General features: G+C 44.9%; 6 protein-coding genes and 3 pseudogenes across 6 annotated transcripts; 6 read left to right on the forward strand and 3 right to left on the reverse strand.

The window, feature by feature from the left end:
- Positions 1-1,102: 1,102 nt before the first annotated feature.
- LOC139918977 (trace amine-associated receptor 13c-like) lies at positions 1,103-2,006 on the reverse strand. Its single transcript, XM_078286149.1, has 2 exons — positions 1,999-2,006; positions 1,103-1,901 (listed from the first exon to the last, which is right to left on the reverse strand). The coding sequence occupies exons 1-2, from the start codon at positions 2,004-2,006 to the stop codon at positions 1,103-1,105; spliced, it is 807 nt and encodes a 268-aa protein (XP_078142275.1).
- Positions 2,007-13,527: 11,521 nt separating this feature from the next.
- LOC144539876 (trace amine-associated receptor 13c-like) lies at positions 13,528-14,744 on the forward strand. The gene is made up of 2 exons (XM_078286150.1): positions 13,528-13,709; positions 13,946-14,744. The coding sequence occupies exons 1-2, from the start codon at positions 13,528-13,530 to the stop codon at positions 14,742-14,744; spliced, it is 981 nt and encodes a 326-aa protein (XP_078142276.1).
- A 2,646-nt stretch (positions 14,745-17,390) lies between these two features.
- On the reverse strand, positions 17,391-20,042 carry LOC144539877 (uncharacterized). The gene is made up of 4 exons (XM_078286151.1): positions 19,407-20,042; positions 19,152-19,213; positions 18,981-19,036; positions 17,391-18,745 (listed from the first exon to the last, which is right to left on the reverse strand). The coding sequence occupies exons 1-4, from the start codon at positions 20,040-20,042 to the stop codon at positions 17,391-17,393; spliced, it is 2,109 nt and encodes a 702-aa protein (XP_078142277.1).
- Positions 20,043-22,895: 2,853 nt separating this feature from the next.
- Positions 22,896-24,288, forward strand: LOC139918973 (trace amine-associated receptor 13c-like). Its single transcript, XM_071908518.2, has 2 exons — positions 22,896-23,180; positions 23,469-24,288. Exons 1-2 carry the CDS (start codon positions 23,005-23,007, stop codon positions 24,286-24,288), a joined length of 996 nt encoding a protein of 331 aa, XP_071764619.2. The 5' UTR covers positions 22,896-23,004.
- A 6,798-nt stretch (positions 24,289-31,086) lies between these two features.
- Positions 31,087-32,425, forward strand: LOC144539858 (trace amine-associated receptor 13c-like; annotated as a pseudogene).
- Positions 32,426-36,215: 3,790 nt separating this feature from the next.
- LOC144539878 (trace amine-associated receptor 13c-like) lies at positions 36,216-37,429 on the forward strand. The gene is made up of 2 exons (XM_078286152.1): positions 36,216-36,397; positions 36,631-37,429. Exons 1-2 carry the CDS (start codon positions 36,216-36,218, stop codon positions 37,427-37,429), a joined length of 981 nt encoding a protein of 326 aa, XP_078142278.1.
- A 2,562-nt stretch (positions 37,430-39,991) lies between these two features.
- On the reverse strand, positions 39,992-42,083 carry LOC144539879 (uncharacterized). Its single transcript, XM_078286153.1, has 5 exons — positions 41,958-42,083; positions 41,798-41,866; positions 41,187-41,248; positions 41,018-41,073; positions 39,992-40,782 (listed from the first exon to the last, which is right to left on the reverse strand). Exons 1-5 carry the CDS (start codon positions 42,081-42,083, stop codon positions 39,992-39,994), a joined length of 1,104 nt encoding a protein of 367 aa, XP_078142279.1.
- A 3,969-nt stretch (positions 42,084-46,052) lies between these two features.
- On the forward strand, positions 46,053-50,336 carry LOC144539880 (trace amine-associated receptor 13c-like; annotated as a pseudogene).
- Positions 50,337-56,636: 6,300 nt separating this feature from the next.
- Positions 56,637-57,975, forward strand: LOC144539861 (trace amine-associated receptor 13c-like; annotated as a pseudogene).
- The last annotated feature ends 2,973 nt before the right edge of the window (positions 57,976-60,948 follow it).

Consider the following 60,948-nt stretch of genomic DNA (forward strand, 5'->3'; position numbering starts at 1 on the left):
CTTGTCTTTCTGTCTCACTGTCCTCTTCTTTCTCCCATCTCATCTCTCTGTATTTCCGTCTGCCTGTGCTACACATATATTAAAAAAAAGATCTTAGTGATTAATCCTCTATTATCTTATTATATTTCTATCATAATAGTACAAGCTGAAGACTCTAAACAAAATGTAACAATCTTCATTGGATAGATTTTAAGATAAAGTCACTAAATCATTTTTTTTTCTTGCACAGTGAATATGAAGGTAAGTTAGCTTGGCCACCGTCTGACTCCCCAGTCTGCCTCTCACCTAGCTGCCTTCTGCTTTAGATTCTCTTTTACTTTCGCCCTTCTTGCATTCGAGGGCGTCTTGCAGCCACTCACTATATAATATGTAAAATGAAAAAATAATGTTAGCAAACGAGAGAATCTGGGCTCCTGGGCTAAGAAAGTCACTGTTAGCAGCAGCATCAAGCTAGCTAGAAATAGTCAATTTGGCCAAAGTTTCAATGGACCCTTTTCACAGCAGCCATTTTGACGTGTCACAGCAGGTAAACACAGGTGTAACTAATAACATTAATGATGGTTCCATTCCATTTAGGTGTTCCACAGCCATTCCAATGAGCCAGCATGCACAATACTAGGGCCCTGGCACTGGAACACCTAAATGGAATGGAACCATTATTAATGTTATTAGTTACACCTGTGTTTACCTGCTGTGACACGTCAAAATGGCTGCTGTGAAAAGGGTCTATTAGCTACATTGATTCATTGACAACCTAGCCTACATGCTAACAAATATTTGCAGGATATGTGATATATCGCCAGGTTTAATTAATGGCTAAAACTATATTTATTAAACTAACCGATACCTATCACTCTGTGATTCTGTTGATAGTGCAGCTCTGTCGGGCAATCTCATTTGTGTTTCGCATTTGCTCAAATAATTGTGCTCGCATTGCTACAATTTATTAACTATTCTGAAAAATGGCTAAAATAAAATAATACATTAAAAAAATAATAATAATAAGCCAACATAAATGCCAACATGGATGCCAGTAGATGCCAACATAAACAATGAAAACATAAAACAGAAAAGGTTTCATTTAACTCTCCACAGCCTCTCTCTACAGTATGTTGGCCTCACAGGAGTCAGGCTGCAGTATCTGAAGTGTAACAATGAGTTTGATAGATTTTCTAAACCAGGGATAGAAAAAGACATAGATCACAGGGTTTAGACAGGAGTTAATATAGATCAGAAAGACCAAAAGGGCCATGTTCTCCTGGCCTCTGGAAGAGACACAGTAATATGGACAAAAGCATATTAGAAACACAGCTATGACAATACCAAGAGTCCTGGCTGCTTTCCTCTCAGATTTCTTAGCAGTTACAGTCACTGAACACTGGAGTGTGACAGCCACAGTGTGGGATCGCATGGCACGAGCCTGAGACACAGCCACCACAAATACTCTCATGTACAGAACTACAATGACAGTAATGGGACCAATAATGGTGAAAACAAGGTCAACAGCTCCTGCAATGTAGTTAACAACAACCACACACTCTCCAACACAGGAATTATACCTGCCTGGTTCTCTCAGGTGATCGTTTAGAATCAGACTGCTATAGAAAGCAGAACAGACCCAACACAGACAAACACAGATTTTAACTCTTCCCTGAGTGACTTTGGTGGGGTAACACAGAGGGTCACAAATAGCCACATAGCGGTCGACTGATATGAGCACCACATTTCCTACTGAGACAGAGATGATGGTAAAGACAACAAAGAAAGACAAAGCACACATGAAGTCACCCAGGAACCAGCAGGCCTCTGTATAGAACATTTCATTCGGCATCAGGAGGCCTGCGAGGAAGTCTGAGACAGCCAGGGAGAGGAGGAGGAGGTTGGTGGGGGTGTGGAGCTGCCTGGAGTGAACAGGAACATTATATTTATTAATATTTGCAGTATCAGTAGTATATCTTATCACTAGATGTGGCAGATATCAAGTATTACAAAAAATACAAAAGCATTGTTTAGCAACTTTTTTCTTCTCATCAAAGGCCAAGATGTGACAGTACCTCTGTTATAGTCTATCAGCCATTTCTTTTGATACGTCTACCTGTTTTATAAAGATTTGTATATGAAAAATCTATGGCCACCTGTAGTGGGAGATGGAGATGATGACCAGCAGGTTGAGAGCCACAGTGAGAAGAGAGATGGAGGATGTCAGAATGTAGAGGAGCATGGCCTCAGAGTGAGGACGCATCTGCTTCCTGCAGGAAGTGTTGAGGAGCTGTGGAAAGCAGAGTTCACCTCCTTCCAGGGTCTCCATCATCAGAGAGAGAGGAGGAGAGGAGAAGCTGCTGAGGTCTGGCAGCTTTCTGACCAAAGCTCTCTATCATACAGCTGATTTATCTCTCTTTGCTTTTCCCTTTTTGCCCCCCCCCGCCCTCCCTCTCTCACAGAGACTGATGTCCCTCCGGCCCTCCCTTCCTCTTCTTCCATCTTCTTTTATCATCATCACTCTCTCTGCTGTACTTTCTCTTCTCTTCCTCATGTGTCTTCTCCCCCCTTATCTCCTTTCCTCTCCCCTCCTTCCTTCCCAATACGCCTGCTGTCTTATTTTTCTCTTGCTCCTACATTTTTCAGTCTTCCACCTCGTCACCTCTTTCCTCTTCCTGACCTCTTCCTCCTCCAATGTAAGAGGTTGCTTTCAGTTTATTGTGGATGACAGAAAGCCTCTTGTCTCCAAAATAGGGTTGGGGAGAGATATGATCAATGTTAAAATAAAAAAAATAAAAAGTCTGTAGGTGTAGAATGTAGTTGATTGAGGTGCTGTGACTCTTTCCACACACTGTGAAAGAGGTATGACACAATTAATTGTGTGTAATCATACATTCTGAAGGAATTTTATGCTCTGTGTTTTAATTACCAAATGTTTTCAACTTCATGGCCCAAAGCACAACAGTTTACTTTCCTGGTTTGTACTCTAGTTGTCCCCTCCCTCCCTCCCTCCCTTCCTGCCACTTCTACACTGGTGACCTCAACGTTTGTCTGCTGGACGTTTCCAGTGACAGCTCTTCACGAACATGGCGACTAATGCAGTTTCCCTCAAACTGCCGGAGTTCTGGGAATCGTCGGCCTTGGCCTGGTTCGCCCAGACGGAAGCACAGTTCGCACCGTCTGAGCTCATGGACAGGATGCTGAATCTCCTGGGTGGGCACAAACCCGATTTCCTCTTCATCCACCTGTTCCTGCGACAGCTGCCTTCCCAGGTACGGGCTGCCTTGGCCAACACCGCCATCACTGACTGCCGTGCTCTGGCCGAGGTGGCTGATAAATTTTTCCTGGCTGGTCAACAACACTGCGCGGCCGCGTTACTTCCTGCCCCAGCTCTTTCACCACTGCCTGGAGGCACAACGGTCGCCGCCGTAGCAACAGCTCCTTGTCGGCGGCAGGACCCCGGCCTGTGGTTTTACCACGCAAAGTTTGGAGTGTCCTGCCCGCATCGGGAGTGGACATCCTGGCCGGCGGACACGGCCCCCCCATGGAAGCCGCTAACGGCAGCCCCATTCGCACCTACGGCACGAGGTACGTGGCGCTGTGTTTCAGCGGACAGCGGTTCGGCTGGGACTTTGTCACGGCGAATGTGACCATTTCCATCCTTGGCGCGAATTTCCTATGTGCCTATGGACTGCTGGTGGATGTCAAACACCGCCGCTTGATCGACGCTGTCACCTTCAGTTCATACGCGTGTACACTCAGCGCAGCAGACTCCATCGGACTGTCTAGCATGCTCTCCAACGCGGACGAGTTTCTCTGTCTTCTCGTCGAGTTCCCGGACCTCACGCAGCCCACCTTCTCGTCATCCACCGCCAAGCACGGGGAGGAACACCACTTCGCCACCACCGGCCCCCCGGTCTACGCCCGGGCCCGGCGCCTCGACCCAACCAAGCTCGCCATCGCCAGGACGGAGTTCGAGACTATGGAGCGCCTCGGCATCATTCGCCGCTCCAACAGCCCGTGGGCTTCACCCCTCCAAATCGCCCCGATGCCCAACGTTGGGTGGCGCCCATGCAGCGATTGCCGCCGTCTCAACAACATGTCGACGCCGGACCGCTACCCGGTTCCGCACATCCAGGACTTTTCCGCCCACCTGGCGGGGAAAGTCATCTTTTCCAAAGTGGACCTCGTTCGTGGATACCACCAGGTGCCCGTCCACCCACTGGACGTCCCCAAAACGGCGGTGATCACCCCACTCGGACTGTTCGAGTTCCTGCGCATGCCGTTCAGCCTTAAGAACGCCGCACAGACCTTCCAGCGCCTCATGGACTCGGTGCTAGGGGACCTGCCTTTCCTTTTCGTCTATCTGGACGACATCCTCGTCACCAGCACCTCCAAAGCGGAACACCTGTCCCACGTTCGGACTCTCTTCAAGCGACTCAGCCAGCACGGGCTGATCGTCAACCCAGCCAAGTGCCAATTCGGGCTGACCACCATCGACTTCCTTGGTCACTGCATCACCAAAGACGGGGCAGTCCCCCTCCCGTCGAAGGTGGACGCCATCACGAACTTCTCACGCCCGCTCACGATCAAGTCCCTGAAGGAGTTCCTCGGCATGGTGAACATTTACCACCACTTTATACCCCAAGCTGCTCGACTCAAGGGACCCCTGTATGAGGCTCTGAAAGGCAAGGCCCCGAAACACGCGGTGGACTGGTCCACGGAGAGGGACAAGGCATTTACAGACGCTAAGACTGCTCTGGCTAACGCCGCAATGCTGGCGCACCCGTCACCCACGGCCCCGATCGCCATCACCGCGGACGCTTCGGATTATGCCGTCGGTGCGGTGCATGAGCAGTGGGTGGGCAGTGCCTGGCAACCGCTCGCTTTCTTCAGCCGCAAGTTACACCCCAGTGAACAGAAGTACAGCACCTTCGATCGGGAGCTCCTCGGCCTCTTCCTCACCATTCGACATTTCCATTTCCTGCTGGAGGGCCGCCAGTTCCCGCCGTTTGTGGACCACAAACCGCTGGCGTTCGCCATGGCTAAGGTGGCCGAACCGTGGTCCGCCCGCCAACAGCGGCAGCTCTCCTACATTTCGGAGTTCACCACGGACATACAGCATGTCGCTGGCAAAGCCAACCTCGTCACCGACTGCCTCTCCCGGGCCATCGTGGGGGCCGTTCACTTGGGACTTGACTACGCTCGCATGGCAGCTGATCAGGCCGCCGACCCGGACGTGCAGGCTTACAGGACGGCTGTCACAGGTCTGCAGCTGGAGGACGTGGTTTTCGATGACGCCGGCACCACACTCCTGTGCGACGTCTCCATGGGTCAGCCCCTGCCCGTCGTTCCCTCTGGGTGGAGACAGCGTGTGTCCATGGCCGCCGTCCATGGCCTCTCCCACCCGGGCAAAAAGCCATCTATAAAGCTGGTGACGGCCAGGTTCGTCTGGCACGGGCTCATAAAAGACGTGAGAGACTGGGCTGGCACCTGCACGGAGTGCCAGCGCTCTAAAGTGCACCGCCACACCAAAGCCCCCCTGGCGCCGTTCCAGGTGCCCGAAAGGAGGTTCGACCACGTCAACGTGGACCTGGTGGGCCCCCTTCCCCCCTCCCATGGTTTCACTTACCTCCTCACCATGGTGAACAGGACCACTCGATGGCCGGAGGCCATCCTGCTGTCATCGACGACGTCCGCCGAGGTGGCCCGGGCGTTCATCGGGTCCTGGGTCGCCCACAGTTTACGTCCGAGCTCTGGAGCGCAGTCGCAGAGGGCCTGGGGGTGATGCTCCACCGCTCCACCGCACCACCGCGTACCACCCACAGGCCAACGGGTTGTGCGAGCCGGAGTTTCGAGCCTGCGAGCCGGAGTCTCACAGTAAAAGACGCCCTCTCGAGGCCATCTGACGAAGCGCATCATCTCACGAAGCGACAGGTGTCTGACTGCCTGACTGACTGCCTGACTGACTGCCTGACTGACTGCCTGACCTGAATTTGCCACATCACTCCAGTGCTGAGATCACTGCATTGGCTTCCTGTGTGCCAAAAAAATTAGTTGCATGTTTATAAAGCACTAAATGGTTTCGGACTAAAATACATTTCAGATCTCCTTCAGTTTTACGAACCCGCCAGACCCCTCAGGTCTTCAGGTACTGGTCTGCTTACTGTTTTTATGCTCCTCATGCCTGGAACAAACTTCCAGAAAATCTGAGGTCTGCCTCCACTTTAGAATCTTTTAAATCAGGACTTCAAACTTTTCTGTTCGACAGGGCTTTTTAAGAAATGTATATATTTTTTTAAAAATGTTATATTTATTTATTTATCTTTTTGCACTGTCTTTTTAATTGTGATTTTAATGCACTTTCACTTTTTATATATTTTATTACCTATGTCTTTTTTTTCCCTCTTTCATTTATGTAAAGCACTTTGAATTGCAATGTGTATGAAATGTAAATATATAAATACTTGCCTTGCCTTACATATTACGCCTGCAGGTAATTTTTACGACCTCATTCGCTGACCCCACCCCAGGGCCTTAGACTGGTTACAATAGCTCTGGTCCAGACAAGGAATCAAATTGAAATGGCCTTTGGGCAACTAAAGAGAAGATTTCGATGTCTTTGCAGTTTGAGGGTTGCACCAGGCAGGGCATGTGACATAGTACTTGCATGTGCTATGCTACACAATATAGCCCACATGAGGAAAGAGAGGCTCCCTGCCCTTGTAGTGCAACCTGATGATGACCTTGAGCCAGTGCATCTTGACAAGAATTGTGGCCCATTACATTACTTTGCTTGACTCATTTGTGTTGTTTCATTCTTTTGTAGGCTACTTCATTTTCTTGGATCAAAAAATGGCCACAAAAGGCATTTGTTTTACATTGAATGTATTTGTCTTGTCATTGGTATGGTAGAAGGTAGAAGTACGGTAGAAATCAAACAAATATCAACCAACTGGAGGCTGATGCGCTGTGCGTCCACATACCAGCAAGTAGCTCCATGATTTTCTAACTGTAGTGGCTAAGTCAATACATGGATTAAATATTTTGTTCAACGATTGTCTTACTTCCAACAACACTGTTCTACCACAGCATTTTGGTGTTGAAGTTTTTAAACCATGATATACAACAACCAAATACAATCATGTATATCCCACCGCCAACTCCTCGACCTGAGCACCTAAAAACCATAAGTTCCCTTGTTGTATTGGAGTGCTTAAGGAATAAATTCAACAAAAAGATGAGGTGTTTTCTGTATAATCCAGCCATCAAAGCATGAAGTTACAGTAACAAGGCCTTGAAGTTGCAAGGTTTACATTGGCATGACCCTTAATCCTCCATACAAACAACCACCAATATTAAAATAAAATAAAATTGTTGGTTTCTTAAGCCATAGTTGCATCATGTTTGGAAGTGAGGAGGCTACACCATGTGTTTGTTTGAACTTGTGTGTTTTTTTTAACACCTCTGATTGGAGTGATACCTCTGAGGTTGGATCTGTCATCATCTCACACTATTAGCAGAGGTGTGAACAGACTCCTTTGGTAGAGAGACGCACTACACAGCCATTAAGCTTAACTGGATGTTTGTTTTGTTCAGTGTGGAAGCAAATCCAGTCTCATAGGTATTGGTAAATCAGGCAGAGTTTGTGTGTGTGTGTGTGTGTGTGTGTGTGTGTCAGGCAGAGTTTGTGTGTGTGTGTGTGTGTGTTTATTTGTGTGTATGTATGGGACTACAGCCATCATATGCTTAAGGTTATGATAACACAGGTGAAACCCAACAGTATTTCTATGTTATAATGTTTTTTTTTTCCTTTTAGTGGACCCTGTCATCCACATTGATTGAGTTTGGAATTTATGTAGTTATATAAAGGTTCGAACAGGCTTAAGTACGAATCTAGGTGAAACAGGAAAATGGGATGTGACAGGCCAAGTTGATCGGTCTTGCTGAATTTGAGGTTGAAGACGAGGGAGTCCGGAGTATGAATGGAATCAGAGAGACTTGCCTGGCGAGACGGATCGTAGATGGAGGTGGTAAATTCTGAACATAGCAGAAAACCAAAAAAGGCCAAGAGGAATATGGATTCGAGGGTGGCGTTGATGAAAGGGGACGTGCAAAGTATCCTGTGCTAAGAGTTTGGATACAACATGTGAGGAGGCTTGAAGTGAGGGGCAATCGTTTTGATATGAGTTGTGGCTTGGCCTTTCGTAGACCTTTGATTAGCATACTGATGTGGGAATGAGAAATAGAAGGGCATGGCGCACTGGTGAGTAATTTGACAAAGAAGTTGATGCTACTGATGTAGACCTGAATGGTCGAGGTGCTTACATTGAGGGTTGAATGGGCATAGGTGATGAAACTAGTTATGGCTAGTTTGTTGGAAACGGCAGATTGTGACGGGTATGAAAGGCCTTGAAGCATTTCCATCCTGTGAAATATAATGACCGCTCGGGGAGCAAAGCTATTGAGGATAGCTTCTTGGGGCGCTGAAATCAGGTGTTGGAGCTGCCGGGTAAGTTGAAGATGGTGGCTGACAATGGTGCATCTAGAGTGGGATGGGAGTCGGAGTCAGGCGCCAAGAGTTTGAATTTCTGAAATGAGAAACGAGACATGGGTGGTCAGCGATGGAGTTCTTGTAACCAGGAATGTGATTAGCGCGAATGATAAATTGGTGCTAAGCTGAGACCAAAGTAAGCTTGCACATTAACTGCATGATGTCCAACGAGTGAGACCGTCCTTTATTTATTATGTCGACAACTGCGGTGTTGTCAGTATGTTTTAGAATGGCCTTCTTGGAACACTCTTCCCCTAAAGAAGGGGCTGCTACGATGGGGTATAGTTTGTGAAGAGCAGAGGAAGGAGAGAGGGAAGAAAATTCAGGCAGCCATTTGGTCGAGAACCACCTTCCTGTGTAATAGTTGCCAAATCTGATGAATACACTGCATCAGTATACAGCTGGATGTCCTCGGGCTGGGTAATGTGGTCTTTGAAATAAAAGTTTATGCCATTGCAAGAGGAGAGGAAATGTTTTCATAGTCTTAGTTCCATCTTGCATACGTCGTCTAGGACGATGTGGGCGTGCAGAGAAGGGACAGCGGTGGCTATGGACAGGACATGAGACAGGAAGGATCGACCTTGAGGGATAATGCATAGGCTATGGCATAATTGAGGTGGCCAAGCAGAGCGAGTAGCAGGTGTTTGTCAGAGTCGTGAGCCCGTATGATGGGGTTGAGGATGATGGTGTGAAAATAAGGAAGTCTTCTAGGACGTGGACGACATATGGGAGTTTGTGATTGTTGGTGAGGACGTCGAAAAAACGGCAGTAGTCTGGGTGTATTGGGAAGACTTTGAAGACACTGATAATGTCGGCCTGCGAGAAGGATGAAAGTAATGGCATGACTTTTATTGATAGAAGAGAACATAGTGGAGGGATACATGCCTCCGCTATGTTCTCTTCTATCAATAAAAATGCTATTGGCAAAATTATGTTCTAAAAAATATGACCAAACTTCAGTTGAAAATCACAGTTGTGGGATATGTTGTTGAATCTGTTCACAAATGTGTTAAATGTACATTTTCAGGCTATTTTCAGGCTATTTTCGTGGTAAAAATCCGAACACTACAAACTCGTCCAGCTGCAGCAAATCTTAGTGATTAGTTTATATTATAGTTTTCATGGCGGTCAAGTGCCAAATAGCCCCCATGTTAAAACTAAGTGGAATATTGCTTTAAGACGTGGACTTTGTTCTTGAACCTTAGGTATAATAACATCATTTGCTGTCTGGTTGTTATTTTGAGTTCATTATAAGTGTAGTGTTGCCTTCCTATAAAAATGTATAGATTATATATTCTAACAGGAGAGGCCAAATGCAAAACTGCATAAACATGGAACAATGGAAATTGCTACCCATCAAGAGCCACCTGTCAAATGTGGGAATAGTTTTGCACTTGTCTGGTGAGTTAGTCTACTTCACCACATTGGCAGATAAATGTTCATAATTTTTAGGTCCAATTCTATTCTAAGTAGCATATCAGTGTCAAAGGTAACAGACACCTAAGCTACTTTACCTACCAGTGAATTAAATAAAGCAGACAGGATGTCTGCTTGATGTTTTCATAATTGTGTATCTTTTGTCTTTCTGTCCATATTACTGTTTGTCTCTTGCAGGCCAGGACAAAGCAATGCTTCATCTGCAGCTGTTAGGATCTGGCTGCTGTACTTTAACCCCTGTCTAAACCCAGAGGCGTGTTGTGACTTGTCCATCAGGTGGGGCTGCACAGCCAATTAGTGTTTTAAACCTTAAGAAGTATAGATTAATGAATGGCTATGAATCTGTTTGAAACAAAGAATTTTCATCCATGTATAAAAATGCTTGTCAGTATGCATAGAAAGAGAAGGAAAGAGGGCCTAGCAGCATGTCATTAAGTAAATCAAGGTAAGGTCTATTTAATGCTCCAATTATCACTTATTCCCGTGAAACATGCTAACAGTGATAATTTGTTGTTCACGTTTTTTGCAACCATTTGAATTAGGTGACAAGGTAAGGGTAAAAAATGTAGATAAACTAAAGCAAGAAGAGTTATCATCAACCTCATATAGTCCAGACTTCCAGAGTGTTTAGAAAAATGTCAATATTCTCAGTCAGTGTGGTACGAGGTTTAGCTGAGCTGATATTCCAATACCTAGTTAGATCCTGTATCTGTTCTAAGCTTGGTGTATGTGTGACCGGGCCGTGGGGGCAGCTCAACTAGGTCTTATTTATAGGCAAAATGGGTTGATCAAGCCACCTTGGGACTTTCACCTAAAGAAATAGCTACTCGAATACTCTTGCAACAAACAAAGAGGGTTTCCACATACACAGATTGCTTCTGCAGAATGAGGTATCACTTTTATTAATGGCAACTCTGGCGAATAAGCAGTGCAGGGCTGTTACATTGTGGCCACATGTAGGGGTGAAGGGTAGAGGTTGAAGGGCCAAACAGGGCTAGCCAGGGTGTACTCATCATTTATGTCACTGATTTGCCCCAAACATCACCTCTGTGATTCTTTTCCAGATTTTTCCAGAAACGACTGGCCAGCTGCTTTACAGTTTCGAGGAAAGCGGAAAGCTGAACGCAGGTGGTGAAAAACAAAACTCAGGGTTCATCACGGGAGGTCCGACAGCGGAATATCCCTCTTGTAAATTTGTAACCACGGCGATAACACGGCGTTATCCTCGGGAGAAATGAATGCTTTCAAGAGGAAGAAACTCTTCATTTCCTCCACGGGTAATACCAAGGAAGAGAGCGTCCATTTTCCTGAGTTGACACATTAACACCATGTTGGTGAAATTTTATAGATGATACTCTGACGTCCCGTTCCCGTGAAGACAGCATGAAGCTGCGCTACAGAAAGCTGACAGAAACACTGAAGTAAAGAGTATGGAAACGATACACTGTCCCGTCTCGTCTAGTCTCATTGGTGTAAACTGGCAGGTTTTACAATGCTGCAGACCACATCCTTTTGCAAGTAGCTGCAAGTTTCAACTCGTCTCGTCGTGAATCTTTGGCGTAAACTCGCCTTAAACAAATGCCCCCCAAGAACACCTCAACGCCCCCCTTTCAAAAATATTGCTTCCAGCGCCCCCCGACGTTCTCTGAACGCCTCCTGGGGGGCGGTACCGCCCCCGTTGAGAAACACTATGGTAAGCGATAGCTAGCTTTGAAGTTTAAATTAGGCATCTAGCTTGAGTTGAAGCTAATGTTACTGTGGCAAATAAGTGCCAGCTAGCAGCTATAGTCCTATTAGCTGCTTCAGTGGAACGCTCTTTTAAAACCTTAAGCTGGTAAAAACCAAGCTCTAACAGCTGTGGTGAAGACAAGCTCTCTCTGCTCCTACTGTCCATTGAGAGGGACATCAGCATCGACCACACAGAGGTCATTAATATTTTCAAACACAGTCAATAGGAGGATTTTGCTGTGAATCAAGTCTGATACAGGAACGTTTTTTTTTTAGACCATTTTTCCCCAGTTTCTGTTTTTTCGCCAAATTCAAACATTAAATAAATGGTCAACAGCATTGTCTTATTATTCCTGATGACAATTTCTTTAAATGTGAGTTCACAATCATAAATAAAACATTAATCGTAGAGTAAGAGTTGGTATCCAAGTTTTGATTTGATTAATCATTCCAGTTATTTTAACCTATACAGTGGTGTTTATGTTATGTTAGGGTTAACCTGGAGAGGAGGGAGGGTTTGGTTTGTTCATCAAATGGAGTGCAGAGAAACTCCAAAGAAATACATTTGTCTATGAAAAAGTGCCTTCTCAGAAAGTGTCCATGCCACTGAAAGACACACTCTTGCGTAAGGTGTGTGTGTGTGTGTGTTTGTGTGTGTGACTTAATACAGCCTAAATTAATATTCACTCCAACCCAGTTGGGGGGCTATATCAGCATGCACTTATGCCCCCCAAACCCAGGTGGCTTCAGGTTGGTGCGGGTGGAAGAGGTGCCCCCTTTTCATTTTTTGCCCCTGCCCCTTAAGAGGGTCTGTGCACACTACTACACATACGTTCCAACTGACAGAACACGGTTCACTTGCTTCCTCTCCTCCTTGCATCTTCTCATCGTTTCCTCCGTGACCTTTGACCGAGGAGTCGAGGAGGAGATGCGAAATGAGGAGACGAGGAGAAATCGTTACCAAATGGACCAAATTACCCTCATGTCTGCAGCACAGAGAAGGGGCGAGTCTTGAAGATCTTCAAAAGGGGGCCAGCCGGATCTCCAAATAGGGCAGGACTCCCACCACATTCAAAATTAAATTTTGATGACTTCCAGAAAACAGATCGCAGTCACAACAGTAACGTAAACTTACTAATATGTTTTTGACTAATGGTTGCCTCCTATGGGAATGCCCACATGCTGTTGGAACGCCCATGCTGTGCCCACACCCCCCTATCCAGCCTGCAGACATCTATACTTGGACTTACTGGACACACACACATACAGAGGACAGTACATCATTTTTGGTTTGAACAGCAGATGGCACTGAAGCACAAATGCATTCCTGGAATTTTGCTTAGTCAGGTCAAAGATTGAGTGACAGGCTTCTAAATTCCTCCCTCTGTGTGTGGAGGTAGTGGAGAGGTACGTTGAGAGGTGTTGCACAATCAACTTATCAGTCGCCTCGTGAAATGCAACATCTATTGAGTTATATATTATTTAATGAATTCACTTCCATTACCATTAGAAGTGGGTGAATTGGGAGAGAAAAATGGTGAGTAAAGAGGGAGGATAGATTTGGAAGGGATGAGTACAGAAAAGAAGTCAAGGGGCGAGAAAAGAGGTGAGGAAGAAGAGAGATAGCAGCAGAGATAGTGATGAAGATGAAGAGGATGATGCAAAGGAAGGAAGAGTGACATCAGTCTCCAAGAGACAGAGAATGAGAGAGAGGGAGGGAGGAAAGGAAGCAAAGGGAGGAGAGAGATAAAACAGCTGTATGATAGAGAGCTTTGGTCAGAAAGCTGCCAGACCTCAGCAGCTTCTCCTCTCCTCCTCTCTCTCTGATGATGGAGACCCTGGAAGGAGGTGAACTCTGCTTTCCACAGCTCCTCAACACTTCCTGCAGGAAGCCAACACGTCCTCACTCTGAGGCCATGCTCTTCTACATTCTGCTGTCCTCCATCTCTCTCATCTCTCTTCTCACTGCAGCTCTCAACCTGCTGGTCATCATCTCCATCTCCCACTACAGGTGGCCATAGATTTTGTCATGTACAAATCTTTATAAATCTGGTAGACTTACCAAAAGAAATGGCTGATAGACTAGAACAGATGTACTGTCACAGCTTGGCCTCTGATGAGAAGAAAGAAGTTGTTAAACAACGTTTTTGTATTTTTATAATGCTTGATTTCTGTCACATCTACTGATCAGAAATACTACTGATACTAATAGTATTTCATTCATATCTAATGCACCTTTCTCTCCAGGCAGCTCCACACCCCCACCAACCTCCTCCTCCTCTCCCTGGCTGTCTCAGACTTCCTTGCAGGCCTCCTGATGCCGACTGAAATGCTCTATACAGAGGCCTGCTGGTTCCTGGGTGACCTCATGTGTGCTTTGTCTTTCTTTGTTGTCTTTACCATCATCTCTGCCTCAGTAGGAAACATGGTGCTGATATCAGTCGACCGCTATGTGGCTATTTGTGACCCTCTGTGTTACCCCACCAAAATCACTCAGGGAAGAGTTAAAATATGTGTTTGTCTGTGTTGGGTCTGTTCTGCTTTCTTTGGCAGTCTGATTCTAAATGATCACTTGAGAGAACCAGGCAGGTATAATTCCTGCGTTGGAGAGTGTGTGGTTGTCATCAACAACATTGCAGGAGCTGTTGACCTTGTTTTCACCTTTATTGGTCCCATTACTGTCATTATAGTTCTGTATATGAGAGTATTTGTGGTGGCTGTGTCTCAGGCTCGTGCCATGCGATCCCACACTGTGGCTGTCACACTCCAGCGTTCAGTGACTGTAACTGCTAAGAAATCTGAGAGGAAAGCAGCCAGGACTCTTGGTATTGTGATAGCTGTGTTTCTAATATGTTTTTGTCCACATTACTGTGTCGCTCTTGCAGGCCAGGAGAACGTGGCCCTTTTGGTCTTTCTGGTCCATTTTAACTCCTGTTTAAATCCTGTGGTCTATGCCTTTTTCTACCCCTGGTTTAGAAAATCTATTAAACTCATTGTTACACTTCAGATACTGCAGCCTGACTCCTGTGAGGCCAACATACTGTAGAGAGAGGCTGTGGAGAGAGTTAAATGAAACTTTTTCTATCAAGAATTAAAAAAAAAAACTCATTTGAGTCGTTCTTTGATTGCTATATTAATTTTCTTTGGTGTTATTGTTTCCATCCTCAAAATATTTTTTGTAAGCACCATAAATGTTTTTAGGGAAGCACCCAGTTTCATGTAAGCTGCTAATTCAACATTGCATATGTATATCACAGAAAGTATGATATCTTTGCATTACCAAAGTTACTACAAACATTAAGAGTCGTTTCTTTTCTTCCAGAATACCAGTTTTGGGTTAAAGGCATGTTGTCTACATGCGATTAAATTCCTGGGCTGGCCTGGGCTTATGAAACATCACATCTGTGACTCTTCCTAACGTTTGTCTGATCTGCCAGCTGATTTACAGTTTCAGATAAACCCACGGTGCTTTTGATCTTTTCACCTTATCTTTGGAGGCAGGACAGCCTTGTGGTTAGTGAGTTCATCTCCCAACTGAAGGGCCCAGAGTTGGAACTGCCTTGGCAAACCCCACTCTGCCTGAGCATGGAGAAGGATAGCAACTGTTGAGTTTTATGAAATATGCAGTGTTAGATTGTGTGCCTCTAATAGCACGTTTGGTCTGGAAGAAGTATTAGTTAAGAAAGAAGTATTCTACTCTTATTTCAATCTTTGTTTGCTGTACATTATTTATTTAATTGTTTTTCTCAATCCAGTCAGTCTTAAGCCCCATCAAATGTTTTTAGGTAAACACACACAGTGCAGAAGATGACAGCATCACTGTTAATTTTGGTTTTTTGACCGATCAGTGGACCAAGATACACAAACGATGTATAAATGAACACAATCAGATGAACAGTATGGCCACAATTAACCAATGAACTTGAAAATGGGTGTGGCTTAACACAAAAAAAACTCCACACCTCTTGGTCCAATTATCGCAAAACTTGGTAGATGCATTAATGGAAGAAAATTTCATGGAAATCGGTCAATAGAGGGCACATCAAATGCCAAAAACAGGTGTGGCCTAACACAGATTAGATTATAACTCAAAACATGTTTGTACATTCATCACTTAACTTGCTAAATATGCTTCATAAAGCTGTTGAAACGTGTGTACAATTATTCTAAATTCAACCAATAACGGGCACCACAAATGCCAGAAAAGTGAGAGGGCCTGGCATAAATTTATCACACATTCCTGTGAGATGGTAAGTTGTGTGCAAATGTTGCAGAGCAAATATTACCCCAATTGGCCTGATAGGGGTGCTATAATTAATGGTCAAAATATACAACTACACCATGATTTACACAAAACTTGGTACACATATCCAGCTACCTTTGTGCTACACATTTTCCTCAGAACCACCAACCCATTCTCGTTTCCAACTCGTCTTGTATTGAAGCTTTGTCAAATCCCTTGGCGTGACTTTCACTAGCAGGGACCACGCCACAACAATATGTCATTTAAAGGTTTAATGAAAATTCAGAGGTATTGGATGTTGAGGACAAGTGAATGGATGTAAGGGGAGGGGTGAAGGTGGAAGGAGGATGTCGTCTGTTAGGCTGGTCTGGGAGGACGTACTGGAGACCGGGCGGAGGGAGACTCAGTGTGGGGGTTCCATCTCAGGCGTGTTCCCACCTGAGCTGATAACAGGCCCCCAAAAGAGTCAGATTTAGATTGAGCTGAGTTGAGTGTGAGCTTGACGGAGATCGTTAAGATTGTTGCGGATATAGGAGCGATATGCCTGAGATGACCAGCGGCCAAGGACCTGGATGGTTTGATCCGAGATGCTCAGTCTGGCTGCTGTGGATGCTGCGCTGATGCGGAAGGAATGGCTCGAATAGTGTTCTGAAGATATGCCTGAAATGTGGAGGACTCTGTGTAAATGCTTCTGGAACCAGAATCGAGTGGTCATTTTTCCTGTTTCGGTGAGAAAGAGCGGGTGTTGAGGTGATGCCTCGGCGGCATACCTAGAGCTGATGTATTTGGCCAGCGGCTCGTATGGGCTGAGATAGGAGTCGAGGCGGAAAATGTAAATAGGGAAAGAAATTCCCAGCTGATCTGTTTTACTCCTTCGGAGCGTGAATATGAGAGAGTCGGAAGTGTGGATGGTTATATCAGATAGACTGGGATGACGAGAAGGATTATAGGCAGATGAAGTCGGGGCAAATTCGGAGCACCTCAGGAAGCCTAAAAAAGCCAGCAGGAACATGGATTCTAGGGTCAAATCGACCATAGGGGATATGTAGCCTGAACGTAGAGAACGGATGCAGAGGCTGAGAAGGTCAGAAGTGAGTGGCAAGCGTCTGGCCGGGAGAGCAGGTTCCTGTTTGCGCAAGCCTTTGATTAACATGGTAACATAGGAATGGGAGGTAGGAGGACAATGGAGGCCAGTGACTAGTTTGAAGAAGAAGTTGATTCCTGCTAAGTAGGTCTGGATGGTGGAGGACCGGATTTTTTGGACAGAATGAGCATGGGTGATAAAATTGCAGATAGACATGACGTCCAGAGAGGGAAATGACAGCTGGTAGGTGGCGTGGTATGCCTTGAAACAATTCCAGCCAGTTAGGTAGGCTGAGAGAGTGCTTGGGGTGAGGCTGTTGAGGATAGCTTCTTGTGAAGCGTTAGAGAGGTTTCCCAGCTGTGGAGCTAGTTGAATGTTGTGGCTGAAAACGGTGGTATTGGTATGGGATGAAAATCCGATTCTGGGGCCAAGTGTCTGAATTTCTGGAATGAGAAACGAGACAATGAATCAGCGATGCTGTTGTGGTGACCAGGAATGTGGGCTGCCCGGAGGATGAACTGGTGTTGAGCCAAGATTAACGTGAGTCTGCGCAGGAACTGCATGATGGCTGAAGAACGAGATCGACCTTTGTTTAGGATCTCTACAACTGCGGTGTTATCGGAGTGGATGAGTATGGACTTCCTACACCATTCATGCCCCCAAAGAATGGCAGCTATGACAATGGGGTATAGCTCGTGAAGCGCGGATGAAGGAGAGCGGGACTCGGAGTCGAGGGATTTGAACTCTGAGGGCCAAGCAGAAGCGAACCATCTCCCTCCATAGTAGCCACCGAAACCTATGGAGGGAGCTGCGTCCGTGTAAAGTTGGATGTCCTCGGGCTGGGTGATGAAGTCGTCGTAGAAGAAGGAAATGCCATTCCAAGAAGACAGGAAATGTTGCCACATACGCATTTCCATTTTGCAGGCATCGTCCAGAACGACTCTATTGTGGAGAGAAGGGTCGGCTGCAGCTTTAGTCAGAAGGTTGGACAGGAAGGATTTTGCTTGTGGAATTATGCGAATGGCATAATTGAGATGGCCAAGGAGGGCTAGTAGCTGGCGTTTGGTGCATCTGTCTGCCAGGAGATAATTCGACAGGAGCAGAGTGATGCGCTGTATTTTCTCTGAGGGCAGAGATGCCTGGAAGGAAATTGAGTCCAGGGTGATGCCTAAGAACTCAATGGATGTGCTAGGCCCTGAGGTTTTCTCCTCAGAAAGAGGGACACCAAGTTCTGAGAAAACTTTTGTGAGAGTAGTGAGCCCGAGGTGAGGAGGTGAGGCTGGTGGAGTGACGACGAGGAAATCGTCGAGAAGATGGAGTATGTAAGGGAGTCTGTGGTTGTTAGTCAGGATCCAGCACAGGGCTTCTGAAAGAGAGTCGAAGATCCTAGGACTGCTTCTGCAGCCGAAGGTAAGGCGCACAGAAAAATAATATGCACCTTTCCAGCAAACACCGAAAAAACGCCAGAAGTCTGGATGGATTGGCAAGACTTTGAATGCGCTGGTGATGGCTGCTTTAGAAAGCCAAGCTCCGCGTCCTGCTAAACGGATGAGGGTGATGGCATGGTCGATGGTTGCATATTGCATAGAGAAATCGGGACTAGGAATGACACTGTTGATGCTCGGAATGTGTGAGCCATGTGGGGAAGACAGGTCCATTATCAGCCTCTTTTTTCCGGAGTATTTCCGAGTGGCGACGCCTATTGGGCTGATGCGGAATACTGGAAAAGGAGGATTGTCGAATGGGCTTATCATGATTCCTTCCTGGACTTCCTTGGCCAATAGGGTGTCGACAGTGTGAGGTTCCGCAAGAGCGGACTGAAGGTTGTGAGAGACGTGGGAAGTATCGGGAAGTACTTCTATACTTGGATGGAAACCATGTGTGAAGCCATCGATGAGAAAGTGAACAAACTGTCTATCTGGATGGTTTTGTAGAGCAGTGGCAAGGACATGTACCTTGGGAGAAGGGCGACAAACTGACGAAGCTGGCTGGGTGGGTGGAGCTGCTGTGGCTAGAGTGTAATTATTGGCACAAGGATAAAAAACATTTGGGTGTTGGGGAAGGGGGGGGGGGGGGGGGGAGGACAGACCAGTTGGAAATGAAGGAGGAGGCTGGGAATAACCGACTTGATTAGCCTGTGGCGGGACCCCTTGAGTTGCTGGAAGGGGCTCTCGTGCTGCTGTGTTGGCTGTGAAAGAAAAGGGGGGAGCGGAAGCCGTGTTGCTGTGAGCGGCTGAAGGAAGGGTAGAGGAAGGGATGATGGGATGAAAGGATGTATGTGCACAGGGATTTTGTGAAGCCTGCGAAGACAGGGATGAAAAGAAAGCTGAGATCAGCTGAGAGAAGTCTGAAACGGAGGGAGCAGGCACAGGGGGACATACGACCTGCCCCCCACCAGGGGGGGCTGATGATGCAGGCTGCGGCTGTGGCGGCGGAGGCTCTGTGACGTCACGCCTGACGACACGGGCGGTGGTTGGCTCTGGCGAGGAAGCCAGAAGAGCGGGAGGTACGGTGTTTGTTGTTGCTGTATTGATGGAGGCTGAATATAGTTTAAACAGTGTAGCTTTATTGTCGCCGCGGTGGAAGGGAATGCCTTTCCCTCTCAGGAAACATTGGAGGCGGGCGACGGTCCAGTCTCTGATGTCGGGCTCTGTTTGTGGACGAGGAGACTGCCGAGTGGAACATGAGGGCACACCGCGAGTGCGTTGTGGTGGATCGCCGAGGACTATAGGCCTATGTGAGGGGGGCTGCTGCCGATGAGAAGAGGGTTGGAGCCGGCTCCTACGACCATGGTTTTCGGCCCTCGCTGAAGGAGGAGAGGAGGCCTGAGATCTGCTGAGAAAGATCTCGTTGGTGGAGCTTGAGTGGAGAAGCCGACGGGGCCGTGGTACGTTAACCACTGAGCGCAGGCGACTCCGCTGGGGCACTTGGCTGTGGTCTGGTTGAGGATAACCGGTTCCGAACAAGTCATCATCATCGTCTGAATCGGGTGGATTGAGCCGCAGTTCGGGATCCATGGTGAGTTGACTGTTTGCAATCAAATTTCTGAGTTTACTAATGCTGTCGAGCGTTTAGGAGCGATGCACGGTCTGTCTGTTCTCGACAGATCTGAGACAAACGAGGCAGGATGGGTTGACCAGGTATAAGTAGGCTAGGCAGGTGATTAGAGGTGTGGTTGAGGCGTGGCCCTGCTCCCGAACCTAAGTTAACTAATTAACTTCATATGACGATGCAAAAGGTACCCTTTCGCGAACGCACTGGGTGTTCAATAGATTCCATGGTAAAACCTCTTGCAGCAGTATTGGACGCCTACAGCTTTTTTAGCAACAACACTAGTTAGGATATTATTTTAAGAAGCTCACTGATCTGAGGCCATGTATAGTAAATGTCATGGCCATATCCATCTGATTATCAACTTATCACCCCATGGTAAGGATAAGCCACAAATCAGCTATGGAGACTGCCACCTACAAGCTCATAACAGGGTAATCTTCAGAGATATATGTAGGAAACTTAATCTGTAAAGAGATGGGTATTGAGGCAACAACATACTATAATCCTGACCATGTAGGACCATTCAGGAGGTTTGGGGGAGGCAGTAAAGTGCTTCAGAAACAGCAATGTGTCAGGGGCAGGGATTAGGACCCAAATGCAGACAGTCGACGCAGAGAGCTTTTCTGAAGCAAGAAGCTTTAATAGCTGAAACTTACGCAGAGCACAAAACACAAAATCCAAAAAGCAAAAACCGCAACAGGCTGGCAAACAAAGGAAGACAAAAACCAAACCTGGCCGGTAACAAGGCAGGAAGATTTCCACATGAAACACAGAATACAGAGCAGAAGGCGAAGCAGGTAACACGGAGAAACACAACAGACGAACTGGCAACCACACCATGGAACACAGACTATTAATACACACAGACTAACGGAGAAACGAGGAACAGCTGGCAGGAGGGAAAAGAGTCCGGGAGCTGATAGGTGGAAGCAGGCTGGTGAAGGGGGAACAAGGTAACAGGGCTAACGAGGGTGATGCAGGGCAGGTGTGGAGGGAAGGCGCACAGAAGGGAGGAAAGTCCGAGGACATCCGGTGGCTGGTGGGAGGATGGCAGGACTGGGGAGTGAAAGGAGTGGTTGACCAGGACACAGGGGCAGACAGGGGCAGATCATGGCAGACACAAGGGCTAGGGCTGAGAGGGGCAGATCATGGCAGACAGGGGCAGATCAGTCAGATCAGACATTTCAGTCATGTGACCCTTTCAAAGCCCAGAGCTAGACTTGGCTTCTTGGAACTGAAGGTGACGTACAATACAAACTGTGCCTCCAAGTACATTAGGAACATCCATCTTGGGCATGGATCTCTTCAAAGCCCTGCATCTCGAGATTAATGAAGTTGTTATTATAACTAAGGTTCAGGAACTAAGACCACGCCTCAAGCACACATTCAATTTCCTGCTCCACTCTATTTAAATGCACCTAACCATTACCCTTTCTCTTTCTCGTATGTCTCAGTTCTCACATCCCTCCCCCCAAACCCCTTTTTTCTCCGTCTTTCATGCTGTTCTCCCTCAGTACAGGAACCACAGGTGGAAATGATGGAGCCAGAAGACTCCCCATCAGCGAGACAGTGCCCCCACCCTGAGTCCCAATTCCCTGAGTTCCTCGGCTGACCATCGACCCCAACTCATCCGAACCCTCAATTCATCCCCTCGTCTCGACCCCTGATTCATCCCTCTATCCTCGACCCTTGTTTCATCCCTCCGTTCTCAACACCTCTCTCTCTCAATAAACTGTCTAAATACATCTCATAGTGGCGTGGTCTTTGTTTGTGAAAAGATGCTTGTGTCACTACCAGTACACCCCCTACTGTCCCTGTACAGCACACTACTGTTGACATACACTACAGAGACTGGAACAGTTACTGGCTTTGACCACAACATCACAGTGAGACCTGAGGTATGGCCTGTGCAGCAAAAGTTACGCCGTCCGCCCTTTGCTGTACGTGATGCAGTCTCCCAGCAGCTACAGAGATTGGAGAATGACTGTGTCATTGAACGCATCAATTCATCACCATGGACTCTCTGCCTAGCCTCCCTCATGCCCAACCCATGTTGACCAAATGGTGAACCAAAGTGACCTGGATCTCATCTGAGATAACTATTCTCCTTGCACTTCTTTGTCCTCGTCCTCCTCTTCCTCCTCTTCCTGTCACTCCTCTTCCTCTAGCTGTCATTGCAACATTGTTCTCAAACACAAGAGAGCTCACCTGTGGCCTTTTTCATAGAGCTAAAGCTCTGATTTCTGAGTGAACAATTCAGATATTAGTGTTTATATGTGTGATGAGTGGATGTTGCCAATTGGTAAATGAATTTAAGCATTTGGGATGGCAGTGCTCCAAATGATGTGATTTTAGTTTTTGAATACTGTGCTAATCTAGAGAATGAGGGAAAACTACACAGTAGTTACTGTGTGTTGTGTTTTGCAAAAAGTGTGATTGAGAATTGCAAACTGAGTGAAAAGCAGAAAATGTGCTTGTAGGTTTGCAGACTTGGTTTACGGATTTGATACATGAGTTTCAGGTTTTAGTGATTGTGTCCCAAGTTCCAGTTTTAGTGTGTAAACAATTGTGGAAAAACTGTAATGTCACAATGCTGAACCCATCATTGCATATGGGATTAGGAAGGGACGAGGAGAAGGGAAATCAGAGCAGGGAGGTAAAGGTGATGAAGAGAGGTGAAGGAGAGAGGGAGTGATGAAGATGAAGATGAAGATGAAGAGGATTATTCCAGAAGGCAGCGAGGCAGGGATTGAGGGAGGAGGCACCAGTCTGTAGAGAGAAAGAGTGAAAAAGAGATGAAGGGATGGAGAGACAGAAAGAGTGAAAGAAGGGAGGGAGGAAAGACATAAATCAGCTGTGTGATAGAGAACTTTGGTCAGAAAGCTGCCAGACCTCAGCAGCTTCTCCTCTCCTCCTCTCTCTCTGATGATGGAGACCCTGGAAGGAGGTGAACTCTGCTTTCCACAGCTCCTCAACACTTCCTGCAGGAAGCCGACACGTCCTCACTCTGAGGCCATGTTCCTCTACATCCTGATGTCCTCCATCTCTCTGCTCACCGTGGTTCTCAACCAGCTGGTCATCATCTCCATCTCTCATTACAGGCAGAGATATACTTCTCAGCATAGACTGAAATATTTGCATATTGCTAAATATTAACAGTTAGACTTATAAGAAGAAATGGCTTTGGGCTAGTATGTATATGTCACATAAAGGCTTGTGATGAATACATTCAGGAATTTTGATAATGTTTTTGATCATTTATAATGTTTTACATCTGTTACATCTTGCATTAGATATATTACTATTTCTACTATTATTACTACTACAACTAATGTAACAGTACTTTTGAGACTGCCACTACTACTAATAATGATATTCTCCCACTCCAGGCAGCTCCACACCCCCACCAACCTCCTCCTCCTCTCCCTGGCTGTCTCAGACCTCCTTGTGGGCCTCCTGCTGATGCCGGTTGAAATCCTCCATATAGAGTCCTGCTGGTTTCTGGGTGACCTCATATGTGCTCTCATTTACTATGCTTCCTTTATTGTTACCTCTGCCTCAGTAGGAAACATGGTGCTCATATCAGTCGACCGCTATGTGGCTATTTGTGACCCTCTGTGTTACCCCACCAAAATCACTCAGAGAAGAGTTAAAATCTGTGTTTGTCTGTGTTGGGTCTGTTCTGCTTTCTATAGCAGTCTGATTTTAAATGATCACCTGAAACAACCAGACAGGTATAATTCCTGCATTGGAGAGTGTGTGGTTGTCATTAGCTATATAGCAGGAGCTGTTGACCTTGTTGTGACCTTTATTGGTCCCATTACTGTCATCATAGTTCTGTATATGAGAGTATTTGTGGTGGCTGTGTCTCAGGCTCGTGCCATGCGATCCCACATTGTGGCTGTCACACTCCAGCGTTCAGTGACTGTAACTGCTAAGAAATCTGAGAGGAAAGCAGCCAGGACTCTTGGTATTGTGATAGCTGTGTTTCTAATGTGTTTCTGTCCATATTACTATCCCTCTCTTGCAGGCCAGGATACCTCAAGCGGTGCTTTATATTTAGCCATTATGATCTGGCCGCTTTATTGTAACTCTTGTCTAAATCCTGTGATCTATGCCTTTTTCTACCCCTGGTTTAGAAAATCTATTAAACTGATTGTTACACTTCAGATACTGCAGCCTGACTCCTGTGAAGCCAACATACTGTAGAGAGAGGCTGTGAAGCTTGTACAGATGAAGAAAAATATATTTTGGTAAAACACAGTGAATTTGTATGTAACCACATTGTCATGAACTATTCATTCTATGTAAAAAAGAGCCGTAATATATTTTGTAAAGTGCAACAACATGATTTAAAGTAAAATGGAAACATTTCTTGTCCTCATGTTGTTGAATGGAACTTGTCTGCCTGGTTTCCACAACAGGGCCAAACAGGGCTAGTCAGGGTTTAGTCATCATCTATTTCACTGATTTTACCCAAAACACCACCTCTGTGATTCTTTTCCATCTTAGTGCAAACAGAGATGATTGGTCAGGTGGGCTTCAGTTCCGCATTATTTTTCTCAGTTGGTTTTCTCATTGTTCTAATCATTCATAAGCACCATTAAAATAATTTAGGTAAACACAGACATAATACAGAGGTAGATATAACAACAGCATCATTGTTTATTGTTTGTTACACATGGATACAAAAATATGGGATACAAGGTGTGCAATGTAATGAGTAAACATTAAATAAAGCTGCAGAAATTGTGGTCTGTGTCTCCCTCTGATAGATAGATACTTCTATTTGTCCCTGTGGGGAAATTGGTTTGCAGCAAAATCACAAGGCATTTCATCACAACATCACAAAATCACCAGTAGACATACTTGAACATACCCATATCATAATAGTCACAAGTAGACATACAAAGTCATCAGTAGACTACTCGTAGACATAATAGACATACTCGTACATATACCCATACACATACCAGGAGGAGGGGGACAGGCCAGACCAGCTGGACATCTTTTGTGACCAGGAAGGAGTGGCCAAAATGCATGGGGGATACGGTGCTGGTGAATTACCTGTTTAAAAATGTAATGGCTTGTGGAACAAATGAAAACTTGGATCTATTTTTAGTGAATAGATGCTGTTCTTAGTGAGTTTTACACATAGAACATAACCTGCCATCCTTCCATTGTTCATGATTTGCCGTATTGTTCGATTCACATTCCGAAATGTCTTTAAATATTTGTGTAGCCCAGCTTCCTAATCTATAGCTAGGACCTTGCTAGTGGGGTACAACACATAACAACGGTACTAATATACTAGCATACAATAATATATCAATAATCGTATACTACTTTATAGAGGTGTACAGAGACGTCATTATCTGTATCTGTATCTGTTCAACCAACAAAATTATCTGTATCTGTATTCGGATAGAAGACCGGAAGTGGGCGTGGTTTATACCGGAAGTCACGTTAAATCGGGCAAATGTATTTTCTAATCTAATATTCATTGGCAATGCAATTTTTGTGCCTTCAAAGCATCAAATTGATTTAATATTTGCATATAATTAATTATGGAATATATTTCCACATCCTCATACTGTACTTTTCATCTCTCTCTCTTTTTTATTTTTTTTTTTATTTTTAACTAAACTAAGTTTTATGAACTGTGAACCCCACCACCACCTTATTGTGGCCTTGCACAATTTGCAGATGACTTCAGTTGTATCAGTTGGGCTCATTGTAAAGTGCTCCCAGATAGCACTGCTTGTTTTGCGATTTTGTTTTTGCTGGGGGTGCTGCAGAGTCCATTGCTAGCTTCATAAATCACTTGTTGCTGTCACTTGAACTTGTTGCTGTCTGTTTAAATAACCATGAAATACTTGGTAGGGTGTTAGTGGACGCTAAGTCAAAATTCCATGAAACCTATGGCTGATACATACAGCATGTTACATCTTAAACGGATGAATATTGACTGAAATACAAGGTAAAACGTAGTTTTTTTCAATATTTCGACTGGGTTTTTTAAATGGAGGAAATTAACACATACAGCTAAAAACTACAGGTTCTAAGGTTCATTTTGATGTATAGGTTGCGGAGGTTTGAAAGAAATCCAGCTGCCACACCAGGCTTTTGTCTCGCTACCTCCCGCACATGATGTCTCCTCCTCCTCCTCGATGCGAGAGTTTCCCTGAGTGACAGCCGGGAACGGTCCGCTCTCAGCCCGCTGCCTGCTTTGCGCTGACTCGGTGGGGGCGACTACAGAATATAGCGATCACTTTTCAATATTGTGTAGTAAATGAAACGACTTTCGACTGGGTTTTTTTTAAATGGAGGAAATTAACACATACAGCTAAAAACTACAGATTCTGTGTGGACTGCACTGTCCCAGCAAAGACTGTCCATTGTTATTCAAATAACAAACCATGGGTAACAAAGGACATCAAGGCCATCCTCAATACAAAGAAGAGGGCTTTTAGAGCTGGCAATAGGGAGAAGGTGAGGACAATCCAAGGGGACCTGAAAGTGAAGATCAGGGAGGCTAAAGAGAAGTACAGGAGGAGGCTGGAGCAGAAACTCCGGCAGAACAACATGAGAGAGGTCTGGAGTGGCATGAAGACCATCACTGGTTTCAGGCCGACTGGCGGCAGAGGGGCTGAGGGCAGCTTGGACAGGGCCAATGAACTTAATCTGTTCTTCAGTAGATTTGACACGGTGGCCCCTGCCCACCCCCCCCTTAACTCATCTGTTTTCTGCCTCCAACCACCATCTACTCCACCGCCCCCCCCTCCCCCTTCTTACAGCCCCCCATCCTCCAGTGGAACCCAGAGTAGCCTTGTACTTGGACTACCTCATGGCGTACAGTCGGAAGGGGAAGATTCTTCAGGGCTCCCTGGAGCTTCAGAGAACTGGCAGCAGGGGTATGTACAATGGTTCTCTCAGAACCAACGTCAAGGACTGCGAAGGTCCTCAACATTCGTCCTTCATTCTGTAGGACAACTGGAACAATCTTCAACATGACTCCGGTTGAACAATTTGGTCGGTCCACGAAGCATGCATCTTGTGAGGTGGCATGTACCATAAGGACTTTGTTGGGGTCTGACGATTCCTTTGGTGCAGTGTCATGCAGAATAGTGAGATGGATCTGCTTCCATGTATTACAAGCATTTTTAAGGGTGCATATATTAGCAGGATGGCAAGGGGCACACTTGTAGCATTGGTCATTATTAGCAATCCAGTCTCTAAGTTGTGAGACTGTAAACACCTTTATTTGTGGGCAGGTTGCCAGGAAATGTTCCCAGTTATTACAGTAAGGACAGTATGGCTGGAACTTTGCCCTCCCTTTAGGCTGTTTCTTCTTCGGCTATTGAATGACCGGCAGAACAGGCTGAAGCGCTAGTGAGGTACATCGTTGCAGGAGACTCTCTCTTCCGAGATTCTTTCCCAGTAGCAAGGAGAATGAAATCACTCTCTTTCCCACTTTCAAAGTATGGTAATCTCGGCTTCAGGATACCATATGCAGAGCCTACAAGTAGCTTCATGATTCCAGCTCCTTCTGCTGTCAGAAGGTAATGCAGGTCCAACTGACATATCTGTGGAAACAGACTGACCTGGAGGCTGGGATGGTGGTTCACTGTCTCCTCCTCTTACTCTCTGTGGATCCTTACTGAGACGAGCAGCAGTATTGGGCAACTGATGGAATGAAGGAGCCTGCTGCGGTGTAGTTGGTTGCTGTGACTGGGAAGATGAGGCTGCAACTGGAGCTTGGCAGAGAGATGAGGTGGGTGAAGAGGATCTGCCCTCTGCTGGAGAAATATTTATCTCCTGAGGTGGCTGGGCTAAGTAACCAGGCTGCTGGGCTCCCTGTAGCCCTTGGACAGAATGCTCGGATGGGTAGTCAGGCTGTCGAGGAGCTGGTCGAAGATATTGTCGAGCTCCTTGCTGCTGAGGAGGCAGTTTTAAGGGTAAGCTAGACCTCTCTCCTCATTTTCCTCCACAAAGGATGACACCATACGAGCTTCTTCCAGTTCCATCTCAGCTTTGCACAACCGTCGCTGCATAACTAGCTGCTTGGCAATAATCTCACGTTCCTTCAAAACAGCTCTGGCTTGCTCATCCAACTTCCTACAACTCTCATCCGCTATTGCTTCCTCTTCATTCTGATTCTTTATTTCCTCTACAGCTAGAAGCTTCATCCTTTCCCTCAGGGTAGCCATTTGGGAGTCACTCAAGAACACTGATCGTTCTCGACTAACCCCACTACCAGTGCTAGCTCCATCTGTATAGCTGGTCCCAGAGCTGCCACTGCGACTAGAGGGCTTTGACTTGGAGCTATATCTAGAGGACTGCTTTGTTCTATATTTAGAATGGTGGGAACTAGGATGGGACTGACTATCCTGTCCTGCCTGTAGATGTTCCATAGGAGTTAAATGCTCACTCAAGCCAGAGTGAGTACTTGGAGGCTTTGCTTGGGCTCCACCCGCAGGACTAGTGATCGCGCCTTGATCTCCAGGCACATCCTCTGTGGTTGTAGGAGCCTGGGAAATTCTCGATGTTGGTAGAGGCTTAGCTTTCCTTATCTCGTCTCTCTTTTTCCTAGTAGTGGGTCGTGTCAACAGATAATGGGAATAGAAAGTAGGAGCCTCTGACGTTTAGGCCTCAAGTCCTTGTAAGAGTCAGGGGGGGCTCGTGGTTCGCCAGCCTCCATATTGTCTTTTGACCTGTGCTCTGATTTCTGTCCATTTCCTGCCATGACTCACTCTCTGCCGGCTCGAACGACCATTTGTTAGTGACCACCATTTGAGGCACTGGGACAGGGTTGAATGAGAGTGATGGTGACCAGGAACATCACGGTCAGATGACTTGGACAGATGACACACAAAGGAGTTCCACTTTAACCACTGGTCGTGGCATTTATTAATGATCCGTATCTGTATGTGGATGTGTTCTGGAAGTGAACATAAACAGAGGTAGCAAATTAATATCAAGGAAAAAATAATCATGAATAAAGAAATATAATACATAACATTATGTTAATTTCCCTAATCACCAACAGTATTAACATAATTCATTATAACTCAAATTCAGGGGGCCATAGAGTCCATATTCAATGTTCAAACTGGATGTTGTGAACCAGTGTCCAGCTCAGTAGTCAAACATAAACAGAAGCACATGGCTAATTAATTCAGGCTTGTGACGTCACTTCCCGCTGCCAGTTATACAATCGGAAGTTATCTGGCTGTCTGAAATATCGCCATAACTTCCAAATCCTCTTCATCATAGTCACATTTATCCACAGCATCATTTCCAGCCAGAATAACAAACCAATTTGAAGGACAATCTCATAGGACTGTAAGCTACTCACGTTTCTTCATGGACGCACACAAGGATTCGGTCGCTCAACCGCGATGGCGAGTGGTAGAGACGGGTCAGGTGAGATACCGAGCGCCGGTTCCAACAACCATATACACCCACTCCCAATCAGCTGGGAAGAGTAGCACTCCTTATTAAAGAGGCAGACTAGTTCAAGCTGCTGCAGGAGTCTTTTCCACAACCGTACACCCTCCATGGCAGGATGATGTGAGCAAGCGGAAGCATGTAGAGGAGGGGGGCAAGCGCTGAACCTTGGGGAACACCTTGGGAGACGGGGGCTGTGATGGATTTGCAGTTTTTGATGTTAATATATTGCCAACACCAATTGGGCAGTCTATTTAAGCTGTCAAACTCACTTGCTCATTCCCTGCTGCAGATGCTACTACCTATGCATCTCACACCCCACCACCAACACCCCAGCATCCACCTTTGGACTCTGTTTCTTCAAGGTTCCTCATGGGGGGTTGCAATTGATCTCTCCACTAGCTTTTGGCTCCTGTAATTGTGAGTGCTTAAAGGATAACGCTAGTGTTTTTTAATGCATTTCTTACCGTCAACAAATCCTATGAAAATAACAAAATCAACAATGCGTTTGCTCTACTCCCGTTACTTTCTGACTTCCCACGTACCGTTTTTAGCCTTCAACCCGGAAGTCATTGGCTCCAATTGTAAGCTAAAAACCTTGAAATACAGCTCACAAAGACATAGTTTCAATTTTAAAAATCGCTAACTGTTACAACGAAAAGTCAGGCTATTGTAGTTATTACTAAATTAAATTCAAATGGGAACAAATTCTTCATTAGCACTGACTATTTTCGGTGCTACGGAACTACTTTCCTGAGATCGCAAGCGTGTTTACAGTCGGCTTATTAAGTTGTTTGAGGAAAAAGTCGGCCTGCCCGGTGCATCGCAATGATGAAATATGCTGCTCAGAGTAACGACATTTGACGTGTTTTTAATTGTTTTTTTTAATACAATGGAGTTCTATGGCTACTGAGACATGGCTTCATTGGGCACCGGCTACATGGACGAGACTTGTTGGCAAAACAAAATCATTGCTGATTTTGTTATTTTCATAGGATTTGTTGATGGTAAGAAATGCGTTGAAAAACACCAGCGTTGTCCTTTAATACTGGTCTACTCATCATTTTTGTAAGCCCATATAGTCATATGTCTCAAATTCAAGAAAGCTTGGAATTCTGTCCATCAGATGAGGCCTATTGTCTGACATCTGGAACACCATTCTTTAATTCTCATTGAAGTCAATTCTAAATTTGATTGATATCATACACCATCTATAACTACTCACACTACAGTGTTCTCCTCCTCCTCCTTCCACACAAACTGTAACATGGTCCCTGGCATATCAATGTAAAAGGTAAAACATACACCTAAGCTACTGTACATTACTACCATGAATTAAACTACTAACATGGTTGACAATGCTGAACTTGTCAGCATAGAAGGGATTGGGAAGAAACAAGAAGGGAAAAGAAAGGAGAGAGAGGTGATGAATTGATGTAAAAAAGAGAGAGGTTAGAGAGTGATGAAGATGAGATGGAGAGGGTGATACAGAAAGTGCGAGCAAGAGGAAGGAAGGGAGGGGAGGGAGGGGAGGGAGGAAAGAGATATATCAGCTGTATGATAGAGAGCTTTGGTCAGAAAGCTGCCAGACCTCAGCAGCTTCTCCTCTCCTCCTCTCTCTCTGATGATGGAGACCCTGGAAGGAGGTGAACTCTGCTTTCCACAGCTCCTCAACACTTCCTGCAGGAAGCAGAAGCATCTTCGCTCCAAGGCCATGCTCCTCTACATTCTGCTGTCCTCCATCTCTCTGCTCACTGTGGTTCTCAACCTGCTGGTCATCATCTCCATCTCCCACTTCAGGCAGAGATATACTTCTCAGCATAGCCAAAAATGTTTTTATATTTTTTTAAGTATGAACAGTTTGACATGCAAGAAGAAATGGCTTTGGGGTAGTACATAAAATTGTCTTTGATAAGTACATTACGGTTTGGTAAAGCTTTAATTCTTGTTTTTAGTCATACTGCTACTTTGACTACTACTCCCACTACTGCAACTAATAATATAACTACTTTCTTCAACAGCCAAAATACTATATATGAATGTTAAATGTTGAATGATGATATTCTCCCACTCCAGGCAGCTCCACACCCCCACCAACCTCCTCCTCCTCTCCCTGGCTGTCTCAGACCTCCTTGTGGGCCTCCTGCTGATGCCGGTTGAAATCCTCCTCATGGAGTCTTGCTGGTTTCTGGGTGACCTCATATGTGCTCTCTTTTACTATGCTTCCTTTATTATTATCTCTGCCTCTGTAGGAAACATGGTGCTCATATCAGTCGACCGCTATGTGGCTATTTGTGACCCTCTGTGTTACCCCACCAAAATCACTCAGAGAAGAATTAAAATCTGTGTTTGTCTGTGTTGGGTCTGTTCTGCTTTCTATGGCAGTCTGATTAAAAAAGATCTCCTGAAACAACCAGGAAGGTATAATTCCTGTGCTGGAGAGTGTGTGGTTGTCATTAGCTTTATAGCAGGAGCTGTTGACCTTGTTATGAACTTTATTGTTCCCATTACTGTCATCATAGTTCTGTATATGAGAGTATTTGTGGTGGCTGTGTCTCAGGCTCGTGCCATGCGATCCCACATTGTGGCTGTCACACTCCAGCGTTCAGTGACTGTAACTGCTAAGAAATCTGAGAGGAAAGCAGCCAGGACTCTTGGTATTGTCATAGTTGTGTTTCTAATGTGTTTCTGTCCATATTACTATCCCTCTCTTGCAGGCCAGGATACCTCAAGCGGTGCTTCATATTCAGCCTTTGTGATCTGGCTGCTTTATTGTAACTCCTGTCTAAACCCTGTGATCTATGCCTTTTTCTATCCCTGGTTTAGAAATACTATTAAACTGATTGTTACACTTCAGATACTGCAGCCTGACTCCTGTGAGGCCAAACTACTGTAGAGATGCTGTGGAGTGACATAAGAACTTTTCTATGAAGGCGGAAACGTATTTTTTCCTGTTGTTGAGTCAATGAATTCAAAAGACCAAACACAAGTTTGGACAGACAGAGGAAAATATATTTTGTTAAAACACACAGTAAATTTGTATGTAACCACATTGTCATGAACTATTCATTCTATGTAAAAAAGAGCTGTAATATATTTTGTAAAGTGCAACAGCATGATGTCAAGTAAAATGGAAACATTTCTTGTCCTCATGTTGTTGAATGGAACTTGTCTGCCTGGTTTCCACAACAGGGCCAAACAGGGCTAGTCAGGGTTTAGTCATCATCTATTTCACTGATTTTACCCAAAACACCACCTCTGTGATTCTTTTCCATCTTAGTGCAAACAGAGATGATTGGTCAGGTGGGCTTCAGTTCCATATTATTTTTCTCAATTGGTTTTCTCATTGTTCTAATCATTCATAAGCACCATTAAAATCATTTAGGTAAACGCAGACATAATACAGAGGTAGATATAACAGCAGCATCATTGTTTATTGTTTGTTACACATGGTTACAAAAATATGGGATACAAGGTGTGCAATGTAATGAGTAAACATTAAATAAAGCTGCAGAAATCGTGGTCTGTGTCTCCCTCTGCTGTTCTTAGTGAGTTTTACATATAGAACATAACCTGCCATCCTTCCTTCCTTGTTCATGATTTGCCGTATTGTTCGATTCACAGTCCTAAATATCTTTAAATATTTGTGTAGCCCAGCTTCCTAATCTATAGCTAGGACCTTGCTAGTGGGGTACAACACATACAACGGTACTAATATACTAGTATACAATAATATATCAATAATCGTATACTACTTTATAGAGGTGTACAGAGACGTCATTATCTGTATCTGTATCTGTTCAACCAACAAAATTATCTGTATCTGTATTCGGATAGAAGACCGGAAGTGGGCGTGGTTTATACCAGAAGTCACGTTAAATCGGGCAAATGTTGTATTTTCTAACCTAATATTCATTGGCAATGCAATTTTTGTGCCTTCAAAGCATCAAATTGATTTAATATTGGCATATAATTAATTATGAACTATATTTCCACATCCTCATACTGTACTTTTCATCTCTCTCTCTCTCTCTCTCTCTCTTATTTTTTTTTAAATTTTTAACTAAACTAAGTTTTATGAACTGTCTGAACCCCACCACCACCTTATTGTGGCCTTGCACAATTTGCAGATGACTTCAGTTGTATCAGTTGGGCTCATTGTAAAGTGCTCCCAGATAGCACTGCTTGTTTTGCGATTTTGTTTTTGCTGGGGGTGCTGCAGAGTCCATTGCTAGCTTCACAAATCACTTGTTGCTGTCACTTGAACTTGTTGCTGTCTGTTTAAATAACCATGAAATACTTGGTAGGGTGTTAGTGGACGCTAAGTCAAAATTCCATGAAACCTATGGCTGATACATACAGCATGTTACATCTTAAACGGATGAATATTGACTGAAATACAAGGTAAAACGTAGTTTTTTTCAATATTTCGACTGGGTTTTTTAAATGGAGGAAATTAACACATACAGCTAAAAACTACAGGTTCTAAGGTTCATTTTGATGTATAGGTTGCGGAGGTTTGAAAGAAATCCAGCTGCCACACCAGGCTTTTGTCTCGCTAGCTCCCGCACATGATGCCTCCTCCTCCTCCTCGATGCGAGAGTTTCCCTGAGTGACAGCCGGTAACGGTCAGCTCTCAGTCCGCTTGGTGGGGGCGACTACAGAATATAGCGATCACTTTTCAATAATGTGTAGTAAATGAAACGACTTTCGACTGGGTTTTTTTTTTTAATGGAGGAAATTAACACATACAGCTAAAAACTACAGGTTCTAAGGTTCATTTTGATGTATAGGTTGCGGAGGTTTGAAAGAAATCCAGCTGCCACACCAGGCTTTTGTGTCGCTAGCTCCCGCACCTGACTCGGTGGGGGCGACTACAGAATAGCAGGGCCGGATCTACGCACAGGCATTCTAGGCACATGCCTAGGGCCTCCTTGCCACTAGGGGGCCCAGACAGAGGGGTAAAGAATATCAACTGCCTACATTAAATAATGTTTAACACATATTTATTTTAAAATATTTTAAAAATATAAAAATCCGATCTAAAACTTTATTTCAATGTTTATATATTTATTTATTCTATTTTTTTTTTAAAACATACACACGTTACATTAACGCCAAATGTGCGGGAAAAAGTATTTCCGGTTCAGTGGAGATCATCACTGTATGTTAGCAGCAGCGACATATAGGCTAACTGTTAGCAGCTTTTCGGTGGAGAGGGGCTTTACACAAGTTTCTCTCGGGCCCTTCAAAGTAGGGGTGGGCGGATCGATCCCAAAATATCGATACTACAGATACTACGTCTCGTTTTTGAAGATCGATTCTAGCGTCAATACGATCGATAGCAGTTTCAGTTTCAGTTTCTGTCGGGTTCAAGCAACCTGAACATTATTAAAACACACACAAAGAGAGAAGACACAGAGTTAGAGTTTTCTTCCTTGCAAGGGAGAACGGACGGAAACGTGCTCAGTTACACTTTCCAACCCGCTCTGAACCCGTCCCGCCGTCTCCTCTCTTTTTATTTCCTTAAGGTGGTTCCTAGTTACAAAAGGATTGCAGCCCCTAAAGGGTGGGGGACACACGGGCTGAAATTCTCTACGTATCTTTTTCTAAACATGGTTACAAAGAAGTTCTCGTTTGTAGCAGGTGTCTTCATTCAGATCAAAGGCATAGTTGCGGCCTCCGCCTTCCTGTAGGAGTGTTTCTTATCTGCCTCCTCAATGCGGTCACCTCGACCCTGAGCCTGCCCGTGAGGCTTCGTGATATCTCTGAAAAACAGTTAACACATCCTCTCGCACAGACACACACACACACATATATAGCTCTCAAACAGTATAAGCAAATGTAGGATAACTTCTATGTACAATTATTCCAACAGTTTCTCTCTTCTACGTTGTACCCATTTCATCAAAGAGTAGAACTGTCTGTGCAAACAACGTTCCGTTGTCGTGAACACATCTTAGTGCCTGCATGCACTCTTTGCTTCTCCACTGCTGTTGTCGTACGCGAAAAGTACAGTCTGCCTAGTGTAATCTAGCCATTTAATCCGGCCTTGGCTGTGCCCACACCCCCTTATCCAGCCTGCAGACATCTATACTTGGACTTACTGGAGCCTTGGTACAGACACACACACATACAGAGGACAGTACATCATTTTTGGTTTGAACAGCAGATGGCACTGAAGCACAAATGCATTCCTCAAATTTCGCTTAGTCAGGTCAAAGATTGAGTGACAGGCTTCTAAATTCCTCCCTCTGTGTGTAGAGATAGTGGAGAGGTACGTTGAGAGGTGTTGCACAATCAACTTATCAGTCGCCTCGTGAAAATGCAACATCTATTGAGTTATATATCATTTAATGAATTCACTTCCATTACCATTAGAAGTGGGTGAATTGGGAGAGAAAAATGGTGAGTAGAGAGGGAGGATAGATTTGGAAGGGAGGAGTAGAGAAAAGAAGTCAAGGGGCGAGAAAAGAGGTGAGGAAGAAGAGAGATAGTGATGAAGATGAAGAGGATGATGCAAAGGAAGGAAGAGGGACATCAGTCTCCAAGAGACAGAATGAGAGAGAGGGAGGGAGGAAAAGAAGCAAAGGGAGGAGAGAGATAAATCAGCTGTATGATAGAGAGCTTTGGTCAGAAAGCTGCCAGACCTCAGCAGCTTCTCCTCTCCTCCTCTCTCTCTGATGATGGAGACCCTGGAAGGAGGTGAACTCTGCTTTCCACAGCTCCTCAACACTTCCTGCAGGAAGCCAACACGTCCTCACTCTGAGGCCATGCTCTTCTACATTCTGCTGTCCTCCATCTCTCTCATCTCTCTTCTCACTGCAGCTCTCAACCTGCTGGTCATCATCTCCATCTCCCACTACAGGTGGCCATAGATTTTGTCATGTACAAATCTTTATAAATCTGGTAGACTTACCAAAAGAAATGGCTGATAGACTAGAACAGAGGTACTGTCACATCTTGGCCTCTGATGAGAAGAAAGAAGTTGTTAAACAATGCTTTTGTATTTTTATAATGCTTGATTTCTGTCACATCTACTGATCAGAAATACTACTGATACTAATAGTATTAATGAATCTAATGCACCTTTCTCTCCAGGCAGCTCCACACCCCCACCAACCTCCTCCTCCTCTCCCTGGCTGTCTCAGACTTCCTTGCAGGCCTCCTGATGCCGACTGAAATGCTCTATACAGAGGCCTGCTGGTTCCTGGGTGACCTCATGTGTGCTTTGTCTTTCTTTGTTGTCTTTACCATCATCTCTGCCTCAGTAGGAAACATGGTGCTGATATCAGTCGACCGCTATGTGGCTATTTGTGACCCTCTGTGTTACCCCACCAAAATCACTCAGGGAAGAGTTAAAATCTGTGTTTGTCTGTGTTGGGTCTGTTCTGCTTTCTTTGGCAGTCTGATTCTAAATGATCACCTGAGAGAACCAGGCAGGTATAATTCCTGCGTTGGAGAGTGTGTGGTTGTCATCAACAACATTGCAGGAGCTGTTGACCTTGTTTTCACCTTTATTGGTCCCATTACTGTCATCATAGTTCTGTATATGAGAGTATTTGTGGTGGCTGTGTCTCAGGCTCGTGCCATGCGATCCCACACTGTGGCTGTCACACTCCAGCGTTCAGTGACTGTAACTGCTAAGAAATCTGAGAGGAAAGCAGCCAGGACTCTTGGTATTGTCATTGTTGTGTTTCTAATATGCTTTTGTCCACATTACTTTGTCTCTCTCACAGGCCAGGAGAACGTGGCCCTTTTGGTCTTTCTGGTCTATTTTAACTCCTGTTTAAACCCTGTGGTCTATGCCTTTTTCTACCCCTGGTTTAGAAAATCTATTAAACTCATTGTTACACTTCAGATACTGCAGCCTGACTCCTGTGAGGCCAACATACTGTAGAGAGAGGCTGTGGAGAGAGTTAAATGAAACTTTTTCTATCAAGAATTTAAAAAAAAAACTCATTTGAGTCGTTCTTTGATTGCTATATTAATTTTCTTTGGTGTTGTTGTTTCCATCCTCAAAATATTTTTTGTAAGCACCATAAATGTTTTTAGGGAAGCACCCAGTTTCATGTAAGCTGCTAATTCAACATTGCATATGTATATCACAGAAAGTATGATATCTTTGCATTACCAAAGTTACTACAAACATTAAGAGTCGTTTCTTTTCTTCCAGAATACCAGTTTTGGGTTAAAGGCATGTTGTCTACATGCGATTAAATTCCTGGGCTGGCCTGGGCTTATGAAACATCACATCTGTGACTCTTCCTAACGTTTGTCTGATCTGCCAGCTGATTTACAGTTTCAGATAAACCCACGGTGCTTTTGATCTTTTCACCTTATCTTTGGAGGCAGGACAGCCTTGTGGTTAGTGAGTTCATCTCCCAACTGAAGGGCCCAGAGTTGGAACTGCCTTGGCAAACCCCACTCTGCCTGAGCATGGAGAAGGATAGCAACTGTTGAGTTTTATGAAATATGCAGTGTTAGATTGTGTGCCTCTAATAGCACGTTTGGTCTGGAAGAAGTATTAGTTAAGAAAGAAGTATTCTACTCTTATTTCAATCTTTGTTTGCTGTACATTATTTATTTAATTGTTTTTCTCAATCCAGTCAGTCTTAAGCCCCATCAAATGTTTTTAGGTAAACACACACAGTGCAGAAGATGACAGCATCACTGTTCATTTTGGTTTTTTGACCGATCAGTGGACCAAGATACACAAACGATGTATAAATGAACACAATCAGATGAACAGTATGGCCACAATTAACCAATGAACTTGAAAATGGGTGTGGCTTAACACAAAAAAACCTCCACACCTCTTGGTCCAATTATCGCAAAACTTGGTAGATGCATTAATGGAAGAAAATTTCATGGAAATCGGTCAATAGAGGGCGCATCAAATGCCAAAAACAGGTGTGGTCTAACACGAATTAGATTATAACTCAAAACATGTTTGTACATTCATCACTTAACTTGCTAAATATGTTTCATAAAGCTGTTGAAACGTGTGTACAACTATTCTAAATTCAACCAATAGCGGGCACCACAAATGCCAGAAAAGTGAGAGGGCCTGGCATAAATTTTTCACAAATTCCTGTGAGATGGTAAGTTGTGTGCAAATGTTGCAGAGCAAATATTACCCCAATTGGCCTGATAGGGGTGCTATAATTAATGGTCAAAATATACAACTACACCATGATTTACACAAAACTTGGTACACATATCCAGCTACCTTTGTGCTACACATTTTCCTCAGAACCACCAACCCATTCTCGTTCCCAACTCGTCTTGTATTGAAGCTTTGTCAAATCCCTTGGCGTGACTTTCACTAGCAGGGACCACGCCACAACAATATGTCATTTAAAGGTTTAATGGAAATTCCGAGGTATTGGATGTTGAGGACAAGTGAATGGATGTAAGGGGAGGGGTGAAGGTGGAAGGAGGATGTCGTCTGTTAGGCTGGTCTGGGAGGACGTACTGGAGACCGGGCGGAGGGAGACTCAGTGTGGGGGTTCCATCTCAGGCGTGTTCCCACCTGAGCTGATAACAGGCCCCCAAAAGAGTCAGATTTAGATTGAGCTGAGTTGAGTGTGAGCTTGACGGAGATCGTTAAGATTGTTGCGGATATAGGAGCGATATGCCTGAGATGACCAGCGGCCAAGGACCTGGATGGTTTGATCCGAGATGCTCAGTCTGGCTGCTGTGGATGCTGCGCTGATGCGGAAGGAATGGCTCGAATAGTGTTCTGAAGATATGCCTGAAATGTGGAGGACTCTGTGTAAATGCTTCTGGAACCAGAATCGAGTGGTCATTTTTCCTGTTTCGGTGAGAAAGAGCGGGTGTTGAGGTGATGCCTCGGCGGCATACCTAGAGCTGATGTATTTGGCCAGCGGCTCGTATGGGCTGAGATAGGAGTCGAGGCGGAAAATGTAAATAGGGAAAGAAATTCCCAGCTGATCTGTTTTATTCCTTCGGAGCTTGAATATGAGAGAGTCGGAAGTGTGGATGGTTATATCAGATAGACTGGGATGACGAGAAGGATTATAGGCAGATGAAGTCGGGGCAAATTTGGAGCACCTCAGGAAGCCTAAAAAAGCCAGCAGGAACATGGATTCTAGGGTCAAATCGACCATAGGGGATATGTAGCCTGAACGTAGAGAACGGATGCAGAGGCTGAGAAGGTCAGAAGTGAGTGGCAAGCGTCTGGCTGGGAGAGCAGGTTCCTGTTTGCGCAAGCCTTTGATTAACATGGTAACATAGGAATGGGAGGTAGGAGGACAATGGAGGCCAGTGACTAGTTTGAAGAAGAAGTTGATTCCTGCTAAGTAGGTCTGGATGGTGGAGGACCGGATTTTTTGGACAGAATGAGCATGGGTGATAAAATTGCAGATAGACATGACGTCCAGAGAGGGAAATGACAGCTGGTAGGTGGCGTGGTATGCCTTGAAACAATTCCAGCCAGTTAGGTAGGCTGAGAGAGTGCTTGGGGGGGGACACCGACAGCTTTAGTCAGAAGGTTGGACAGGAAGGATTTTGCTTGTGGAATTATGCGAATGGCATAATTGAGATGGCCAAGGAGGGCTAGTAGCTGGCGTTTGGTGCATCTGTCTGCCAGGAGATAATTCGACAGGAGCAGAGTGATGCGCTGTATTTTCTCTGAGGGCAGAGATGCCTGGAAGGAAATTGAGTCCAGGGTGATGCCTAAGAACTCAATGGATGTGCTAGGCCCTGAGGTTTTCTCCTCAGAAAGAGGGACACCAAGTTCTGAGAAAACTTTTGTGAGTGTAGTGAGCCCGAGGTGAGGAGGTGAGGCTGGTGGAGTGACGACGAGGAAATCGTCGAGAAGATGGAGTATGTAAGGGAGTCTGTGGTTGTTAGTCAGGATCCAGCACAGGGCTTCTGAAAGAGAGTCGAAGATCCTAGGACTGCTTCTGCAGCCGAAGGTAAGGCGCACAGAAAAATAATATGCACCTTTCCAGCAAACACCGAAAAAACGCCAGAAGTCTGGATGGATTGGCAAGACTTTGAATGCGCTGGTGATGGCTGCTTTAGAAAGCCAAGCTCCGCGTCCTGCTAAACGGATGAGGGTGATGGCATGGTCGATGGTTGCATATTGCATAGAGAAATCGGGACTAGGAATGACACTGTTGATGCTCGGAATGTGTGAGCCATGTGGGGAAGACAGGTCCATTATCAGCCTCTTTTTTCCGGAGTATTTCCGAGTGGCGACGCCTATTGGGCTGATGCGGAATACTGGAAAAGGAGGATTGTCGAATGGGCCTATCATGAATCCTTCCTTGACTTCCTTGGCCAATAGGGTGTCGACAGTGTGAGGTTCCGCAAGAGCGGACTGAAGGTTGTGAGAGACGTGGGAAGTATCGGGAAGTACTTCTATACCTGGATGGAAACCATGTGTGAAGCCATCGATGAGAAAGTGAACGAACTGTCTATCTGGATGGTTTTGTAGAGCAGTGGCAAGGACATGTACCTTGGGAGAAGGGCGACAAACTGACGAAGCTGGCTGGGTGGGTGGAGCTGCTGTGGCTAGAGTGTAATTATTGGCACAAGGATAAAAAACATTTGGGTGTTGGGGATGGGGGGGGGGGGGGGGGGGACAGACCAGTTGGAAATGAAGGAGGAGGCTGGGAATAACCGACTTGATTAGCCTGTGGCGGGACCCCTTGAGTTGCTGGAAGGGGCTCTCGTGCTGCTGTGTTGGCTGTGAAAGAAAAGGGGGGAGCGGAAGCCGTGTTGCTGTGAGCGGCTGAAGGAAGGGTAGAGGAAGGGATGATGGGATGAAAGGATGTATGTGCACAGGGATTTTGTGAAGCCTGCGAAGACAGGGATGAAAAGAAAGCTGAGATCAGCTGAGAGAAGTCTGAAACGGAGGGAGCAGGCACAGGGGGACATACGACCTGCCCCCCACCAGGGGGGGCTGATGATGCAGGCTGCGGCTGTGGCGGCGGAGGCTCTGTGACGTCACGCCTGACGACACGGGCGGTGGTTGGCTCTGGCGAGGAAGCCAGAAGAGCGGGAGGTACGGTGTTTGTTGTTGCTGTATTGATGGAGGCTGAATATAGTTTAAACAGTGTAGCTTTATTGTCGCCGCGGTGGAAGGGAATGCCTTTCCCTCTCAGGAAACATTGGAGGCGGGCGACGGTCCAGTCTCTGATGTCGGGCTCTGTTTGTGGACGAGGAGACTGCCGAGTGGAACATGAGGGCACACCGCGAGTGCGTTGTGGTGGATCGCCGAGGACTATAGGCCTACGTGAGGGGGGCTGCTGCCGATGAGAAGAGGGTTGGAGCCGGCTCCTACGACCATGGTTTTCGGCCCTCGCTGAAGGAGGAGAGGAGGCCTGAGATCTGCTGGGAGTCAGAAAGATCTCGTTGGTGGAGCTTGAGTGGAGAAGCCGACGGGGCCGTGGTACGTTAACCACTGAGCGCAGGCGACTCCGCTGGGGCGCTTGGCTGTGGTCTGGTTGAGGATAACCGGTTCCAAACAAGTCATCATCATCGTCTGAATCGGGTGGATTGAGCCGCAGTTCGGGATCCATGGTGAGTTGACTGTTTGCAATCAAATTTCTGAGTTTACTAATGCTGTCGAGCATTTAGGAGCGATGCACGGTCTGTCTGTTCTCGACAGATCTGAGACAAACGAGGCAGGATGGGTTGACCAGGTATAAGTAGGCTAGGCAGATGATTAGAGGTGTGGTTGAGGCGTGGCCCTGCTCCCGAACCTAAGTTAACTAATTAACTTCATATGACGATGCAAAAGGTACCCTTTCGCGAACGCACTGGGTGCGTCCATGGTAAAACCTCTTGCAGCAGTATTGGACGCCTACAACTTTTTTTAGCAACAACACTAGTTAGGATATTATTTTAAGAAGCTCACTGATCTAAGGCCATGTATAGTAAATGTCATGGCCATATCCATCTGATTATCAACTTATCACCCCATGGTAAGGATAAGCCACAAATCAGCTATGGAGACTGCCACCTACAAGCTCATAACAGGGTAATCTTCAGAGATATATGTAGGAAATAGGGCTGAAACGATTCCTCGAGAAACTCGAGTAACTCGATTACTTACTTATTACTTTGCATCGAAGCTTCGTGTAATCCATATAACTATATACACACTCAGTGTTTCGCACGGATGATTATTACTGTTGCACAACGCGCTGGAGAAAGAGAAAATAGCGAGGAGCGAAGAGAAGAGACAGGCCAGAGAAAACGACAGAAAGTGTCCAAAGTTTCGGATGCAGTGTTGCCAACTTGGCGACTTTGTCGCTAGACTTAGCGACTTTTCAGACCCCCCTGGCGACTTTATTTCTCAAAAGCGACTAGCGACAAATCTGCCGACTTTTTCTGACCCTGGGAAGCAATGTTAATGTGTTGAATCCCAAAGCATTTGGCAATAAATTGGTTCGGCTGATGCCGGTTTTCTCTACTTGCTTGTCTAATCCAGAGAGGTCTGACGGTCACAGCGCTTCCCACACACAGCGTAGCTCCCTCCCTCCGCTGGGAGCAGGGACTGTAGGATAGAGTCCACTTGTAATTGCTACCGGCGTACGCCGAAACTGGCCCGGGTGGGCGGAGTCAGCACTTAATATTAAAACGGGATGAGATGAAGGCTAGTAAAGAATGCACGTTAATTATGGCTATATGTAATGGCTAGTTAAGAACGTAAATCAATATGGTGGCTAGTTATGATGTCCCTAAGTTAGCTAAGTTTTGCTCAAGAAAATAACCACAGAAAATAAAATGCTGCAGTCAATTTGTGAAAGCCTGAGCTTCATTCATGTTATTATTATGATAGTCACACACACATACACACACACACACACACACACGCACACACACACACACCTACTCCCCTCACAGTGATGCATAAAATACCCCAGAAAGCAAAATATCAGGTGGTGTAAGTAGCAATTGGAGCCTAAAATGCACCAGTCCAATACAGCAGGTATATTCAGTTTAGTTTGATTGCAGTGAGTAGGGTCAGCAGGTGTAGGGCAACCCTTCAACATAGTAAATAAATGTACATTAGCCAGTCTTATGAACTTGTATGATATTTAGGCCTAGTAATAAATATCAATAATAATTATTATTTCACCTCGTTTTCAGTAAATCACAGTGTCGTATGGACAGCTTCGTGCGGACAGCTTTTCTCTTTTGTATATTTACTATTGCTCTTTAATAAAGCAAAAGTATTTCTTATCCGATTACTCGATTAATCGATGGAATAATCGGTAGAATACTCGATTACTAAAATAATCGATAGCTGCAGCCCTAGTAGGAAACTTAATCTGTAAAGAGATGGGTATTGAGGCAACAACATACTATAATCCTGACCATGTAGGACCATTCAGGAGGTTTGGGGGAGGCAGTAAAGTGCTTCAGAAACAGCAATGTGTCAGGGGCAGGGATTAGGACCCAAATGCAGACAGTCGAGGCAGAGAGCTTTTCTGAAGCAAGAAGCTTTAATAGCTGAAACTTAGGCAGAGTACAAAACAGAAAATCCAAAAAGCAAAAACCGCAACAGGCTGGCAAATAAAGGAAGACAAAAACCAAACCTGGCCGGTAACAAGGCAGGAAGATTTCCACATGAAACACAGAATACAGAGCAGAAGGCGAAGCAGGTAACACGGAGAAACACAACAGACGAACTGGCAACCACACCATGGAACACAGACTATTAATACACACAGACTAACGGAGAAACGAGGAACAGCTGGCAGGAGGGAAAAGAGTCCGGGAGCTGATAGGTGGAAGCAGGCTGGTGAAGGGGGAACAAGGTAACAGGGCTAACGAGGGTGATGCAGGGCAGGTGTGGAGGGAAGGCGCACAGAAGGGAGGAAAGTCCGAGGACATCCGGTGGCTGGTGGGAGGATGGCAGGACTGGGGAGTGAAAGGAGTGGTTGACCAGGACACAGGGGCAGACAGGGGCAGATCATGGCAGACACAAGGGCTAGGGCTGAGAGGGGCAGATCATGGCAGACATTTCAGTCATGTGACCCTTTCAAAGCCCAGAGCTAGACTTGGCTTCTTGGAACTGAAGGTGACGTACAATACAAACTGTGCCTCCAAGTACATTAGGAACATCCATCTTGGGCATGGATCTCTTCAAAGCCCTGCATCTCGAGATTAATGAAGTTGTTATTATAACTAAGGTTCAGGAACTAAGACCACGCCTCAAGCACACATTCAATTTCCTGCTCCACTCTATTTAAATGCACCTAACCATTACCCTTTCTCTTTCTCGTATGTCTCAGTTCTCACATCCCTCCCCCCAAACCCCTTTTTTCTCCGTCTTTCATGCTGTTCTCCCTCAGTACAGGAACCACAGGTGGAAATGATGGAGCCAGAAGACTCCCCATCAGCGAGACAGTGCCCCCACCCTGAGTCCCAATTCCCTGAGTGCCTCGGCTGACCATCGACCCCAACTCATCCGAACCCTCAATTCATCCCCTCGTCTCGACCCCTGATTCATCCCTCTATCCTCGACCCTTGTTTCATCCCTCCGTTCTCAACACCTCTCTCTCTCAATAAACTGTCTAAATACATCTCATAGTGGCGTGGTCTTTGTTTGTGAAAAGATGCTTGTGTCACTACCAGTACACCCCCTACTGTCCCTGTACAGCACACTACTGTTGACATACACTACAGAGACTGGAACAGTTACTGGCTTTGACCACAACATCACAGTGAGACCTGAGGTATGGCCTGTGCAGCAAAAGTTACGCCGTCCGCCCTTTGCTGTACGTGATGCAGTCTCCCAGCAGCTACAGAGATTGGAGAATGACTGTGTCATTGAACGCATCAATTCATCACCATGGACTCTCTGCCTAGCCTCCCTCATGCCCAACCCATGTTGACCAAATGGTGAACCAAAGTGACCTGGATCTCATCTGAGATAACTGTTCTCCTGGCTCTTCTTTGTCCTCGTCCTCCTCTTCCTCCTCTTCCTGTCACTCCTCTTCCTCTAGCTGTCGGTGCAACATTGTTCTCAAACACAAGAGAGCTCACCTGTGGCCTTTTTTATAGAGCTAAAGCTCTGATTTCTGAGTGAACAATTCAGATATTAATATTTATATGTGTGATGAGTGGATGTTGCCAATTGGTAAATGAATTTAAGCATTTGGGATGGCAGTGCTCCAAATGAACACATGTGATTTTAGTTTTTGAATACTGTGCTAATGTAGAGAATGAGGGAAAACTACACAGTAGTTACTGTGTGTTGTGTTTTGCAAAAAGTGTGATTGAGAATTGCAAACTGAGTGAAAAGCAGAAAATGTGCTTGTAGGTTTGCAGACTTGGTTTAGGGATTTGATACATGAGTTTCAGGTTTTAGTGATTGTGTCCCAAGTTCCAGTTTTAGTGTGTAAACAATTGTGGAAAAACTGTAATGTCACAATGCTGAACCCATCATTGCATATGGGATTAGGAAGGGACGAGGAGAAGGGAAATCAGAGCAGGGAGGTAAAGGTGATGAAGAGAGGTGAAGGAGAGAGGGAGTGATGAAGATGAAGATGAAGAGGATTGTTCCAGAAGGCAGTGAGGCAGGGATTGAGGGAGGAGGCACCAGTCTGTAGAGAGAAAGAGTGAAAAAGAGATGAAGGGATGGAGAGACAGAAAGAGTGAAAGAAGGGAGGGAGGAAAGACATAAATCAGCTGTGTGATAGAGAACTTTGGTCAGAAAGCTGCCAGACCTCAGCAGCTTCTCCTCTCCTCCTCTCTCTCTGATGATGGAGACCCTGGAAGGAGGTGAACTCTGCTTTCCACAGCTCCTCAACACTTCCTGCAGGAAGCAGATGCGTCCTCACTCTGAGGCCATGCTCCTCTACATTCTGCTGTCCTCCATGTCTCTGCTCACTGTGGTTCTCAACCAGCTGATCATCATCTCCATCTCTCATTACAGGCAGAGATATACTTCTCAGCATAGCCTGAAATATTTTTATATTGCTAAATATTAACAGTTAGACTTATAAGAAGAAATGGCTTTGGGCTAGTATGTATATGTCACATAAAGGCTTGTGATGAATACATTCAGGAATTTTGATAATGTTTTTGATCATTTATAATGTTTTACATCTGTTACATCTTGCATTAGACATACTACTATTTCTACTATTATTACTAATACAACTAATGTAACAGTACTTTTGAGACTGCCACTACTACTAATAATGATATTCTCCCACTCCAGGCAGCTCCACACCCCCACCAACCTCCTCCTCCTCTCCCTGGCTGTCTCAGACCTCCTTGTGGGCCTCCTGCTGATGCCGGTTGAAATCCTCCATATAGAGTCCTGCTGGTTTCTGGGTGACCTCATATGTGCTCTCTTTTACTATGCTTCCTACATTGTTACCTCTGCCTCAGTAGGAAACATGGTGCTCATATCAGTCGACCGCTATGTGGCTATTTGTGACCCTCTGTGTTACCCCACCAAAATCACTCAGAGAAGAGTTCAAATCTGTGTTTGTCTGTGTTGGGTCTGTTCTGCTTTCTATAGCAGTCTGATTCTAAATGATCACCTGAAACAACCAGACAGGTATAATTCCTGCACTGGAGAGTGTGTGGTTGTCATTAGCTATATAGCAGGAGCTGCTGACCTTGTTGTGACCTTTATTGGTCCCATTACTGCCATTATAGTTCTGTATATGAGAGTATTTGTGGTGGCTGTGTCTCAGGCTCGTGCCATGCGATCCCACATTGTGGCTGTCACACTCCAGCGTTCAGTGACTGTAACTGCTAAGAAATCTGAGATGAAAGCAGCCAGGACTCTTGGTATTGTCATAGCTGTGTTTCTAATATGTTTCTGTCCATATTACTATCCCTCTCTTGCAGGCCAGGATACCTCATCCAGTGCTTCATATTCAGCCTTTGGGATCTGGCTGCTTTATTGTAACTCCTGTCTAAATCCTGTGATCTATGCCTTTTTCTATCCCTGGTTTAGAAATACTATTAAACTGATTGTTACACTTCAGATACTGCAGCCTGACTCCTGTGAGGCCAACATACTGTAGAGAGAGGCTGTGAAGCTTGGACAGACGAAGAAAAATATATTTTGGTAAAACACACAGTGAATTTGTATGTAACCTCATTGTCATGAACTATTCATTCTATGTAAAAAAGAGCTGTAATATATTTTGCAAAGTGCAACAACATGATGTCAAGTAAAATGGAAACATTTCTTGTCCTCATGGTGTTGAATGGAACTTGTCTGCCTGGTTTCCACAACAGGGCCAAACAGGGCTAGTCAGGGTTTAGTCATCATCTATTTCACTGATTTTACCCAAAACACCACCTCTGTGATTCTTTTCCATCTTAGTGCAAACAGAGATGATTGGTCAGGTGGGCTTCAGTTCCATATTATTTTTCTCAATTGGTTTTCTCATTGTTCTAATCATTCATAAGCACCGTTAAAATCATTTAGGTAAACACAGACATAATACAGAGGTAGATATAACAGCATCATTGTTTATTGTTTGTTACACATGGATACAAAAATATGGGATACAAGGTGTGCAATGTAATGAGTAAACATTAAATAAAGCTGCAGAAATTGTGGTCTGTGTCTCCCTCTGATAGATAAATACTTTTATTTGTCCCCGTGGGGAAATTGGTTTGCAGCAAAATCACAAGGCATTTCATCACAACATCACAAAATCACCAGTAGACATACTTGAACATACCCATATCATAATAGTCACAAGTAGACATACAAAGTCATCAGTAGACTACTCGTAGACATAATAGACATACTCGTACATATACCCATACACATACCAGGAGGAGGGGGACAGGCCAGACCAGCTGGACATCTTTTGTGACCAGGAAGGAGTGGCCAAAATGCATGGAGGATACGGTGCTGGTGAATTACCTGTTTAAAAATGTAATGGCTTGTGGAACAAATGAAAACTTGGATCTATTTTTAGTGAATAGATGCTGTTCTTAGTGAGTTTTACACATAGAACATAACCTGCCAACCGTCCTTCTTGTTCATGATTTGCCGTATTGTTCGATTCACATTCCGAAATGTCTTTAAATATTTGTGTAGCCCAGCTTCCTAATCTATAGCTAGGACATTGCTAGTGGGGTACAACACATAACAACAATACTAATATACTAGCATACAATAATATATCAATAATCGTATACTACTTTATAGAGGTGTACAGAGACGTCATTATCTGTATCTGTATCTGTTCAACCAACAAAATTATCTGTATCTGTATTCGGATAGAAGACCGGAAGTGGGCGTGGTTTATACCGGAAGTCACGTTAAATCGGGCAAATGTATTTTCTAATCTAATATTCATTGGCAATGCAATTTTTGTGCCTTCAAAGCATCAAATTGATTTAATATTTGCATATAATTAATGATGGAATATATTTCCACATCCTCATACTGTACTTTTCATCTCTCTCTTTTTTATTTTTTTTTTATTTTTAACTAAACTAAGTTTTATGAACTGTCTGAACCCCACCACCACCTTATTGTGGCCTTGCACAATTTGCAGATGACTTCAGTTGTATCAGTTGGGCTCATTGTAAAGTGCTCCCAGATAGCACTGCTTGTTTTGCGATTTTGTTTTTGCTGGGGGTGCTGCAGAGTCCATTGCTAGCTTCACAAATCACTTGTTGCTGTCACTTGAACTTGTTGCTGTCTGTTTAAATAACCATGAAATACTTGGTAGGGTGTTAGTGGACGCTAAGTCAAAATTCCATGAAACCTATGGCTGATACATACAGCATGTTACATCTTAAACGGATGAATATTGACTGAAATACAAGGTAAAACGTCATTTTTTTCAATATTTCGACTGGGTTTTTTAAACGGAGGAAATTAACACATACAGCTAAAAACTACAGGTTCTAAGGTTCATTTTGATGTATAGGTTGCGGAGGTTTGAAAGAAATCCAGCTGCCACACCAGGCTTTTGTCTCGCTACCTCCCGCACATGATGCCTCCTCCTCCTCGATGCGAGAGTTTCCCTGAGTGACAGCCGGGAACGGTCAGCTCTCAGCCCGCTGTCTGCTTTGCGCTGACTCGGTGGGGGCGACTACAGAATATAGCGATCACTTTTCAATAATGTGTAGTAAATGAAACGACTTTCGACTGGGTTTTTTTTTTAAATGGAGGAAATTAACACATACAGCTAAAAACTACAGATTCTGTGTGGACTGCACTGTCCCAACAAAGACTGTCCATTGTTATTCAAATAACAAACCATGGGTAACAAAGGACATCAAGGCCATCCTCAATACAAAGAAGAGGGCTTTTAGAGCTGGCAATAGGGAGGAGGTGAGGACAATCCAAGGGGACCCAAAAGTGAAGATCAGGGAGGCTAAAGAGAAGTACAGGAGGAGGCTGGAGCGGAAACTCCAGCAGAACAACATGAGAGAGGTCTGGAGTGGCATGAAGACCATCACTGGTTTCAGGCCGACTGGCGGCAGAGGGGCTGAGGGCAGCTTGGACAGGGCCAATGAACTTAATCTGTTCTTCAATAGACGGTGGCCCCTGCCCACCCCCCCCCCCCTTGACTCATCTGTTTTCTGCCTCCAACCACCATCTACTCCACCGCCCCCCCCTCCCCCTTCTTACAGCCCCCCATCCTCCAGTGGAACCCAGAGTAGCCTTGTACTTGGACTACCTCATGGCGTACAGTCGGAAGGGGAAGATTCTTCAGGGCTCCCTGGAGCTTCAGAGAACTGGCAGCAGGGGTATGTACAATGGTTCTCTCAGAACCAACGTCAAGGACTGCGAAGGTCCTCAACATTCGTCCTTCATTCTGTAGGACAACTGGAACAATCTTCAACATGACTCCGGTTGAACAATTTGGTCGGTCCAAGAAGCATGCATCTTGTGAGGTGGCATGTACCATAAGGACTTTGTTGGGGTCTGACGATTCCTTTGGTGCAGTGTCATGCAGAATAGTGAGATGGATCTGCTTCCATGTATTACAAGCATTTTTAAGGGTGCATATATTAGCAGGATGGCAACGGGCACACTTGTAGCATTGGTCATTATTAGCAATCCAGTCTCTAAGTTGTGAGACTGTAAACACCTTTATTTGTGGGCAGGTTGCCAGGAAATGTTCCCAGTTATTACAGTAAGGACAGTATGGCTGGAACTTTGCCCTCCCTTTAGGCTGTTTCTTCTTCACCTATTGTTCGGCTATTGAATGACCGGCAGAACAGGCTGAAGCGCTAGTGAGGTACATAGTTGTGGGAGACTCTCTCTTCCGAGGTTCCTTCCCAGTAGCAAGGAGAATGAAATCACTCTCTTTCCCACTTTCAAAGTATGGTAACCTCGGCTTCAGGATACCATATGCAGAGGCTACAAGTAGCTTCATGATTCCAGCTCCTTCTGCTGTCCGGTCAGAAGGTAATGCAGGTCCAACTGACATATCTGTGGAAACAGACTGACCTGGAGGCTGGGATGGTGGTTCACTGTCTCCTCCTCTCACTCTCTGTGAATCCTTACTGAGACGAGCAGCAGTATTGGGCAACTGATGGAATGAAGGAGCCTGCTGCGGTGTAGTTGGTTGCTGTGACTGGGAAAATGAGGCTGCAACTGGAGCTTGGCAGAGAGATGAGGTGGGTGAAGAGGATCTGCCCTCTGCTGGAGGAATATTTATCTCCTGAGGTGGCTGGGCTAAGTAACCAGGCTGCTGGGCTCCCTGTAGCCCTTGGACAGGATGCTCGGATGGGTAGTCGGGCTGTCGAGGAGCTGGTCGAAGATATTGTCGAGCTCCTTGCTACTGAGGAGGCAGTTTTAAGGGTAAGCTAGACCTCTCTCCTCATTTTCCTCCACAAAGGATGACACCATACGAGCTTCTTCCAGTTCCATCTCAGCTTTGCGCAACCGTCGCTGCATAACTAGCTGCTTGGCAATAATCTCACGTTCCTTCAAAACAGCTCTGGCTTGCTCATCCAACTTCCTACAACTCTCATCCGCTATTGTTTCCTCTTCATTCTGATTCTTTATCTCCTCTACAGCTAGAAGCTTCATCCTTTCCCTCAGGGTAGCCATTTGGGAGTCACTCAAGAACACTGATCGTTCTTGACTAACCCCACTACCAGTGCTAGCTCCATCTGTATAGCTGGTCCCAGAGCTGCCACTGCGACTAGAGGGCTTTGACTTGGAGCTATATCTAGAGGACTGCTTTGTTCTATATTTAGAATGGTGGGAACTAGGATGGGACTGACTATCCTGTCCTGCCTGTAGATGTTCCATAGGAGTTAAATGCTCACTCAAGCCAGAGTGAGTACTTGGAGGCTTTGCTTGGGCTCCACCCGCAGGACTAGTGATCGCGCCTTGATCTCCGGGCACATCCTCTGTGGTTGTAGGAGCCTGGGAAATTCTCGATGTTGGTAGAGGCTTAGCTTTCCTTATCTCGTCTCTCTTTTTCCTAGTAGTGGGTCGTGTCAACAGATAATGGGAATAGAAAGTAGGAGCCTGCCTCTGACGTTTAGGCCTCAAGTCCTTGTAAGAGTCAGGGGGGGCTCGTGGTTCGCCAGCCTCCATATTGTCTTTTGACCTGTGCTCTGATTTCTGTCCATTTCCTGCCATGACTCACTCTCTGCCGGCTCGAACGACCATTTGTTAGTGACCACCATTTGAGGCACTGGGACAGGGTTGAATGAGAGTGATGGTGACCAGGAACATCACGGTCAGATGACTTGGACAGATGACACACAAAGGAGTTCCACTTTAACCACTGGTCGTGGCATTTATTAATGATCCGTATCTGTATGTGGATGTGTGCTGGAAGTGAACATAAACAGAGGTAGCAAATTAATATCAAAGAAAAAATGCTATCATGAATAAAGAAATATAATACATAACATTATGTTAATTTCCCTAATCACCAACATTATTAACATAATTCATTATAACTCAAATTCGGGGGGCCATAGAGTCCACATTCAATGTTCAAACTGGATGTTGTGAACCAGTGTCCAGCTCAGTAGTCAAAATATTAGTAGTCATAATATTCTCTCGATCATAATATTCTCTTAAACCGCCTAGCGAGCGACGTTGGCATCCGCGACTCTGCGCTTTCCTGGCTAAATTCCTACCTATCTGACAGAACACATTGTGTCTCACATAAAAATACTATATCTGATTACTCTAAAGTTAACTTTGGCGTACCGCAGGGCTCCGTGCTCGGACCTTTGCTTTTCTCCATTTACATGCTACCTCTTGGTGAAATCTTCCGCAGTTATGGTATTAAATTTCACTGTTACGCGGACGATACTCAAATTTACATACCAATTAGACCTGACGACCGCTTACAACTTTCAAACCTAGAATTATGCCTAATCGCTGTCACCAATTGGATGTCACTAAACTTCTTGCGACTAAACGCCAACAAAACTGAGATGCTAGTTGTTGGCCCACAAACCCAACTACCTCTTGTTTCAGACCTTACTCTAAATTTTGGGGATTGCTTAATTACCCAGAGTCCCACAGTTAAAAACCTTGGCGTTACGTTCGACTCAGCTCTCTCATTCGATGCTCACATTAAGGAAATCACTAAGATAGCATTTTTCCATCTTCATAATATCTCTAAAATTCGCTCCCTACTAAACACGGCGGATGCTGAAACCTTAATACACGCTTTTGTTTCATCAAGACTCGATTATTGTAATGTTTTACTCTCTGGCCTACCTTACTGTAGTATTAAAAAACTTCAACTTGTGCAAAATGCTGCTGCCAGAATATTAACCAGAACTAGAAAATTTGACCACATTACTCCTATCCTAACCTCCCTTCACTGGCTCCCAATTCAAGCCAGATCTGACTTTAAGGTGCTTCTGTTAGCTTATAAATCGTTACATGGGCTTGCACCATCATATCTATCCGACCTCATCATCCCTTATATTCCATCTCGTGCCCTCCGTTCGCAGGACGCTGGCTACCTCATTGTCCCTAGAATCAAGAAAAAATCAGCAGGCTGTAGAGCTTTCTCCTACCGAGCTCCCTATCTCTGGAACCAGCTACCTCTCACAGTCAGGGAAGCTAATTCTGTCGAAATCTTTAAATCTAGACTCAAAACCTATCTTTTCTCGCAATCTTACGACCTACCTTAGCACCGCTGGCTTGGGCTCGTCACAGTCTTCTCTCTTACCCTAGCCTAGACAGTATTTATATAGAAATTTGCCGTTGGGAACATAAGCATAGGGATGCCCTCTGGCTACACTGTGTATAATCACTTCCGATCTGCTGTTTGTATGAGCGTGTCTGTGCCCAAATACGTCTGGGTCTTGTGCTGCTTCTGCACAGCTCTGTGTGTGTGTGTGTGTGCGCGGCTGGTTTTCTCCTCCCTTTCTCAGATTCCTCTGACCCTGATGGTCTTCGGTGCTGGCCTTAGTCCCATCCCTGACGCTGCTCCCACCTGGATCTCTCTCTCTCCGTGTGTTCGTTGTCTTTGTGTGTACCTGTCTCCTCCCCCCTTCTCAGACTCCGGTGCAGTCCAGTGGTCGTCAGCGCCGGCCTCGGTCCCTTCCCTCATCCCTGATACTGCTGCCCCCTGTGTGTCTCTGACCCTGTGTGTTCTGTTTGCAGCTGTTTCCCCCCTTCTTCTTTACGTGTGTGTGTGTCTGGGTGTGTTGTGTGTGTGTACGCGGCTTCCTCTCTCTCGTCCTCTCTGACTCCAGGTCAGTGTTCTACCTGGCAGTGACGGGTGCTGCCCTGGCTCTTCGTCGTCAGTGCTGCCTTGCTCTTCCTTTCCGCTGCTCCCTCCTGGACGCTGATTTACGACTGCTGCCCTCGCTCCTTTAGTGCTGGCCTCCGCCCCCCCTCCACCGCCGCATGCTCCTCCCCTTCTTTTGTCTCTCTCTGTTTTCTCTTGTCATCATTGTTGCCCATGACTCTGTCAATGTTTTGCCCGGCACCTATTGCACGCTAAGCCGTCCCGGGGGGGGATCCCTATCTGCCTCAGCCCGCCCAAGGTTTCTTCCAAATTTTCCTGGGAGTTTTTCCTTGTGTGCATTTAGGGTCTAAGGCTGGGGTGCCGGGTAGGTTAGGCTATATAGAATAGGTAGATTGTTTGTCTCGCTAAATCTGCTCCTACCTACCTTGTGTTTTTCTTCATGCTGTCCGACAAAATTTTGTTTACCACTGATTGTGTTTAGTTAGACCTAGCTAGACACACTCTCTGTAAAGCCCTCTGAGACATGCTTGTGATAAAGGGCTATATAAATAAATAAATAAACTTGACTCAGTAGTCAAACATAAACAGAAGCACATGGCTAATTAATTCAGGCTTGTGACGTCACTTCCCGCTGCCAGTTATACAATCGGAAGTTATCTGGCTGTCTGAAATATCGCCATAACTTCCAAATCCCCTTCATCATAGTCACATTTATCCACAGCATCATTTCCAGCCAGAATAACAAACCAATTTGAAGGACAATCTCATAGGACTGTAAGCTACTCACGTTTCTTCATGGACGCACACAAGGATTCGGTCGCTCAACCGCGATGGCGAGTGGTAGAGACGGGTCAGGTGAGATACCGAGCACAGGTTCCAACAACCATATACACCCACTCCCAATCAGCTGGGAAGAGTAGCACTCCTTATTAAAGAGGCAGACTAGTTCAAGCTGCTGCAGGAGTCTTTTCCACAACCGTACACCCTCCATGGCAGGATGATGTGAGCAAGCGGAAGCATGTAGAGGAGGGGGGCAAGCGCTGAACCTTGGGGAACACCTTGGGAGACGGGGGCTGTGATGGATTTGCAGTTTTTGATGTTAATATATTGCCAACACCAATTGGGCAGTCTATTTAAGCTGTCAAACTCACTTGCTCATTCCCTGCTGCAGATGCTACTACCTATGCATCTCACACCCCACCACCAACACCCCAGCATCCACCTTTGGACTCTGTTTCTTCAAGGTTCCTCATGGGGGGTTGCAATTGATCTCTCCACTAGCTTTTGGCTCCTGTAATTGTGAGTGCTTAAAGGATAACGCTAGTGTTTTTTAATGCATTTCTTACCGTCAACAAATCCTATGAAAATAACAAAATCAACAATGCGTTTGCTCTACTCCCGTTACTTTCTGACTTCCCACGTACCGTTTTTAGCCTTCAACCCGGAAGTCATTGGCTCCAATTGTAAGCTAAAAACCTTGAAATACAGCTCACAAAGACATAGTTTCAATTTTAAAAATCACTAACTGTTACAACGAAAAGTCAGGCTATTGTAGTTATTACTAAATTAAATTCAAATGGGAACAAATTCTTCATTAGCACTGACTATTTTCGGTGCTACGGAACTACTTTCCTGAGATCGCAAGCGTGTTTACAGTCGGCTTATTAAGTTGTTTGAGGAAAAAGTCGGCCTGCCCGGTGCATCGCAATGATGAAATATGCTGCTCAGAGTAACGACATTTGACGTGTTTTTAATTGTTTTTTTTAATACAATGGAGTTCTATGGCTACTGAGACATGGCTTCATTGGGCACCGGCTACATGGACGAGACTTGTTGGCAAAACAAAATCATTGCTGATTTTGTTATTTTCATAGGATTTGTTGATGGTAAGAAATGCGTTGAAAAACACCAGCGTTGTCCTTTAATACTGGTCTACTCATCATTTTTGTAAGCCCATATAGTCATATGTCTCAAATTCAAGAAAGCTTGGAATTCTGTCCATCAGATGAGGCCTATTGTCTGACATCTGGAACACCATTCTTTAATTCTCATTGAAGTCAATTCTAAATTTGATTGATATCATACACCATCTATAACTACTCACACTACAGTGTTCTCCTCCTCCTCCTTCCACACAAACTGTAACATGGTCCCTGGCATATCAATGTAAAAGGTAAAACATACACCTAAGCTACTGTACATTACTACCATGAATTAAACTACTAACATGGTTGACAATGCTGAACTTGTCTGCATAGAAGGGATTGGGAAGAAACAAGAAGGGAAAAGAAAGGAGAGAGAGGTGATGAATTGATGTAAAAAAGAGAGAGGTTAGAGAGTGATGAAGATGAGATGGAGAGGGTGATACAGAAAGTGCGAGCAAGAGGAAGGAAGGGAGGGGAGGGAGGGGAGGGAGGAAAGAGATATATCAGCTGTATGATAGAGAGCTTTGGTCAGAAAGCTGCCAGACCTCAGCAGCTTCTCCTCTCCTCCTCTCTCTCTGATGATGGAGACCCTGGAAGGAGGTGAACTCTGCTTTCCACAGCTCCTCAACACTTCCTGCAGGAAGCAGAAGCATCTTCGCTCCAAGGCCATGCTCCTCTACATTCTGCTGTCCTCCATCTCTCTGCTCACTGTGGTTCTCAACCTGCTGGTCATCATCTCCATCTCCCACTTCAGGCAGATATATACTTCTCAGCATAGCCAAAAATGTTTTTATATTTTTTTAAGTATGAACAGTTTGACATGCAAGAAGAAATGGCTTTGGGGTAGTACATAAAATTGTCTTTGATAAGTACATTACGGTTTGGTAAAGCTTTAATTCTTGTTTTTAGTCATACTGCTACTTTGACTACTACTCCCACTACTGCAACTAATAATATAACTACTTTCTTCAACAGCCAAAATACTATATATGAATGTTAAATGTTGAATGATGATATTCTCCCACTCCAGGCAGCTCCACACCCCCACCAACCTCCTCCTCCTCTCCCTGGCTGTCTCAGACCTCCTTGTGGGCCTCCTGCTGATGCCGGTTGAAATCCTCCTCATGGAGTCTTGCTGGTTTCTGGGTGACCTCATATGTGCTCTCTTTTACTATGCTTCCTTTATTATTATCTCTGCCTCTGTAGGAAACATGGTGCTCATATCAGTCGACCGCTATGTGGCTATTTGTGACCCTCTGTGTTACCCCACCAAAATCACTCAGAGAAGAATTAAAATCTGTGTTTGTCTGTGTTGGGTCTGTTCTGCTTTCTATGGCAGTCTGATTAAAAAAGATCTCCTGAAACAACCAGGAAGGTATAATTCCTGTGCTGGAGAGTGTGTGGTTGTCATTAGCTTTATAGCAGGAGCTGTTGACCTTGTTATGAACTTTATTGTTCCCATTACTGTCATCATAGTTCTGTATATGAGAGTATTTGTGGTGGCTGTGTCTCAGGCTCGTGCCATGCGATCCCACATTGTGGCTGTCACACTCCAGCGTTCAGTGACTGTAACTGCTAAGAAATCTGAGAGGAAAGCAGCCAGGACTCTTGGTATTGTCATAGTTGTGTTTCTAATGTGTTTCTGTCCATATTACTATCCCTCTCTTGCAGGCCAGGATACCTCAAGCGGTGCTTCATATTCAGCCTTTGTGATCTGGCTGCTTTATTGTAACTCTTGTCTAAACCCTGTGATCTATGCCTTTTTCTATCCCTGGTTTAGAAATACTATTAAACTGATTGTTACACTTCAGATACTGCAGCCTGACTCCTGTGAGGCCAAACTACTGTAGAGATGCTGTGGAGTGACATAAGAACTTTTCTATGAAGGCGGAAACGTATTTTTTCCTGTTGTTGAGTCAATGAATTCAAAAGACCAAACACAAGTTTGGACAGACAGAGGAAAATATATTTTGTTAAAACACACAGTAAATTTGTATGTAACCACATTGTCATGAACTATTCATTCTATGTAAAAAAGAGCTGTAATATATTTTGTAAAGTGCAACAGCATGATGTCAAGTAAAATGGAAACATTTCTTGTCCTCATGTTGTTGAATGGAACTTGTCTGCCTGGTTTCCACAACAGGGCCAAACAGGGCTAGTCAGGGTTTAGTCATCATCTATTTCACTGATTTTACCCAAAACACCACCTCTGTGATTCTTTTCCATCTTAGTGCAAACAGAGATGATTGGTCAGGTGGGCTTCAGTTCCATATTATTTTTCTCAATTGGTTTTCTCATTGTTCTAATCATTCATAAGCACCATTAAAATCATTTAGGTAAACGCAGACATAATACAGAGGTAGATATAACAGCAGCATCATTGTTTATTGTTTGTTACACATGGTTACAAAAATATGGGATACAAGGTGTGCAATGTAATGAGTAAACATTAAATAAAGCTGCAGAAATCGTGGTCTGTGTCTCCCTCTGCTGTTCTTAGTGAGTTTTACATATAGAACATAACCTGCCATCCTTCCTTCCTTGTTCATGATTTGCCGTATTGTTCGATTCACAGTCCTAAATATCTTTAAATATTTGTGTAGCCCAGCTTCCTAATCTATAGCTAGGACCTTGCTAGTGGGGTACAACACATACAACGGTACTAATATACTAGTATACAATAATATATCAATAATCGTATACTACTTTATAGAGGTGTACAGAGACGTCATTATCTGTATCTGTATCTGTTCAACCAACAAAATTATCTGTATCTGTATTCGGATAGAAGACCGGAAGTGGGCGTGGTTTATACCAGAAGTCACGCTAAATCGGGCAAATGTTGTATTTTCTAACCTAATATTCATTGGCAATGCAATTTTTGTGCCTTCAAAGCATCAAATTGATTTAATATTGGCATATAATTAATTATGAACTATATTTCCACATCCTCATACTGTACTTTTCATCTCTCTCTCTCTCTCTCTCTCTTATTTTTTTTTAAATTTTTAACTAAACTAAGTTTTATGAACTGTGAACCCCACCACCACCTTATTGTGGCCTTGCACAATTTGCAGATGACTTCAGTTGTATCAGTTGGGCTCATTGTAAAGTGCTCCCAGATAGCACTGCTTGTTTTGCGATTTTGTTTTTGCTGGGGGTGCTGCAGAGTCCATTGCTAGCTTCACAAATCACTTGTTGCTGTCACTTGAACTTGTTGCTGTCTGTTTAAATAACCATGAAATACTTGGTAGGGTGTTAGTGGACGCTAAGTCAAAATTCCATGAAACCTATGGCTGATACATACAGCATGTTACATCTTAAACGGATGAATATTGACTGAAATACAAGGTAAAACGTAGTTTTTTTCAATATTTCGACTGGGTTTTTTAAATGGAGGAAATTAACACATACAGCTAAAAACTACAGGTTCTAAGGTTCATTTTGATGTATAGGTTGCGGAGGTTTGAAAGAAATCCAGCTGCCACACCAGGCTTTTGTCTCGCTAGCTCCCGCACATGATGCCTCCTCCTCCTCCTCCTCCTCCTCCTCCTCCTCGATGCGAGAGTTTCCCTGAGTGACAGCCGGTAACGGTCAGCTCTCAGTCCGCTTGGTGGGGGCGACTACAGAATATAGCGATCACTTTTCAATAATGTGTAGTAAATGAAACGACTTTCGACTGGGTTTTTTTTTTTAATGGAGGAAATTAACACATACAGCTAAAAACTACAGGTTCTAAGGTTCATTTTGATGTATAGGTTGCGGAGGTTTGAAAGAAATCCAGCTGCCACACCAGGCTTTTGTGTCGCTAGCTCCCGCACCTGACTCGGTGGGGGCGACTACAGAATAGCAGGGCCGGATCTACGCACAGGCATTCTAGGCACATGCCTAGGGCCTCCTTGCCACTAGGGGGCCCAGACAGAGGGGTAAAGAATATCAACTGCCTACATTAAATAATGTTTAACACATATTTATTTTAAAATATTTTAAAAATATAAAAATCCGATCTAAAACTTTATTTCAATGTTTATATATTTATTTATTCTATTTTTTTTTTAAAACATACACACGTTACATTAACGCCAAATGTGCGGGAAAAAGTATTTCCGGTTCAGTGGAGATCATCACTGTATGTTAGCAGCAGCGACATATAGGCTAACTGTTAGCAGCTTTTCGGTGGAGAGGGGCTTTACACAAGTTTCTCTCGGGCCCTTCAAAGTAGGGGTGGGCGGATCGATCCCAAAATATCGATACTACAGATACTACGTCTCGTTTTTGAAGATCGATTCTAGCGTCAATACGATCGATAGCAGTTTCAGTTTCAGTTTCTGTCGGGTTCAAGCAACCTGAACATTATTAAAACACACACAAAGAGAGAAGACACAGAGTTAGAGTTTTCTTCCTTGCAAGGGAGAACGGACGGAAACGTGCTCAGTTACACTTTCCAACCCGCTCTGAACCCGTCCCGCCGTCTCCTCTCTTTTTATTTCCTTAAGGTGGTTCCTAGTTACAAAAGGATTGCAGCCCCTAAAGGGTGGGGGACACACGGGCTGAAATTCTCTACGTATCTTTTTCTAAACATGGTTACAAAGAAGTTCTCGTTTGTAGCAGGTGTCTTCATTCAGATCAAAGGCATAGTTGCGGCCTCCGCCTTCCTGTAGGAGTGTTTCTTATCTGCCTCCTCAATGCGGTCACCTCGACCCTGAGCCTGCCCGTGAGGCTTCGTGATATCTCTGAAAAACAGTTAACACATCCTCTCGCACAGACACACACACACACATATATAGCTCTCAAACAGTATAAGCAAATGTAGGATAACT

Source organism: Centroberyx gerrardi, chromosome 10 (assembly GCF_048128805.1).
Source record: "Centroberyx gerrardi isolate f3 chromosome 10, fCenGer3.hap1.cur.20231027, whole genome shotgun sequence".
NCBI lineage: Eukaryota > Metazoa > Chordata > Actinopteri > Beryciformes > Berycidae > Centroberyx > Centroberyx gerrardi.

What these genes read in the sequence shown, in the direction of transcription:
- LOC144539876 (XM_078286150.1), top strand. Translation starts at nt 13,528, where the DNA reads ATGGAGACCCTGGAAGGAGGTGAACTCTGCTTTCCACAGCTCCTCAAC. An exon ending in ATCTCCATCTCCCACTACAG is followed by an intron (nt 13,710 to 13,945) that starts GTGGCCATAGAT and finishes CTTTCTCTCCAG; the next exon opens with GCAGCTCCACACCCCCACCA.
- LOC144539877 (XM_078286151.1), bottom strand. Translation starts at nt 20,042, where the DNA reads ATGGATCCCGAACTGCGGCTCAATCCACCCGATTCAGACGATGATGAT. An exon ending in TCCCGCCACAGGCTAATCAA is followed by an intron (nt 19,037 to 19,151) that starts GTCGGTTATTCC and finishes ATTACACTCTAG; the next exon opens with CCACAGCAGCTCCACCCACC. An exon ending in TTTGTCGCCCTTCTCCCAAG is followed by an intron (nt 18,746 to 18,980) that starts GTACATGTCCTT and finishes CTCCTTTTCCAG; the next exon opens with TATTCCGCATCAGCCCAATA.
- LOC139918973 (XM_071908518.2), top strand. Translation starts at nt 23,005, where the DNA reads ATGATGGAGACCCTGGAAGGAGGTGAACTCTGCTTTCCACAGCTCCTC. An exon ending in ATCTCCATCTCTCATTACAG is followed by an intron (nt 23,181 to 23,468) that starts GCAGAGATATAC and finishes CTCCCACTCCAG; the next exon opens with GCAGCTCCACACCCCCACCA.
- LOC144539878 (XM_078286152.1), top strand. Translation starts at nt 36,216, where the DNA reads ATGGAGACCCTGGAAGGAGGTGAACTCTGCTTTCCACAGCTCCTCAAC. An exon ending in ATCTCCATCTCCCACTACAG is followed by an intron (nt 36,398 to 36,630) that starts GTGGCCATAGAT and finishes CTTTCTCTCCAG; the next exon opens with GCAGCTCCACACCCCCACCA.
- LOC144539879 (XM_078286153.1), bottom strand. Translation starts at nt 42,083, where the DNA reads ATGGATCCCGAACTGCGGCTCAATCCACCCGATTCAGACGATGATGAT. An exon ending in GCCTGCGCTCAGTGGTTAAC is followed by an intron (nt 41,867 to 41,957) that starts GTACCACGGCCC and finishes CTCCTCCTTCAG; the next exon opens with CGAGGGCCGAAAACCATGGT. An exon ending in TTTGTCGCCCTTCTCCCAAG is followed by an intron (nt 40,783 to 41,017) that starts GTACATGTCCTT and finishes CTCCTTTTCCAG; the next exon opens with TATTCCGCATCAGCCCAATA.